Raw genomic sequence first — 72,089 nt, 5'->3', positions numbered from 1 at the left:
CTTAGTTGTTCATCTGAGAATCCAGAATATTAGTAAGGGTTTGGACTAGCCAATCTGTGGCAGTTAAACAACCGGATGAGGTATCATTGTTCTTGGCAGCACATTTCCTGGTTACACAGGTGGATGTGCTGCCGAGAACGATGAGGCTTAAAAGTCATTTCACCCGACAAACAAGCGTTCTCTTCAATCGTTGGGTAATACTTGCCCCAGTAATGCACCTTAGGGTCAGTAAGTGTCTTGTTCTACCTCGTATTATTAGCGTCGTTCCTTGTCCTGCGGCCTTTGACGTGGAGTTTGAAGATTCAGGATATACTAAGCCACAAATGTATATTCCGCTGTCCTCCGGGACTATTTGTTCGATTTTCAGCAGACTGTTCCCAACGGTGTTCTCAACTTTGAACCGGTTTCCTTGACCTGGGTCTAATTTTTCATACGTAGAAGCCAGATATCGAAACCAGAATATGGTCCCTGTGCCTGGACAGTTGCTGGCTTTATACTGGCATGATACGTTGGCCGTCTTCTGCTCCAGTAAAGCCTCCGAAGACGCATTCTGCGTCACCTTCACCGCACAGCTCCCGACTCCTAGAGGACGAAGCCGCACAAACATGAGTCTTATTGCTTTTCATTGGGGTTAGTTTACGTGCTATCCTAAAGTGACCATAAATCCAAGTTTGTCCTTGGTCATCGGCCATTGCTGTTACAATGGTGGTGTGTCTCCAAGTAGATGTTAAGGAAGTGCTAAGTTTACAGCTCATTGATGCGTCTGTGCTGGGTCAGCAGATGTGTGATTTCACACCACAGGTTTACTCACTCTGGTTATTTCCCAAGCTTCTCAGCAATACGGCATTATGTCAGCATTATATATTTATAGCCCTTCTACTGTACAGGCCACAAGACTCCTAAATATAATGATTGCTATATGGCCAAACTGACAAAATCCCTGTCTCTGGTAACCACCTCCATGTAAAAAAGTATTCACCTCTTCCAACTAGCTTAAAGATAACCTTTCACCAGGTCAAAAGTGGTCTGTTTGTGCTCGTGTTTTATCCCTGCTGTTCCCTTGGGTTTTCCAGTCTTCTTGTGTTTTGGACCAGAGGGTCCTGTGAGGCGCGCGCCTCCCCCCCCCCCCCCCCCCCCACCGAGGGCCCTGTGAGGCGCGCGCCTCCCCCCCCACCGAGGGTCCTGTGAGGCGCGCGCCTCCCCCCCCCCCCCCCAGAGGGTCCTGTGAGGCGCGCGCCTCCCCCCCAGAGGGTCCTGTGAGGCACGCGCCTCCCCCCCCCCCAGAGGGTCCTGTGAGGCGCGCGCCTCCACCCCCTCCCCCCCCTGAGGGTCCTGTGAGGCGCGCGCCTCCCCCCCCCCCCCCCCCCCCCGAGGGTCCTGTGAGGCGCGCGCCTCTCTCCCCCCCCCTCCCCCCCAGAGGGTCCTGTGAGGCGCGCGCCTCCCCCCCAGAGGGTCCTGTGAGGCGCGCGCCTCCAACCCCCCCATCCCCCCCCCCCGAGGGTCCTGTGAGGCGCGCGCCTCCCCCCCCCGAGGGTCCTGTGAGGCGCGCGCCTCCCCCCCCCCCCCCCCCCAGAGGGTCCTGTGAGGCGCGCGCCTCCCCCCCCCAGAGGGTCCTGTGAGGCGTGCGCCAAGAGAGGGTCCTGTGAGCCATGCCCACTAGTAAAGACTCTAAAGTTCAGCACTGAATAAAAAGGCCCATATATCTTGAACTGTGTGCAGAGTTTTTAAAAAAAATAAAAAACTCGGGGAGTAATATAAAAGCAAAAGCTGTCCATTTTTTACCTGATTGACAGATCCTCTTTAAAAATTGCTTAAAAAATGCTTGAAAGATTCTTCCTATTCATTGCAATCGTAATCCACTTTGCTGTTCATATGTTCAGTTTTTTGTTCTAGTTGTTTTTTTACCTTTTTAGGTTTTGAGTCCTTTCTTAATCCGTTCTAAAGTTAGCACATCACGTAAAAAAAAATGCAAAAAAAAATGCTTTAAAAACTTTTACAAAAGCCACTTAAAATAGAAACTGCTCTAAAACTCCCACAAGAAAGAGCATTTCCTGAAGCTTTTTTGTTGTTGAAAAACTGGTCAGTTTTGAACCCCTCAATAAACTTGTTCTGAACGTATCCCAGCAGTCCTGTGGAGTTGGGGTCATTTGGGGGTGTCGCACATGTAGCGTGGGGCAGGGCGGAGGCCGTGAGCAAGATATTCATCTACTGGGCCCCGGCACATTACATGAAGGTGGGGTTCCTGGCTGGGTGTGTGGACTTCGTCTATGGGGGCATTATGCCTTTACAGGTCTAATCTTTGGTTGGCTAGGACCAGATGTTGAGAACTTCAATGAGGGAGACCACCACCAATCAAAAATAAACTTTTTGCTTACCAATAACTTTGTGGGATTTCTGTACGGTAGGTAGCGGGTACCCAACTTTATGAACGTTTCCTTCACAATACAGAGCATTTTTCTCCCCTAGTCACGATTCCCACCTTGTTACTCTTTTGTTCTCGTGTTCTCTAACGTCACTGTTTCACCTTCCATCACCACAACCCAGCTCAGTACTACAGTCCAGTTAGCAAGAGTCCTATTCTCAACCCGCGGTTCAGCGTCTTCTTTCCCCTTAAGGAACTAGGTTGCCAATATGGCCGGTACTTAGCTTCTCTGCTACTGACTCTTTGGAACTCCCGCCTGGTGCACTCTCTCCATTTCACGTACTCTGTCCTGTCTTGACCGGTTACCTGAGTTATAAACTCGGGGCCATACTTCTACGCATCTTCTCCCAGGACCCATCTCTGGTTGACCACACTGTCCTTTTGTCAGGTTTTTTTCCTTTTTTACTGCGGTTCATGCTAACCACTGTCTTGGTCTCCTCTCACTTTGGGACACCCACATCATGCGGCACTGCTTACTGTGCAGACCTTATGTCTGCTTCTGACGTACACTGGGCCCTGTCTGACGTCCTGACAGGAAGCTGTCTCTGTCCCTTCACCTTAGCCCTTTCTCACTCTGGGCTACTCCCAAATAACAACTCCAACTCTCCCTACTGTCGGGCAGAATACAACGCCAACACTATTAACGCATATCACTGTCCACATTATACAATTCAGCAATAGGCTTGGGGAATGTGGCCACTATTTGCCACTGTTTCTATAGGCTACTTATACGACAGGATTCATCCGTATTGACGCCACCGTTTTTAGCTCCTTCACTTTCCATTTAAGACAAAAAAATAACCTCCAGTATGATTTCAGTTCCCTATCATTGAGGAAGAACTGCAGATCTTGTTTTGTACTTTTCAGAAACAAGAAGCTTCTCTAAAAATCCTCCTTAGATAACTAGTTCTTCAGAAACATTGGAAAGCTGATTTTAGCCCTACGTGTAATACAATGGTAACAGTATTTCTGGAAATTGCAGAAATGGAGAAATGATTGAAATCTTTCAGTGGGTTAGGGCAGTGGTCTCCGACCTGGGGCTCCCCAGCTGGGGTGAAACTCTTAAGGGGACATTGTACATGCAGACAACATTGCGTAGAGGCGATACATTACATATATATATATATTTGTAGTTTATTAATTAAAATCCCCGCTGTTTGTATGAATGAGTCCAGTGGGCGTTCCTAGCAGTGATTGACGGTTATCTCTGCATGAACTGTCATACAGGGAAGACTGTCAATAATTGATTAGGACCGCCCACTGGACTCCTCATACAAACACCAGGAACTTTACTGAATAAAGTTAAAGTTTTACTTAAACTTTACCCAAAAAATGTCTATCAGTCTGATCAGCTCCTCCTGCTCTAGAACATCCTACCTGCAGATCAGAGACCATTTTCTGTATGACCGGTTCCCTTACACGTTTTTGCCCGGGTTTGTCCTAGACCCTAATGCGTTATTATTTGGTGGGTCCCCCATCTCATGGAGGGTCTCTACCTGCACCTAATATGGCATTGCCCCAGTTAGTAGATTAATCTAAACACATCTATCCTCCGACAACTCGTTCCTCTCCAGCGGTGGTATAACTACAGGTCCCTGGCGTGCTTGTACTTTGGCCGTAGCTGGAGAGCCCCCCGTTGTGAAGCCCATCGCTGTAGCCCCCTTCTGAAGCTATACATAACACTGAGCCCCTGCTCTCTCCTATATTTACCTATAATAATGAATTGCACGGACAGGTTTTTTTGGTGATACTTCCCTCTAGTACAGACTCGGATCTTTCATATATAATTGTCATATTTATGGCACTTACCAGAATAAGGATATGTGAGGATGAACTGGAGAATCATGCATCCTGACAAGTGGCTTCTGTCCATTTCTCATCTCAGTAAATTCCTTCTAAAAGGGGAACTGATGGCAGTCCTTGTCTAAGCCGTCTAAGCTGTTGGGTCACTTCCTGCCTTGGTTTCTCGATGTCCTTCCCTAAAGGCTTTATTCCTACACCGGACTGCAGTATTTTTGGTTTCCTTTGATCCTATCTTGACTCATGTTATAATTTAAAATATATCAAGAAATCTTCTCTGTGTCTCCTTAGCTCAGATAAGACAACTGGCTGCAGCAGGAGCCTCTCCCCTCCGCTCCATCTGCTGTTGTACAAAAGATTGCTAAGGCTGGTTACATACTACTTTAATAAAAAAAATTTACAAAATATATATATATATATATATATATATATATATATATATATATATATATATATATATATATATATATAATATATATATTTGGTATCTACGTGTCCAGAAAAGTCCAATCTATCTAAATATAAAATTAATTATGCCAATTTGTAAAAACTGTAAAGAGAACAAAAATTGAAACCCCAGATTTGTGTGTTTTAGTTGCTGCAACTTTGCATAAAAAATGCAATAAGAAGCAATCAAGGTGTAATATCTACCCCAAATAGTATCAATAAAAGCATAAGAGAACCATGAAAAAAACGAAAACCGCACACGGCTCCATTGGCCGAAAAACTAAAAACATAGCGAGTGTTGAAAAATGGCCACTCAAGCAAAATAATTTTTTGAAACTTTCAGAATTTTTTTTTTTTCTCGATTTTATTTCACTTGGAATACTTTTCCCATTTTCCAGTACACTGTCTGATTAAAGTGGATGGTGTCAATCAAAAGTACAAGGCTCTAATATGGTTTTGTCAGAGGGTAAATAAAAAGTTTATGGCTTTTGGAAGGAAGGGAGGAAAAAATGTAAGAGCATCGATGAAAAAAAATCTCTGTTCTTATGGCTTTAAAAGGGGTATTCTCAACTTTGGAATATATTCCCTATCGGTGGGATCTCAGCGGTTGGACCCCCAACAATCCCCTATATCAGTGTTCCCCAGCTCAGGTCCTCAAGAGCCACCAACAGGTCATGTCTTCAGGATTTCCTTAGTATTGCACAGGTGATAATTGTATCACCTGGAGAGGCAGACATTCAATCACCTGCGCAATACTAAGGAAATCCTGAAAACATGACCTGTTGGTGGCTCTTGAGGACCGGAGTTGGGGAACACTGCCCTATATAATGATGAGATGGACTTGAGTTATTTTCCAGAATGATAATGTTGTGTGGTGATGAGTGAACGTGCTGGAATAAGGTGTTATCTGAGCATGCTCTTGTGCTAACCAAATGACCCCGTGACTGCATGTCTCGCGGCTGTTCGACAGCCGCGACACATGGAGAGATTTCCCGTCGAACAGTCGTGAGATTTTCAGTCGCGGGAACGTGAATATATTTTTCGAGTACGCCGAAGACACTCAGCACCCGAGCATGCTCAGATAACACCTCATCCCATCACGTTCGCTCATCTCCATTTGTTTCTTGGTAGTTTGAGAAGTCCTAAATTCTAAGACATCGAACCCGATTGCTCATGATCCAAGCTCTAATCTCTTCCATTATGTATACTTCTAGGAGGCAAATGGGAGAAGCCATCGGAAATTATGGAAGTAATGGGAAGCTTATGGGAGGAACAAGTGAACAGCCTGGCTGCCGTCTTCCATGAAGCAGGGTTTGTTGTTGAGGCGTTCACCAGACTCCCCTATTTATGTGAAGGCGATATGTACAATGACTATTACGTTTTGGACGATGCCGTCTTCGTTCTCCGGCCGATGTAGGAATTTCGGCGTCCTTATCCCTCGTGGACCAGAAGACAAGATTGCCCAAGGCAAATAAAAAAAACAAAAAACCCTTGAAGGCCAAAATCTAATTGTATCTCCTCCAGGGCCGTGTTTATATGACGTGTATATATATAAGTATACATGTGAGTGTCTGTGTTTGTACATGTACAGAATCTCGCCGATAGGAACCTTTTTTTAATTGACTCAACTGTGCTACTTTTTTCCAGCAAAAGTGAACATATTTTTACGTGACGGAACAACCGTTCGCTGCATCAATGAAATGTTGTTTTACTTTGTTCCTTGTGAGAAAAATCAATGTCTTTTAAAAAAAACAAACAAAAAAAAAAACAACATCTCTCGCAATAAAACATACAATGGGATATTTCAGACTCTTCCATGTGAGAAAACTGTATGATCGACAAGCCAAAAGCACATGTTTTTTAATCATGTCAATAAAACGTCCAAAGACTGTTGTGTGTGCGGATCTCTTATTTCTAGACCGGGACTGAATACTTACAGATGTCCGTGCCCAGCTACACCATTATTGGGAGAATTAGTTTTCGGCTGATCATTTGTGAACAATACTAGTGCTGGAAAAGTATTGACTTGAGGTTTCGAAAGCACTAGAAAAGTCTAATTTCTGAAAGGGAATCTGTCGCAAAGATTTTGTTCCCCACCTAAGAACAGCATGACATAGAGACAGAGACCCTGAGTCCAGTGATGTATCACTTACTAGGCTGCTTGCTGCAGTTATGACAAAATTACAGTTTTATCTAGCAGTTCTCTTAATGCTGAGCCTTGTACAGTATTTCCATAAATGTCTAAGGTTGGAATAATCCTTTAAAAGGGTTGTCCGGTCTTAAGCTACAAGTGTACAGTCACTTGCAGGTCATGTGCCTGCAAGTATGCAAAAAGCATACTCACGGACACTTTACAACTAGACTTTCCAGCCTTGCTGAATTTACTTGCATTGAGTGAGGCCCAACCCATCTCGTCGTAATGTGGCCAGGAGTATGCGTATAGCAAACACGCACTGCCTTTCTCCCCTGCCTCCTTCTTGTGATAGTTTTCTCACCATTCTCTATTACAAGCAGGAGACAGGCCGACATTGTATTTCAGACAGCACTCCCAGGTAGAGGCAGGTATTACGAACCAAGTGAGGTTTTTCATATGTATTAGACATGGGTACTAGGTAAAATAACTAATACACAAGACCCTACATCTTCAAGATTCCCTTGTGGTTGTAGGACAATCTACAGGCCGAATAGCATTTACAGCTAATCTCAATGATGTTCAACTCTAATAATTATTTTACCTATAATCCTCAAAAAAAGTTATAACGTGATAAAAAAAAAGGAAGTTGCATTTTTACTTCCTTTTTGTCTTCCATACATTTTATATGACAAAATTCAATATGATGCAATTTTCTGTTTGCACTCTCTTGTGTCTTTTGCTTTGCGGTTTTCTGCATTGTTCACAGCGGCAAATACTAAAGTCTCATTGGGGATTGTGAATTCACTACTCTGTCCTATACTTGCTGCTTCAAGAAGTCTTTTCTAGTCTGTCCCTGGAATAGAAAAGGGAGAGTGTTTGCTCATTCGCATGGAGTACATTACAGTGCCTGGTCAGGGATTGTGCTGGGGAAGAAAAGATTCACAATCTTGTACTCCTAGTAGCAACAAATCCATAAATTTTGCTATACCACTAGTAATCTTTGTCTGTTAAATGGCCAAAGTGTGAACATGCTCTTAAACGTTGCATGTTTACCAACTTATGCTCCGGCTCATTTTTTTTGGTCTTGGTTTAGTTTGTTGTATTTTGTACAAACAGGTGTAATAACAAGGGTGGTAGATATTTCACTTCTAATACAAGGGTTGATAGGTATAGAAAAATCTATTAATTTTATATTAATCAATATTAGGGCATTATGAATAAATAGAACTTTTCTATTTATCATCAATCCATCAATAGAAAATATTCTGTATTTGTAGTAATTCTGGGCAGAGCTCATTCCTAATCTTGTGTTGCTGCCTTTTGAGTTCTTGCAACGTTTTAGCCCAGTACGACTTTACTGTAGTGGATATGTTTTTATATGGCGGTATTTAGGAAGCTGTACACTTCATGGTCAGCAGATGGCGCACTAGGCTTCTATACACAATTATAATGAAAATAGAACAGGCTAAATAAGAATAAATGGAGGTCAGATGTAGTCTGCACAATAAAAAAAAAAGAAATGATCAACAAGCGACTTGCATTTTGAGTCCCAATAAACACAGTCAGTCTGGGGCACTGCAGTCCATATCTGGCCCGCACTGAACACTCACACAGACCACCACAAACTAACAAGGCTAACCACATGGGCTGCCAATACTCCTTTTTCATTACTGGTTATGCGGTCGACCATTCATCTTCTTTACAACCGACCTCCTACGTTGGACTCCTATCAGCCGTGAGATCACCCATGGTCAGTCGCTAGCTCACCGTCCACTCCATGCGTTATGAGGTCAGCGGTTTTTCCAACATGTCCTCTCCCCTATCTCCTAACAGACCTTTCCATCACTTCTCCCAACGCCTGGTCCATCACTTCAATCCCGAAAACGTAGTCATTCACCACAGACGAAGAAGTAGCTTGCTCCATTGACTAAAGTCTCAAGCTGGAACCAGCTATACACGAGTCTAGCGCCTCACACAGTAACGCACGCACACTGCCCACACTGTGCCTAATCTTAGTCAGTGAGTTTCCTCCTAGGGTCACGGTCACACTTTCAGTATTTGGTGAGTTTTTTACCTCAGTGTTTGTAAGCCAAAACCAGGAGTGGGGGAGAAATACAGAAGTGGTGACGTGTTTCTATTATACTTTTCCTCTCATTGTTCCCCTCCTGGTTTTGGTTTATAAATACTGAGGTAAAATACTGACCAAATACTGAACGTGTGAGCGTGGCCTAACAACCTATCTCAGGAAAAACAGGCGCCAAGAACAAAAGAAAAAAAACACCACTTCTTAAGCACATTTTTAGTTGTAATAAATCTGACTAAATGGAATGACTATTTGAGCCTATGCCGTCCTTTTCATACCCATAGTACTCGAGTGTAAGGCTGGGTTCACATTGCGCTCAGTGACTCCGTTAAACGGACTACGTTACACCGCGGCATAACGCGGTGTAACGTAGTCCGTTAACGCCGCCATTGAAAGCAATGTCGGACGCATTGCCAGCGGGCGTGCGCTAGGGATGTGCCGTCATTGAGTGACGGACCCCGAGACGCGGGCTGCAGCGTTTCCGGGTCCGTCACTGCTAGCGCAGATAGGGCTAGCAGATGCTCTATCTGCGCTAGCGCGCTGCGAATGTCGGCACTTGCGTTACAGCAGCCCGTTAGCGTATGTGCTGAACGGGCTGCTGCTAACGCAGTGTGAACCTAGCCTTACATGTAGCTCAGCATTGAGACCACCATCAATCCTGGTCAAGTATCCAATGCCTTTGACTGTGAAACAACCTCATATCAGACTGCATCCACCGAACTTGACAATTCCTTCAATTTCCCGATCCGTTCACCCCTTCTTCCCTTCTTTCTTTCACACCCATTTGCACCGATCACAGCTTCGTCTATTGACTTTCATCTTACTGCTGCAAATCATCTGTTTCCAATCTTCTACTGTCCACTTTTTGTACTATTTTGAAAACTCTAGCCGATGCTTCTTATGACGATATTGAAGTTGAGACTTCTTCACCATTTTTCGGGCCACCATTTCCAGACTACTTCTGTAACGTGCGTAGCACGGTGTTTGCATCAATGTCTGTGATCTCACTATTACGAAGCATAAGACCCTCCTCCACTGCCGAGTTTTTTGCACCAGAACTGATAGACCTTGTGATGAGCCGACTTGTTGACTGATATTTTGCCTGGATGTCCACCCTTTGGCTCGGAATGGATGTATGGACTATATTTTGCCTGGACTTCCTCCTTTTGTCTTCTGAATGGATGGACGGACTTCCTTTCGTATTCTTCCAACTGTCATGGCGCTCACATGATGCAGTTTGGCATTTTTCTTGGCCGAGAGACCGCTATCGATGAGCTGGATAATGTGGTTTCTCTTTTCTTGGGAAATCGCCTTCATGGCTCGATTTGAACCAGTGACCTTTCACTTGGGAATCAACCTAATTAACACACCGAGCTATTAGGGAATGTGGGAACAGGTATTTTGTAGTATTCTGGAAGAAAAAGATTATTCTACCACAAGAAGCAAAACGGTAACTAATCATCTGCTAAATAGTTGTAAGTCAAATTTATGTATGAGATAGCCAAGATGGTTGTCTATAAAATGTTGGTAGTCTCATGATCAAAGCAGTAGTGGATGGTGAGATATGGAGCCTGAAAGTCAAAAGTTCAAAACAGTGTTACCTTTTCACTTGAGTGTAGTTTTGATAAAATCCCTGTTTTTTTTGTGCTGCAGATCTAGCAGTTCTCTGAATACAGAGCTCTGTATAACCCCGCCCACAGCACTGATTGGCAGATTGTTGTATACACTGCATAGGCAGAAATCTGCCACTCAGTGGTGAGAGCGGCGTTATACTGAGCTCATGAAGATAGAGGACTAGATGGCAGTAGGTTTTCCTGTCCTTTACTAATTACTTCCTTCTAATAAAACAGTGATTTGATCAAAACTACAGCAAGCAGCCCAGTAAGTGACACATCGCTGAAGTCAGGGTCTCTGTCTCTACATTAAGCTGAGCTAAGATTTGGTAGCATAAACCTGATATCAGATTGCCTTTAGACGATGGCAACGATCATGTGGTGACACGTGGGTTTAGGTTTCTTTTTCTTAATTTACTTTGTAGGCTATTAATAATATTTCACATCTTATTTTTTTCCTTTATAAAGAACATTGTGAACAAAAAATTGACATTTCCCAATTACGTAAAGGTTGTAGGCGGTCGTATTATTTTCTAAAAAGCCGAGTGTTTACTAGAATAATAAAATCAATGCTCGCTGGTTCTTTCCAACGACGCCATCTGAATCCGTTAAGAAAAACAGCGACCTTCACTGAGTAGACTGTGCCACTCGCCGGGGGTAATAATGGCTGCGCACTGTAGAAAACATTGCTTGTGACACGTACGTCTCATTACCAGACTTGCTCCGGTGTATAGCTGAGAACGTACAACACCATCTGTTGGGAAAGCGGATTGCTCTGTGGGCCGCTGTGAAATCCAGGAGTTTAAGATCAAACTCAGCAAAGTCGTCCTAACTAAAATTGCAGCTAGGCAAAATTACCCTTCCTTACAGAATATAGTAGCTTGCCATTAATGGGCAATTAAAGGGGTGGTCCACGTAGTTGCTAACAGAAGCTGCTACCCTCCTGTTCAACCTGGTTCCTGCTCAGAATGATCACTGACCGCTCCTGCCAGCGATTATGCTGTTTCTGGTGGGTCAAAGTGCTCACCACACATCTAGATAAGTTCCTTAGGGGGTCTACTTTCCAAAATGGTGTCACTTGTGGGGGGTTTCAATGTTTAGGCACATCAGTGGCTCTCCAAACGCAACATGGCGTCCCATCTCAATTCCTGTCAATTTTGCATTGAAAAGTCAAACGGCGCTCCTTCCCTTCCGAGCTCTGCCATGCGCCCAAACAGTGGTTTACCCCCACATTTGGGGTATCGGCATACTCAGGACAAATTGTACAACACCGTTTGTGGTCCATTTTCTCCTGTTACCCTTGGTAAAATAAAACAAATTGGAACTGAACTAAATTTTTTGTGAAAAAAAGTTAAATGTTCATTTTTATTTAAACATTCCAAAGATTCCTGTGAAACACCTGAAGGGTTAATAAACTTCTTGAATGTGGTTTTGAGCACCTTGAGGGGTGCAATTTTTAGAATGGTGTCACACTTGGGTATTTGCTATCATATAGACCCCTCAAAATGACTTCAAATGAGATGTGGTCCCTAAAAAAAAAATGGTGTTGTAAAAATGAGAAATTGCTGGTCAACTTTTAACCCTTATAACTCCCTAACAAAAAAAAAATTGGGTTCCAAAATTGTGCTGATGTAAAGTAGACATGTGGGAAATGTTACTTATTAAGTATTTTGTGTGACATATCTCTGTGATTTAATTGCATAAAAATTCAAAGTTGGAAAATTGCGAAATTTTCAAAATTTTCGCCAAATTTCCTTTTTTTCACAAATAAACGCAGGTAATATCAAAGAAATTTTACCACTATCATGAAGTACAATATGTCACGAGAAAACAATGTCAGAATCACCGGGATCCGTTGAAGCGTTCCTGAGTTATAACCTCATAAAGGGACAGTGGTCAGAATTGTAAAAATTGGCCCGGTCCATAACGTGCAAACCACCCTTGGGGGTAAAGGGGTTAAAATCTGAAATGTTGGCCTACTAGAATGTATATTCAGTAAATGCACTCAATACTTGGTCGGGGCTCCTTTTGCATCCATTAGTGCATCAGTGCGGCATGGCATGGAGACGATCAGCCTGTGGCACTGCTGAGGGGTTATGGAAGCCCAGGTTGCTTTGATAGCAGCCTTCAGCTCGCCTGCATTGTTGGGTCTGGTGTCTCTCATCTTCCTCTTCACAATTCCCCATAGATTCTCTATGGGGTTAAGGTCAGGCGAGTTTGCAGCCAATCAAGCACAGCGATACTGTTGTAAACCAGGTATTTGTACTTTTGGCAGTGTGGACAGGTGCCAAGTCCTGCTGGAGAATGACATTTCCATCTCCTAAAAGCTTGTCGGCAGAGGGAAACATGAAGTGCTCTTGGTAGACGGCTGCGCTGACTTTGGTCTTGATAAAACACAGTGGACCTACACCAGCAGATGACATGGCTCCCCACACCATCACTGATTGTGGAAACTTCACAATAGACCTTGGAAATCAAGGTTCCAGAGTCTGGAGGAAGAGTGGAGAGACCACAATCCAAGCTGCTTGAGGTCTAGTGTGAAGTATCCACAATCAGTGATGGTTTCGGGAGGCATGTCCTCTGCTGGTGTAGGTCCACTGTGTTTTATCAAGACCAAAGTCAGCACAGCCGTCTACCAGGACATTTTAGAGCACTTCATGCTTCCCTCTGCCGACAGGCTTTTTGGAGATGGAAATTTCATTCTCCAGCAGGACTTGGCACCTGTCCACACTGAGATAATGACTTTTGGGTTTTCATTGGATGTAACTCATAATCATCAACATTAACAGAAATTAACACGTGAAATACATCACTCTGTTTGTAATGAGTCTACGTAATATGTGAGTTTCACTTTTTGTATTTAAGTTTCTGGTGAAAGGGGAGGAAAGGAAAAAAGCGCACCGATCTAAATGTAAATGTATAATAAGGTCGTAGGTGAATATAGGTGGCACTCACCTTTTATAAATCTTGATATCTTGCATATAGGTCACTTGCGACCATTAGGTGTTCAAAGGTGGATTTCTTCTGTGGTCGGTATGCTGCAAATCCCTGGTAGCTAGTACGTCACTCAGACCAAGTAACCATAGGAGTGTTATCCAATAAACTTTATACCAGGCTATTTGCGCTCCCGTGGGTGACAATATACCTGAGGAAGACATCTATACTGTCGAAACGTGTTGTATGTACTTTTTCTTGAGAAATAATAAAAACCTTTTTTGGATAATAAGAAGCCTTGGATCCTACACCCACGGGAGCGCAAATAGCCTGGTATAAAGTTTATTGGATGATTTTTTTGTATTGAAGAACTGAAATAAATTAACTTTTTGATGATATTCTAATTTTGTGAGATGCACCTGTATGCCCCTCTCTTTTGGACTCCCTCTCTGAAGCAGACCTCAGGGCCCTTACTTTTGAATAGACACTGACCACTGCTGGCGAAATGGACAAGAGGAAACTGCTGCTAAAGTCATTATTAAAGGGATTGTCTCATTAGAGGCATTTCTCTCAAAATGTGACCACCTTACCGATCAGATATGGCCCCAGGTCTTATTCCTTTCAAACAGACATGATTTTGTTGGAGGAATGGATATAGTATCACATGGTGGTTATTGCAGAAAATATAACATGGTCGTGGTCACGGCACAATCCGACCCAACTGACATCCTTAGATGCGATCTTCATGTCACATTAGTAGATATAAGTCGACATCGACAGGTTTCTTCTTTTGTTTTATCGACAGGTTTGGCTGATGGTCTAGTATGGGGGGGGGCACTGGCCGACTGATGGTCTGGGTAGATGTTGATCTCACATTTTGGACCACCGATCTCTTGGTGCTGAGCTGCCGGTTGATGTCAAACTTAACAGTTTCTTACAGGGAAACTATGGCCGAGCAACATTCTCCTGTGTATGGAAGAGTTGACTAGAACGACTGTCAGCCGAACGAGCCGCCTAAACATTGTCTGACTGAAAGCCATCTAATGCGTACGGCCAACTCTACAACCTGCATATACACATTAGACAAAAATCTGCCAAAATGGAAGGTTTTATCTGGTTCAGCCAATGTATGAAAAAAATCATCACCTGGACAATCTTCATTTTCTAAAATTGGTTTGGATTTTAGCGTTGGATGAGGAAGAAAGACTTGTGAAGATGCTTAAAAGCACTTTTTGTGTGAAACCCCAGTAGTAGAAAACAAATCACAGGTCCATTGTGTAACTATGCGAAGACCCAACATGTTCGAAAATATAAAAAAATCAAGATCTAGATGCCAGACTAAGGAGAAGAACAAGGAGATTCTGTTGGCGCTGGGTGTCGATTTCATGGTCCGACTGTAATCAGACCTGGGCCTGTATTGTGAGCGTTACCCCCCCGGCCCATATTACCGTCCCGCTGCTGACGGCACTGACCTTATTACAGAAAGCTGGAGGACAATCTGACGGTGGTTTGTTCTCTGTGGTCTGGAAATCTACAAGCTCAGGTCAGTGCTTTTACATCGCCATCATTTTATTACACTGTTTATACCATTTTAGCTTTACGAATATATCGTTATCTTCCACCTATGGTATCTGTCAGCCGCGTCTTATCCTGGGGTCTGGAGGTAGCGTCATCCTTAGTGTCCTCAACCGGGACTACAACTCCTAGCATCGGTCTGTAAGTGAAAAGTGGATTTTAATTACAAGTCCAGAGGGAAGAAATATCAATGTTTCGGCAGCCATATTCCTCGGCTTCCGGACCTCTGTGAGTACGACATTAGGGAAGAGTCGGCCGACATCATCTGTCAGGGGAAAAAGGATTCGGAATAATACATTTCAACACCTGATCCTTTAATTCTCTGGGGCAGTGAGACACCGGCAGGGAGGCCTGGCAGAGACTTACTCCTCTCTCATTGAAAACACCTGCAAGCTCAGGCAAAAGAGTCATGTAAGTGGATGGGGGTAAAGAGAATAAAGAGACAGACCTGACTGGCAAACACCGCTGGGTAAGGTGTATGGGCGTCTGCAGGCTTTACTGCAATTATTTATTAGGGAACACTGACAACTTCATAATGAATAATAACAGTCTCATTATACATGAGATGATGGAAGATGTATTGTGGTCACAAGGGTAAAATCCATTGTTACCTATATTATTATAGGAGAAAATCTATTCTACAGCTGACGCTACTTATCTATCTATCTATTATATATCTATCTGTCTATCTATCTATCTATCTATCTATCATCTATCTATTATCTATCTGTATATCTATCTATATAACATCTATTATCTATCTATTATATATCTGTCATCTATCTATTATCTATCTATTATCTATCTATCTATTATCTATCTATCATCTATCTATGTATTATCTATTGATGTATTATCTATCTATCCATCATCTATATAATATCTATTGTCTATCTATTATCTATCTATTTATCTATCTATATATTATCTATCTATTAACTATCTATATATTATCTATCTATTATATCTATCATATCTATCTATCTATCTGTCTGTCTGTCTGTCTGTCGTATCTATCTATTATCTATCTATTTATCTATCTATATATTATCTATCTATTAACTATCTATCTATATATTATCTATCTATTAACTATCTATCTATATATTATCTATCTATCTATGTCTGTCTGTCTGTCTGTCTGTCTATCGTATCTATCTATTATCTATCTATCTATCTATCTATCTATCTATCTATCTATCTATCTATCTATTTACTATCTTTTAACTATCTATATATTATCTATCTATTATATCTATCTATCTATCTATCTATCTATCTATCTATCTATTCTCTCTATCTATCGCCTTGCACTAGGCATAACCTCCCTATTTATTCCTTTCTGTGAGGCTCTCCTGTTCACACCACCGTTGAGGCTTCTATTATTAACAGGTTCATGACCTGATAAATCCGATTCCTACAGATTCCGATAAATCCTTTTGGGCTGTGTCAGAATTCATCAGAGCACCGACTTCTGTACATCCAACAATGTGTTTAGGAACTGAGCCTTCATCTTATCTGTCTAATTCTGAGATATACAACAATGAGTAAAATAATTCCCGCACCATAGCCCATGATTTATAAAATAATAAAACTGATTAAATTGTGCCATTAACCATTCTGCTACCAGGACTCAAAACACCCATGAATTTTAGTTACTACCCAATCAAAATAACGCGGAGCCGCTACTTAGGATGATGTGGACAGTTCTGCGCTTCTGGTTTTATCATCCTTTCAGTCTTATTCAGGTTTATGATGCCTTAAAATTTCCCAAATCTTCCTGATGGACCTGTAACAAATGTGACCTTGAAATGATGCGGAGGAACGACAAAGTGAAGGGTGGATGTCATGTTCAGAGAGCTCTGACCGCTTGTGAGACGATGCGATGGAAAGAACAAGGACGTCGGTCATTTTATAGGTGGAGAATAAAGTAGAAACAGGGCAGAAAAACTGGGATTTTCTACAGTAGATATTTTTTAGTCTAAATAAATACATAGAATACCATGGAGATCAGGACAAAAAAAAAGGTAAAAACCTACAAAAATGAGCAAACAATACAAATACAGATCCGATTCACAGATTAAATATATCTTCAGTGACCACAGATTTACTCATTACTGAGATAGGAGAGGACAGTTGGTGCTCGTAAAGTTCTATGGAGAACTGTAAGTCAGGAGAACGTGCAGGATAATATATGTGTCGGCTTCTAGCTCTTCCTTCCTCCATAGAATTTTAAAAGCACCAACTGCCATCTCCTATCTCAGTAATGGGAAGGTCCATCTTCAGATTTTAGATTTTATCCATGAATTGAAAGTCAATGATCAGTCCAGGAGGAGAAAAAAGCAGATTTCTCTGATAAGATATATTACAAAGTTGCTTATTTTCATGTGTACTATTGATTTATAAGATAAAAATTAAAACTACAATTACTCTTTCAATATATGATGACGTAATATAAAGCTTCAAAATAGTCATAAGTAAAGTAAATAAATGAATATACTTATACATAAGTGGCAGGTAATAATAACAAAATCAGATACAAGTGCAAAAGGTACAAGTTGTGCATCAAGAAAAAAAAGTGAGCAGAAATATGAACATTACTATATGACTGAGATGATGTTGGATAAATGAAAAATTAAGTATTTTTCACCAAAAAATATTGCAATTACACCTGTTTCAAGGGCGCCTTCTCCCAACGGCAATTTTAAGATCTCTCCACAGGTGTTCAATAGGATTTATAGCCAGACTCATTGCTGGTGACTTCAGAGCTCTTCAGCACTTTGCTTCCACCCACTTCTGTGTGCTTTTTGAAGTATGTTTAGGGATCATTGTCCTACTGGAAAGCCCACGGTCTTGGACACAAACTCAGAAATATAAAGATTACCAAAATCCTTTGGTAATCTTCAGATTTCATGATGCCTTGCACATAGTCAAAGCACCCAGTGCCAGAGGCAGCAAAGAAACCCCAAAACATCTTTGAACTTCCACCATATTTGACTGTAGGTACTGTGTTCTTTTCTTTGTAGGCTTCACTCCATTTTTCGTAAACAGTATAATGACGTGCTTTACCAAAAAGCTCCATCTTGGTCTAATCTTTCCACAAGACGCTTTTCCAGAAGGATTTTGCCTTAATCAAGTACATTTTGGCAAACTGCAGTCTAGCTTTTTATGTCTCTGTGTCAGCAGTGGGGTACTCCTGGGTCTCCTGCCATAGCGTTTAATTTCATTAAAACGTCGACGGATAGTTTGCACTGACACTGATGCCCCCTAAGCCTGCAGGGCAGCTTGAATTTCTTTGGAACCTGATTTGGGACTATCCTGCGTTGCAACCTTTCATCTATTTTTCTCTACCGACCACGTCCCGGGAGATTAGATTCAGGTCGATGGGTTGTAAACTTCTTGATTATGTTGTGCACCGTGGACAAAGAAACGTCCAGATCCCTGGAGATGGACTTGTAATCTTGAGATTGTTGATATGTTTAAACAATTTGGGTTCTCAAGTCCTCTTACAGTTCTCCAATTTGCCTTTTTTTCTGTTTTTTTGTGTTGTTCCAATCCACACAAAAGGCAATAAACATGTATATAACAAAACACGTGTAATTGCAATAATTTTCTGGGAAAAATGCTTAATTTTCTGGAACAATTAAAAGGGTGCCAACTCTTTTGGCCATGACTGTATGTTTTTATTGGATCTGATTTGCATTGTTGGTCCATTTGTTCTTGAAGAGTTTCACGGTTTGTGTTGGGCAAATGTGTTATTTTCCATGGATTTTGTTGTGCTAATATACATTTGAACATTATTTTCTGACTTGAGGTGTCTCTTTTCCGTGTTGTTAGTTGTGTCTATAACAAAACCAAAGAAATGATCTGGAGCATAAGCTGATATACCTGCAGTGATTAAGAGCACGTTCACACTGTGGACATTTCACAGACAAAACCTAAGGGAAAAAAACAACAAAATGAGCATATACGCTATAGTAAATTAAAAAAAAGTATATAGTAACAGTACATGTAAATAATATAGGGTACTTAACTAACACTATTTTGATCAGAAAAGCGTAAAATCCTTCCCACCACGACAAGGTGACCCAATTGGGATGGTCTATAATATTAAAACCTTACCCTGTGTCAGCCGACCTCAATATAGATAAGGATAGGGCAGAATAGAGGCCCAATTGTTTAGACGCCTGCCCATGGGAAGCTATATAGACAAAATGCACAGCCCAAGAAGGGGGTTTGTAAAGGTTCTAATTGGGATAAGGATAGGACTTCCCGATTGGGTCACCTTGTCGTGGTGGGATGGCTTTTATTTTTTTTATTTTTTTTTTAAATAGCGTTAACTAAGTCCCCTTTGTTATTTACATGCATTATTACTATTTACATCCTACAGAGTATATTCACATTTTGTTTTTTTTGTTTTTTATTGGGATTAGTTATGTCTAAAAAAAAAAAAAAAAGAAAACGGCTATCATGCAATTTTCCTGATCTTGAATGACTAATTTACCTAGTTAGGAAATATCCAGTTGTGTAGACAGTGATTCTCAATAGGGTCGGCGATCGTGATGTTGGGCCCTGACCACATGCCCAGACGAGCGCCACTTACTACTGTATCATCGTCTGGTGCCACAATGACGTTACTGCATTGCTGCATGTTCTTGACTGCCTGCTGCATAGAAGATGTCGGAGATTCAGGGTTAGGGAAAAAGAGAGGGCAAAAAAATAACAAAATTATGTGTTCTTGCATGCTAGAATGCCCATGGCTCAAGAACTGGACTCTGCGGTGGTCTCTGGGGGGTCAGGAAGCATCACATTCTTCAGGCACCTGATTGGTAATGCCCATGATTGGGTGTGCTTCTGATGATTACTTATTTCATCCACTTGGTGACTCTACTACCCTAGTGGTACCCACTATACCCAGAGTGCATCTGTGTACTTTGCCCTTTCGAAAACCCATCTTTATGCCTGTGCATAAATCCATACGTAAATTCAGTCCTACGCAAAAATGAAAAAAAAAATAAGAATATGATCAGTAGTTACAGGGTGCATCCTGTCAAAGGACATGAGTATAGAAGGAGAAAACTAAAAGGAACATGTACAAGGAGCTAGAATTGGCAAGGTTCCTGAGGTATTCAACAAGTACAGTGGGTATATTGTAATACTCTTCTGTGCTGCAAAGGTTTTATTTCCTCAGGTGTCACATGGAACATCGTATTCCCAAATGTTCCTCTACACAAGGAGATCTGTGAGCATTTCTCAGATAATTCAGGTGCCTTCTACCACAGGTTTCCAAATTATTTACAGGTCATAAAGTGAACTATAATAACTATAATGTCCTCCCTTATTAACTATTTTAGTGCTACACTGTCCTACCTTATGAACTAAAACCGACACACGCTCATCCATTATGAATTAAGAGATTGCACTGTCCTCTCTTAAGAGCTATGACCTAAATGTTCTAATTCCTTTACTCTGTTACTGTCTTATGAGATATGACCTCCTTGTTGTACCTGTTTCACATTGTTCCCTGTCTACTGTTTTATCTCACGTTGTCCCCCCACCACACTGTCTCCCCTCCATACTGTGCCCATCTTCACACTGTCCCAGCTCCATACTATGCCCATCTTCACACTGTCCCAGCTCCATACGGTGCCCATCTTCACACTGTCCCAGCTCCATACTGTGCCCATCTTCACACTGTCCCAGCTCCATACGGTGCCCATCTTCACACTGACCCAGCTCCATACGGTGCCCATCTTCACACTGTCCCAGCTTCATACTATGCCCATCTTCACACTGTCCCAGCTCCATACTGTGCCCATCTTCACACTGTCCCAGCTCCATACTGTGCCCATCTTCACACTGTCCCAGCTCCATACTGTGCCCATCTTCACACTGTCTCAGCTCCATACTGTGCCCATTTTCACACTGTCCCAGCTCCATACTGTGCCCATCTTCACACTGTCCCAGCTCCATACTGTGCCCATCTTCACACTGTCCCAGCTCCATACGGTGCCCATCTTCACACTGACCCAGCTCCATACTGTGCCCATCTTCACACTGTCCCAGCTCCATACTATGCCCATCTTCACACTGTCCCAGCTCCATACTGTGCCCATCTTCACACTGTCCCAGATCCATACTATGCCCATCTTCACACTGTCCCAGCTCCATACGGTGCCCATCTTCACACTGTCCCAGCTCCATACTGTGCCCATCTTCACACTGTCCCAGCTTCATACTGTGCCCATCTTCACACTGTCCCAGCTCCATACTATGCCCATCTTCACACTGTCCCAGCTCCATACTGTGCCCATCTTCACACTGTCCCAGCTCCATACTGTGCCCATCTTCACATTGTCCCAGCTCCATACTGTGCCCATCTTCACACTGTCCCAGCTTTATACTATGCCCATCTTCACACTCTCCCCGCTCCATACTATGCCCATCTTCACACTGTCCCAGCTCCATACTGTGCCCATCTTCACACTCTCCCAGCTCCATACTGTGCCCATCTTCACACTGTCCCAGCTCCATACTGTGCCCATCTTCACACTGTCCCAACTCCATACTGTGCCCATCTTCACACTGTCCCAGCTCCATACTGTGCCCATCTTCACACTGTCCCAACTCCATACTATGCCCATCTTCACACTGTCCCAGCTCCATACTATGCCCATCTTCACATTGTCCTAGCTCCATACTGTGCCCATCTTCACACTCTCCCAGCTCCATACTGTGCCCATCTTCACACTCTCCCAGTTCCATACTGTGCCCATCTTCACACTGTCCCAGCTCCATACTATGCCCATCTTCACACTGTCCCAGCTCCATACTATGCCCATCATCACACTGTCCTAGCTCCATACTATGCCCATCTTCACACTGTCCCAGCTCCATACTGTGCCCATCTTCACACTGTCCCAGCTTCATACTATGCCCATCTTCACACTGTCCCAGCTTCATACTATGCCCATCTTCACACTGTCCGAGCTCCATACTGTGCCCATCATCACACTGTCCTAGCTCCATACTATGCTCATCTTCACACTGTCCCAGCTCCATACTGTGCCCATCTTCACACTGTCCGAGCTCCATACTGTGCCCATCTTCACACTGTCCCAGCTCCATACTATGCCCATCTTCACACTGTCCCAGCTCCATACTGTGCCCATCATCACACTGTCCTAGCTCCATACTATGCCCATCTTCACACTGTCCCAGCTCCATACTGTGCCCATCTTCACACTGTCCCAGCTTCATACTATGCCCATCTTCACACTGTCCCAGCTTCATACTATGCCCATCTTCACACTGTCCGAGCTCCATACTGTGCCCATCTTCACACTGTTCCAGCTCCATACTATGCCCATCTTCACACTGTCCCAGCTCCATACTATGCCCATCTTCACACTGTCCCAGCTTCATACTGTGCCCATCATCACACTGTCCGAGCTCCATACTGTGCCCATCATCACACTGTCCTAGCTCCATACTATGCCCATCTTCACACTGTCCCAGCTCCATACTGTGCCCATCTTCACACTGTCCCAGCTTCATACTATGCCAATCTTCACACTGTCCCAGCTTCATACTATGCCCATCTTCACACTGTCCCAGCTCCATACTGTGCCCATCTTTACACTGTCCCAGCTCCATACTATGCCCATCTTCACACTGTCCCAGCTCCATACTATGCCCATCATCATACTGTCCCAGCTCCATACTGTGCCCATCTTCACACTGTCCCTGCTCCATACGGTGCCCATCTTCACACTGTCCCAGCTCCATACTATGCCCATCATCACACTGTCCCAGCTCCATACTGTGCCCATCTTCACACTGTCCCAGCTCCATACTATGCTCATCTTCACACTGTCCCAGCTCCATACTGTGCCCATCTTCACACTCTCCCAGTTCCATACTATGCCCATCTTCACACTGTCCCAGCTCCATACTGTGCCCATCTTCACATTGTCCCAGGTCCATACTGTGCCCATCTTCACACTGTCCCAGCTCCATACTGTGCCCATCTTCACACTGTCCCAGCTCCATACTGTGCCCATCTTCACACTGTCCCAGCTCCATACTGTGCCCATCTTCACACTGTCCCAGCTCCATACGGTGCCCATCTTTACACTGTCCCAGCTCCATACTGTGCCCATCTTCACACTGTCCCAGCTTCATACTATGCCCATCATCATACTGTCCCAGCTCCATACTGTGCCCATCTTCACACTGTCCCAGCTCCATACTGTGCCCATCTTCACACTGTCCCAGCTCCATACTGTGCCCATCTTCACACTGTCCCAGCTCCATACTGTGCCCATCTTCACATTGTCCCAGCTCCATACGGTGCCCATCTTCACACTGTCCCAGCTCCATACTGTGCCCATCTTCACACTGTCCCAGCTCCATACTGTGCCCATCTTCACACTGTCCCAGCTCCATACTGTGCCCATCTTCACATTGTCCCAGCTCCATACTGTGCTCATCTTCACACTGTCCCAGCTCCATACTGTGCCCATCTTCACACTGTCCCAGCTTCATACTATGCCCATCTTCACACTGTCCCAGCTCCATACTGTGCCCATCTTCACATTGTCCCAGCTCCATACTGTGCTCATCTTCACACTGTCCCAGCTCCATACTGTGCCCATCTTCACTGTCCCAGCTCCATACTGTGCCCATCTTCACACTGTCCCAGCTCCATACTGTGCCCATCTTCACTGTCCCAGCTCCATACTGTGCTCATCTTCACACTGTCCCAGCTCCATACTGTGCCCATCTTCACTGTCCCAGCTCCATACTGTGCTCATCTTCACACTGTCCCAGCTCCATACTGTGCCCATCTTCACATTGTCCCAGCTCCATACTGTGCCCATCTTCACTGTCCCAGCTCCATACTGTGCCCATCTTCACACTGTCCCAGCTCCATACTGTGCCCATCTTCACATTGTCCCAGCTCCATACTGTGCTCATCTTCACACTGGCCCAGCTCCATACTGTGCCCATCTTCACACTGTCCCAGCTTCATACTATGCCCATCTTCACACTCTCCCAGCTCCATACTGTGCCCATCTTCACTCTCCCAGCTCCATACTGTGCCCATCTTCATGCTGTCCCAGCTTCATACTGTGCCCATCTTCACATTGTCCCAGCTCCATACTGTGCCCATCTTCACACTGTCCCAACTCTCAATAAAAGTTATTTTAATTTTACACTCTAATATGGAGCTCTCACCTTCCCTGCCAGTATAACGCCAGCAGTGTGATACTGTGACCTCACGATGTGACTGTACATTGGAGCTTATTAGTGCGACCTGCAATCATACGGTCATGTGCCAACTAGATGTGCACGGCTGCACTCAATTCAAGTGAACTGAGCGAGGCTAGACACGTCTAGTCAGAATGTGGCATCCCTATACATTTCCTTTCTTTTCAGTCTTTTGTATTTTAATAGCAAGTTTCCCAGCGCTAACAATGTTTTTTTTTAATTTACGGTATTTCTTTTTTGTAGGATGCTCATAGGAATGAAACTTTGCTTCGTTGTGTTCATTTATAGTCAGAAAAGCATTGTAGCTGCGCAGAGTTCTCCGATTTCAGGTACCAGAGGAATTTGCTATTGGGTGTCAGCATTTCCAGTTCTGTTGATAATTTATAGATTTTTTTTTTTACATGGTTCTATAACATTTGTGTAACAAAGAATAAAAATGTATCATAAACAACCACTTCAGCCAGGAAACCCTGATTCCAGCGATGTGTCACTTACTGGGCTGCTTGCTGCAGTTTTGAAAGAATCAGTGCTAGATCTGCAGCAGAGAAAACAGGTTTTATTCAAAACTGCAGCAAGCAGCCCAGTAAGTGATACATCACTGGAATCAGGGTCTCGGCCCTTATATCATGCTATTCTCAGATAGGGCAGCAAAAACCAGGTGACAGATTCCCTTTAATAACAGCTCTCTAGTCTCCACAACAAACTGGTAGATAAGTCCTGTTACACATCGGCTTCTCTTGTATAACTTGTTTTTTTCTTTCCCTTTTTTCAGATTTACCAGATCAGCTGATGAGAGGACTGGTCAGTGTGGACTAATAATGGCCTTGGTCTAATACATGATGGCTCTTGTATTGTGACTTAGTTTTGTGAATTTATGTTTTTGTGTATTTTGCAGAATGAGTTGATTTCTGGCAACTATTTACATGGTAATGTCATTCTAGCAAGAATGAGAAATTCTTCTTACTTTATCAAAATTTCAGAACGACATCACATCCCGTCTACAGCTCAGACACGGGTGCTATGTGTGCCACGATTCTGTCGCTTCATATAAAACATATATTGTGGCTCCACTTATTCCTCACAACATGATAAAGTTGCTTTTGGTGCACATACCAGTCCAATATGTCCAGGAACTGTTCTGATTCTCTTGCTCTGTACCATCTCTTGCTCTGATCCATCTTAATCAGCATTCTTCCAGCACTATGTGTGCAGGAACATCCTTGTCTTCCCTTCTTACTCTATAACATGCCATCCACTTTTTTTCCAGTGGTCAGTCCCTCTTCCTCAGCATTCTGCAAGGAATAGGGATGCAAAGATCTTCCTTTTCTTCGGTTTCCGGCATGCATTTTTTCTGTCATGCACTTCTTTTCAGTAGACAGTTCCTCTTTATCAGCATTATGCCAGCACTATCAGTACAGGAACATCCTTTCCCTCACTTCTTACTCTGTAACTTGTCATCTACCATTTCCAGTGTACAGTTACTCCTTATCAGCATTCTACCAGTGCTAAAAGTGTTACATAAGACTCTTGAACAACAAAGCAGTATGGGCCCTGGTCCGAGCAGTATGGGCACTGGTCCGAGCAGTATGGGCACTGGTCCGAGCAGTATGGGCATTGGTCCGAGCAGTATGGGCACTGGTCCGAGCAGTATGGGCACTGGTCCGAGCAGTATGGGCACTGGTCCGAGCAGTATGGGCACTGGTCTGAGCAGTATGGGCACTGGTCCGAACAGTATGGGCACTGGTCCGAACAGTATGGGCACTGGTCTGAGCAGTATGGGCACTGGTCTGAGCAGTATGGGCACTGGTCCGAGCAGTATGGGCACTGGTCTGAGCAGTATGGGCACTGGTCCGAACAGTATGGGCACTGGTCTGAGCAGTATGGGCACTGGTCTGAGCAGTATGGGCACTGGTCCGAGCAGTATGGGCACTGGTCTGAGCAGTATGGGCACTGGTCCGAACAGTATGGACGCAGGTCCGAGCAGTATGGGCACTGGTCCGAACAGTATGGGCACTGGTCTGAGCAGTATGGGCACTGGTCTGAGCAGTATGGACGCAGGTCCGAGCAGTATGGGCACTGGTCCGAACAGTATGGGCACTGGTCCGAATAGTATGGGCCCTGGTCCGAATAGTATGGGCCCTGGTCCGAACAGTATGGGCACTGGTCCGAACAGTATGGGCACTGGTCCGAATAGTATGGGCCCTGGTCCGAATAGTATGGGCACTGGTCCGAACAGTATGGGCACTGGTCCGAATAGTATGGGCCCTGGTCCGAATAGTATGGGCCCTGGTCCGAACAGTATGGGCACTGGTCTGAGCAGTATGGGCACTGGTCCGAACAGTATGGACGCAGGTCCGAGCAGTATGGGCACTGGTCCGAACAGTATGGGCACTGGTCTGAGCAGTATGGGCACTGGTCTGAGCAGTATGGACGCAGGTCCGAGCAGTATGGGCACTGGTCCGAACAGTATGGGCACTGGTCCGAATAGTATGGGCCCTGGTCCGAATAGTATGGGCCCTGGTCCGAACAGTATGGGCACTGGTCCGAACAGTATGGGCACTGGTCCGAATAGTATGGGCACTGGTCCGAATAGGATGGGCCCTGGTCCGAATAGGATGGGCACTGGTCCGAAGAGTGCCAACGCCGTAGCACCAGCCACCTATATCTTCAGCATGACCCAATACCAATTTATAGAAGCCCTTTTGCAGATACAGCCATATCTTTTTCACACCTGGAGTTTTCGCATTGTTATAAGATTCTCTATTTTTTCCAGGTCTCCTACAGATAATGGAGTTTCAAAGGTAAATTTAACAAAACATTTTCAACCCCAAACTGGAAAGAATGATAACATGTGACAACATTTGGGTGGCCTCCTACAAATTAGGGCGGATTTATAGGGAGCACTAAGGAAATATCGAATAACCTGATATCACTTTGTTTCGTAGTTTGAACAAATGGACTCCAGATTTAGAAGAGAAAATCCTGCACTATCTGTCCATCCCAAGTCCTTCTTATATATTCAGCCTCCAGGTAATTGATGTAAAAAACAACAACAACAAAATATATATATATATATACACAGTATATACCGGAGGGTTTTCTTCTTATTTTTTTAGGTATCAGTAAAAAGGTACCTGTCAGATCTTAGTGATGACCCAGAACTCGTGGTTTCAGAATTAGAACGTCTCGATCATCACTTATTTGCACGAGCGATGGAATATCTTTTAAGTGGGAAAAAGGAACATTTCGTAAGTAATTTGATTATTAGCAATGGATATGAATACAGAATATAATTATTAAAGTCTAGTAAGTTGTTTGAGAAACAACCCATCAGAAATAGACCCAAACTCAGCTCTAAATAGGATGCTCTTGTCCTATGTCGTCTTGTCCCATTAAAGGGAACTTGTCAGTAGGATCGACCCTCCTAAGCCGTCTATATGGTCATATAGGTCATAGAAAGATGAATAAAATGATAGCTTGATATCTATGATTCGCTGCCTTTTTCCAGAGAAATAAACATTTTCTCAATATATAAATGAGCTGTTAAGATCTATGGGCGGGACATAGATCTCCCTGAGAATCCTCCTCCAGAGCTTATTCTAAATAAAAGGCGATATTACCAGTGAGACATGTAATGACTGACAGTCTGCTCTCCTGACCTACATGTCTCACACTGGTGATGCCCTCTTTCATTTAAAATAATCTCTGGAGGCAGATTCTCAGGGAGATCTACGTCCGGCCCATAGATCTTAACAGCTCATGGATAATTTTCTTATGTATTTGATTAATTTTTTTACCACATTGTATTTTTCATTGATGTTTTATGGCAAGGAAATGGCCGGCATTGAGGTGGACTTTGAGACCATGCGAGATGAAATCTTCCAGTCCCCTGTGGGAAATCGTAGTTTATTCAACGTCACCCTCCAGAAATGTCTCCCGGCGCTGTATTCGGCCGACTGTGTGAAAATACTAGGTCTGGTCACACGTATGTATGGTGCGACTTACCTACAAACTGATGTGATTAAGAGATTGCCATCTCAAATACCAGACGAGCCGTTCAGAAACCTGTAAGTATAATACTTTTCTAAAAAAAAAATATCTGTTCTGACATAGTATTGGTATATACTACTGAGTGCCCAGAGGACATCTGTCAAAAAGATATAAGTTGGTCGTACACTTGTAATCGCCCCTGCATTGCCCTGAAGACTGGAAGCCGGCAGCTTCAGGGAGGATAGAAGTTCATTTCCTCCCTGCAGCCGCTGCTCCAGTAAGTCTGCCCCTGCCAGACATGGTATAAATGCTATTTACCTGCAGATTACTATCATATCTGCAGGTAAATAGCGTGACAAGCTTCCTTTAACTAAAATTAGGTCTTAAAAGTCTTGGTACAAGGAGTCTGAACTGTGATTTTCATGATTATAACTGTGTGATAGGCGTTAGTAGTTGTGTCAGTAGCTGTGATACTGTCCATGTACCTATAAGGTGACCCCAAAAGATTATTATTGCATTATTGTCCCTCCTTCTAATATGTACTCTATTGGGGAATGTTGACCGAAAAATGGCAAAATTCCATTATTAGAGTTTATTATTTAGCTTACAAGGGTAGCTACGAGTGACTTGGCTTATTAATTTTAGTGGGTGCAATGTAATTCTTTGTTTTTCCTGTAGTGGCGCTGCAGAGAAATCCAGCCAACAAGAATTTAGCATAATGGCTCCCTGCACTTAAAGGGAATTTGTCACCAGATTTTTTATATGTAATCTGAGAGCAGCATGTTGTAGGGCCTGAGACCCTGATTCCAGACATGTGACGCCTTACTGGTCTGCTTTCTGTCATTTTGATACAATCACAGTTTTCTCTGCTGAAGATCTAGCAGAGCTTGTAATGCTGAGCCCTGTGTAACCCGCCCACACCACTGATTGGCAGCTCTCTGTGTACACTGCACATTGACAGAAAGCTGCTAATCAGTATTGGGGGCGTGGTTATAGAGAGCAGAAAGACTAGGAGGCACAAGACACCTAGTCCTGTAGTGATAATCTCCTGCTGATAAAACACTGATTTTACTGAAACAGCAAAACATATGCAGCGCCCCAGAGTCCTGGTCGTTGCAGTACTGTGGCTCCGCCACTAAGGGGAGCTATGGTACGTCTGATGGCACTGAAGGAGTTCATCTGACCAGGTATCATAGACACCAATACATTTCACAGCCGGGCCTCCAGGGGCAGCTAAGGGTTCTATTCATTAGGCCACTCCCCACCATTGTGGGTAAACTGGGGGTCAGGCAGGAAGTTAGGCAGAAAGCTGACTGGGTTGGAACCAGGCAACACCTTGTGGCAGAGGGTGTTGTGGGAGAAGATTCGGTAGGGTCCCTGTCAGGGGTGGGATCCTGACAGAGGCTTGGCAACTTGAGCGAACGTAACGGGACCGTGCCTGCTCAGTATAGCGGCGGTACCCAAGGAGGGATTGGAAGCGAGATAGATTGTGCTGAGTGAGAAACGAGATCAAAGCAACAAGGAGAATACCAGTAGGAGTCGTGCTATAAGACCGAGGCAACATCCTACTGAGGCGCACAACCGGCGGCCGGAACGCCGAGGGAGTATTACAATATTCAGCTTCAGGCAATACTCTAAACCAACGGCAGGACAGTCAGTCTAAGGCGGGCTGTCTCACCTAAATCACCTATGCAGTCTTGGGGGGCAACTTGTGGAGAGGGGCGACTCTAGGGTCCCGGAAGAGCTCCGAGCCTACCCGTCATACGGGTGCCGTCCTAACCGTAACATCAGGGAGGGACGGAGGATTAGCAGAACATCATCTAATCGAGTTGTGAGGGAACTTAAGAAACGGACACAACAGTTGTGGGGACTTTCCGTAAGCACAGCAGGGAAGGATCACAACACATAGCGCTAGGGGGAAGGCACAGATTTCCACCTGTAAAGAGAACTCTGGAGGTGCCATTGGACCGGCCGGACTTGCGCAGCCTGGTTATCCGGATTCCGGACTGAGGACCCAGAGATCTTCAGTAAAGAGGTAAAGAGACTGCAACCTGGTGTCCTCGTTATTTACTGCACCGCACCACTACGGCATCACCACCACCATCATCTATCCACATCTATTACTGTACGCCCCTCAGCAGGGTCACGGACCGGGTCTAGCCACCGTGACAACCCCAGAGCAGAGACTCAGAGGCCTGGTACCGGGTACCCCTCGGCCCTGCGGCAGTGGGGGCGCTACAACTCACGAACAGGATCTACTTAAGCCTGAAGAATCAGGTCATGTGTGCCTTGGAACTGTGATTTATTGTGCTTGGACTGTGATTTATTGCAAAGACTGTGCTGTGCCACTTGCCGCCAAAATCCACCGCCATTACAGCGCTGAGGAGAGCGCAGGAGAAGAAGAGGGGCGTGGAGTGGGCGTAGGCAAGCTGGAGAGCGCGAAGGACAATGGCCGCCCAGTCTAAATATTTCTGCACTGTGAGGACGTGTCCGTCAGCAGCGGAGATCCGCCTCCTGATCCTCAATGGAGGGCGGAGATCGAGAAAACGACACCGCCCACGAAGGAGAGAGCGGGAAAAAGACCAGGAAGTGACCCACGTGGAGGACGCCATGACCAGCAGCTCCGAACCCGACAGTGGGGTTGAAGTGGAAGTCTCCCCCAACTACCCGGATGAGCACAGCAGCCCGTTCTCCGTGGACAGCACCGAACTCCTGCGGGTCGAGATGGAGGGCTTGCTCGACCAGCTCCTCCAGCTGAACATGAAGGCCCAGGCTCCGCACCAGGCAGCGCCGGAAGAAGGTCCTCAGGCGTCGGATCCTGCACCGTTACCGGAACAACCGCTGAGATCCTCGCCGACACCGCCACGGACCGGGTCTAGCCACCGTGACAACCCCAGAGCAGAGACTCAGAGGCCTGGTACCGGGTACCCCTCGGCCCTGCGGCAGTGGGGGCGCTACACATACATATTGCTAGATTGAGAGTCTCTGCTCCTGCATCATGGTGCTTTCAGATTACATGCCAAAAATCTGCTGACAGGTTCCATTTAAGACCTCTATACGCATTAGAGAAAACTCAAATTTCGGCAGGAGGGGATGACCATCTAAGGGGCTCACAACTCTCCCTGAAAGATGGCATTGAAAAATCAGATCCATTTGTTCTCCCCAGCGATGCGCACTGTTTTCTCCCCATACAGAACAGATGCATGCTCAGCCGAGCCCAGCATGCATGTGTATATGTGGGAAGAACATGTCAGCAGAACATGCGTCCACCCTTAGGTCCTTGGCCACCAGAATTGAAGATAGGTAGAGACAATTATATTCAAAAAATATTGTTTTGTATAGAAATACTTTATAACCTACTACTTCACATGTTATGGTAACAGATGAGGACTCATCTCTGTGTAATTATCCTTGTAGATCATCCGTATTTAGGAACCTGTATGATAAGCTCAAGGCCAATGACAGGAGAGCCCTATATGAATGGATGACTCACGTTCTTCAAAAATCCTATGCGTCCAGTGGTGAGTATTTACTATGTGATTAGTGTCTCGGAGAAGAACATGTCTATTCTACAACCACCTGCAATGGCCAACAATGGTCCCGAAATCAGATAGTCTGTGAATAAGAAGTCAAAATCACTGGGGCAGCCTCATGTTTGTAGGTCCTCAAAGTTAGGAAAGAGCATCTCAGGACACGTCTATGTGCCCGATACATGACCTGACTGAATCGGTTACATCAGACATGTCGGCATGTAACCACGTGTGTGTAAATCGCACACTTGAGGTCATGTTCCCGCAGATCCTGGCGCCAGCTCAGGAGATTCCTCACAGCGCTCAGTGCATGCAATGTGAGCACATAGAGGGACTGCAGACTTGTAGCCTAAGGTTCGACAACCCATGTTTAAAAAAAAAATCACAATTAAGTCTAGTCCCACTTTTGGAACCAAATGGGATTGTTCAACTGATATCAAATGGAAGATCTGGTTTTAACAAATATATTGGTAATTGTCAAAGATCACAGCCTGGGGGGGTCACTCAGATCCACCCGCTGTTATCTTTTTGTCATCCGGACAATCACACGATTGACCGACTATTAATGGAGGAGGCCACAGGCTGTTTCCACTAGTAGGCCGGCTATTGGGAAACTAACAGTGAGCGTATGGTATACAGTATACATCTCCGATTCCAATGCACGGAATATATATATACCCCAGTACGGTCATGGTTAACTCCGCAATAGCCCAAGAACTACTCACTGCCACCACCAGTCGTTTATACAAAACTGACTGGACGCCTGATTTCCAGTAGCGTATGGCTTCAGGGGTGCAGTTTACAGAACAAGAGGAACAAAACTATTACATGTTACATTTAATCCAGAATGATAGACAGTGTTTATAAAAAAAAATACTAAAGATTTTACAAACGGGACAAAACAATACAGCATATACAATTGCATAAAATAAAGAGGATAAACCAAAAGAAAGTTACTAAATCTGTCGTCACAGCAATGGCTTCAGATTTATGGAGGGAGGCACTCTAGGAAAACGGACGTACTGATGATGCCCAAAATTTGGCATTTGCCTTTTATTAGCTACCAACTTACACCCACACACCTCCCCTTGGTGACTCCTTACAGGGTTGGTCATGGGATGTGGCTTCAGTTTCTGAAAATTATGAGATATGCTTGATATCGACATCATATTTTTTATCATGATTTTATCTTTACATAGAGACCAAATATGACAAGTGTAGCCTCGTCTATCTGTCCGTATTCAATTGAAAGGATCCTGATCATTGCCCAGCAATGTAAAACCATACTTTGCATTAGCCACTTCATCATATTTTCGCAAATATCATTTTCCTATCTATTGGGTCGATGCAGTTTATGCAAACCTCCCTTCTTATTTTCTAGGAAGCAGACAAAGGAATCCCAGATCTTTATGTTTTTCAAAGTCTTATCTGGATCATAAATCTGCTACACATTACTCATGCAGGGCCTCACATCTGTTAGCCATCAGGAGTTTCCTTAGTTACCTAATTCCAAAGGAGGCGTTCAGCTGCATAGAGTGAAATTTTAAGACAGCCTGCAAAGTGCAAGCTCTTTTCTTTCATTTTGTTATCATTGATTTTAATTTTTTCTGTGACAGTAATATTCTAAAAACAAAGAAACAAATGCTGCTGTATGTGTGCAGGAGACACAGTGATCATATACTATATAACCCCACCCACACCACTGGTTGGCAGCTTTCTGTGTAAACTGTGCATATGCACAAAGTGGCCAATCAGTGGTGGGGGCAAGGTCACACAGAGCAGGAAGACTACATGGCAGTCCTGTAGTGATAATCTCCTGCTGATAAAACACTGATTTTATTGAAACAACACACAGCCAGGTAAGTGACACATCACTGGAATCAGCTTCTCTAGCCTTATATCATGCCGCTGTTAGATTGCATAGCAATAACCTGGTAAACGATTCCCTTTAAATGAGTGGTGGTTTCTGTAACACCAAAGCCCCATTTATATTTCTTTACAGCCTATATTTTTCTGAAAAATAGTCCTATTTGTCCTGAATACCGCAAAAACTGCAGTAACGACATCCGATAACTAAATATATATCTGATTCTTTTACCTTTTATTACATCAGTATAATATTTCCTTATGTCATGTGCACTCCTTAAATATAAGTTACCTGTACACAGAGGCCAATTCGTCCATATCATGGGTGACTGCTGAGGTCCTGTGGATTTTAGGACGTTTCATGGTGCATCTACCACTGGATGAAATCAGAAAAATTAGCATTAATGAAGTAAGTAACTTACATTTTTATCATCTCCACTTTTATTTGTGTTATTGAACACACGGCTGTATTTTATGGCAGTGGCCATTTTTGCAAAAAAAATTACGACAGGAAGAGCAGATAATAATTATATTTGAAGGGGTCACTGATATTGGATCAGAGATTGTCCTTCACTGATCGGGTCTGATCTGTGGCAGACCCACTTTTCCCACCACAACACTCTAGTTACTCTCTTTTCCCAATTTTTCTTGTTTTTTTTTTTTTTTTTATAAATTAGACAACCCTTTTAATTTCTCAGGATAAACCAATGGTAACCAACATTTTCTCAACATATAAACAATAAAAAAAAAGAACAGAAGTACTATAAAAAAAATCTGTGATGACCCTTGCCACGTGAAAAGACAAACCAGACATTCCACTTGCAGAAACATGTTTCAGGGTTTTTGTCCCTCATCAGCGCTCACATCTAATCTGGCTGTATTTTGTGTTGTCAATGGAAATAAGACAAAATTTCCTAATTTTTTGACAGTGACTGCTATTTTTTAATTTCTGTTTTTTTTTTTTTCTTTTATGAGCAATTTTACTATCGCGGTGGAAATCCTCTGTAAGTGCGCTACACAAATGTTCTAATTATCATATTTTTATGGATATTTTTTTGCGTCCTCAGATCCGGATTTTTATAAGCTATGACAATGCCACAAAGCAGCTGGATACGGTATACGACATCACGCAAGATCTAGCAAAAGCATTCCTGGAGTTAATCAATTCATCCGGGTTCGATTTGAGAAACATTTCCACTTTATATAGGTAAGAAAAACAAATTAGACAAAAGACTACGGTAATTTTTTATGACCGTCCTGCAAAATGTTTTATAAAAAATGGCCAAAAAAAAAAAAGTTTCTGGTGGATTTAAAGTGTTCCCAGGCACATTTAGGGGTGGAGTTTACAAATTCCACAATTTGGGTTGTGGACATGTTACTACAGGAGGAAGAACATGTAACCGATTTTATATCTCGCTCAGGAGCACTTAATTTACCCTTATGCTCAACACTTCCATATGGATCCGTCACCAGATTTCACTATATAAACTGCACATATTATAACAGATCTCTTGGACCTGATTAGACTGGTGTACTTACTTTGAAATTCACTCTCAGAATGACTGTTTGAACCTTTGTGAAAGTTTCCTGTTTAATATTAAGACAGACATTGTAGGAGTCTGATATAGATTTTCAAAGTACACCATCTTCATCAGGTCTAAGGCATCTGTTCAATGATGTATGCAGTTTTTTATTATGAAATCTGGTGACAGATCCCTTTAAAAACATAGAAATCAGCCATGAGAAACAGAAAGCGAACAAGCTAAAGACCGCATGATACAGTTCATCGCTTGCCGCTCTGGGACATAGAGAGAAAGCAAAGCTGCCACAACAGAGGTACAGACTGAGGTCCACAACACACTTGATGAAGTGACAAAATGTTATTGCAGCACCTTTAAGAGAATCCGTCAGCAGATTTTTGCTATGTAATCTGAAGAGAGCAGGAGATAGAGACGGAGACACCGAATTCAGCGATGTGTCACTTGTCACAGTGTGAGCTGTGGTTTACTAACTGTGAAGGATTTATCACTAAAAATGACCCCGCCCCTTCTGTGATAGGCAGCTCATTCTCTATGGACTTTGTACACAGAGAGCCTGGTGTGGGCGGGCTTAGCTGTGACATGGGTGGGGTTAGCTTTCTCAGCTCTGCTTCATTCTAAATCTAACAGCTCTGATTGTTTGAGAACGGCTGCCCCCAGTAATCTAAGTGATACATCGCTGGATTCAGCTTCTCTTTGCCTACGTCAGACTGCTCTCAGATGAGGTAGCAGAAACCTAGTGACAGATTCCCTTTAAGTACATTATGACAGCATTAATCCATGAGGTCCTCCTGCATGACTATCACTGAGCAGCCTGCGGGGAGTAGCACGCCATATCTGTATGAACACATGGTTCCTCTGTATGTTTTAGGCTTGGTTTACTCATCTGCTTCTATGATGACACGCAAGATCTTGATCCGGTGATGGCAAAAGCTCTACTGCATCAGATGATTAAGTGCAACCAGCTGAGGGGCTTCAGAGCGGATGTACAAAAGGTGGGCAAATCCGAAATAAAGTGACTTCATAAAGTGTATATCAGCTGTTTAAGAAGAGAATAAAAGTAAACATGGTATCATCAATATCTTCTCATTGTGTTACTTAAAGTGGATCTGTCACCAAACTTCACAATAGAAACTGCATACATTATTAAACAGATCTCTTAGACCTGATGAGGCTGGTGTGCTTACTGTGGAAATCCATGTCAGGAGGAATGTATAATACTGATCGTTTTATGAGTCCAGTTATAGAGTGAGAGTTCATGAGTCCAAGTGTATTCAGTCTCCACTCACCCAGCCCGACTGACAGCTGCAGCTTGTACTGTACAGTGTGAGACCTCAGCAGGGAGGAGGTACACTGAGGATTAGGCAGCCACTTTCTCATGGTTTTTCTATTTAATTAGACTGGCCTGATCAAGTTTAAAATATATATTTAATTATGTAAATCCATGCTATAATATGGCCCAGCAAAATGTGACTCTGTGCACCGTGTATAACCCCCAAAATGCAGGGACAAATTCTATTTTTCAAGTATCTCTTCATTGTGTAAGGTCAGTTCTCAGTTCCCAACTTTATAATACTCCAGTCCATCCCATTCTTATATTTTAGGTGTGCTATTATTGTTTTCTCAGCTACTCTACCCAAAGTTTTTACAAACCTCATCCACTTTGGAACCCGTTCACCAATTACTTATTCTACGCCCACATTGCCCATTTTATATTTGGAAAATTCTTAATGAAAACATTCTTATTCATTTACATGGCGTTGGGCAGCACAAAATAGAAATCTAGTCCGCATCTAGCCTGTGATATTATGAGCTCCGGAAAGACAGGGTCATTTCTATTGTATTGCTTGTGAGAGGCTAAATTATTTTTGTCCGACCCAAGGGCACAACTTTGTATTCTCGGCCCACAGCTCTCAGCATTTTAATACAATTTATTAAGGTATTTTCAGCAGCCACTAGAGGGAGCTCAAGTGCTTACTGCATACTGTGTTATTAGTGACCTCTATGTACATTATAATGGTGTGCAGTTAGCTCATCAGCTCCCTCTTGTGGCTGCTGTAGAGAACTGGAAGGTTATCTTTGTGTGTATTGGATTTAGAGCTCTGTATCGATAAACAACATGATGATAAAAGGTGGAAATTTAACTTAAAGGTTTTGTCCACCATAAATGACTGCCCAGAGTCCATAAATGGGTTTTTGTGCATTTCCTGTTACATGTTACATTGTCCCAATCACAGCTGTGGTCTAATATCTTCTTTTGTTAAAATAAATATATGTTCCAAACTAAAATTCTATTTTACAGCTGAAGTCTCAGTTCCTTCAAATAGCTGTCCTAAACCAGACCCTGAATGAAAGCCTGGGTTCTCTCTCAGACGCCGTGGTTGGCCTGACCATATCACAGCTTGAATCTTTATCTCCAGAAGCTGTGCAGCACGCCATCCTAACACTCCAGCAAGTCTCAGGATGGACCAAGAGCCAGATAACAGTCCTCACAAAGAAGTTCCTTCACTCTGAGAAGGTAATGCGGATGTAGAAAGAGATCACAGTATGGACAGAAAGGCTTTCCAGCTGCTGTCCAGTGCACTGCACATATCTCGGAGCTTTACTACGCACATCTAGTGGGCAATAATAGAGGACGTAGAAGATACAAACACAAAATAAGCCATTCTGAAGCAGAAATACAAAATAGACATGTAACTTATAAATCGCCAAGTTGTACAATTTTATGAGGTTACAGTCATTCATGCTATTGCTATGTGAAGACTGGTCCTCAATGCAAAATTTTCAACAGCGTCCGTATCTTAAGTTACCATTTATAATTTTGCTGTCACCCTATGGGATAGAAGTTCCTTTGGCCTCCCCTAGACACCAAGGCCAGGTTGCAACTGATTCCTCTGCACTTCCTTCCCCTGCACTTCCTTCCTCTGCACTTCCTTCCCCTGCACTTCCTTCCTCTGCACTTCCTTCCCCTGCACTTCATTCTCCTGCACTTCCTTCCCCATGCACTTACTTCACCTGTACTTCCTTCTCCTGCACTTCCTTCTCCTCCACTTCCTTCTCCTCCACTTCCTTCCCCCTGTATTTCCTTCCCCTGCAATTCCTTCTCCTGCAATTCCTTCCCCTGCACTTCTTTCCACTTCACTTCCTTCTCCTGTACTTCCTTCCTCTGCACTTCCCCTGCAATTCTTTCCTCTGCACTTTCTTCTCTTGCAATTCCATCTCATGCACTTCCTTCCCCTGCACTTCTTTCCCCTGCACTTCCTTCTCCTGCACTTCCTTCCTCTGCACTTCTTTCTCCTGCACTTCCTTCTCCTGCACTTCCTTCCCCTGCAATTCCTTCTCCTGAACTTCCTTCCTCTACACTTACTTCCCCTGCACTTACCTCTCCTGTACTTCCTTCCTCTGCACTTCCCCTGCAATTCCTTCTTCTGCACTTCCTTCCCCTGAAATTCCTTCTCATGCACTTCCTTCCTTTGCAATTTCTTCTCCTTCACTTTTCCCCTGCACTTCCTTCCCCTGCAATTCCTTCTCCTGCAATTCCTTCCCCTGCACTACCTTCCCCTGCACTTCCTTCACCTGCATTACCTTCCTCTGCACTTCCTTCCTCTGCATTTCCTTCCCCTGAAATTCCTTCTCCTGCACTTCCTTCCTTTACACTTACTTCCCCTGCACTTCCTTCTCCTGCACTTCCTTCTCTTGCAATTGCTTCTTCTGCACTACCTTCCCCTGAAATTCCTTCTCATGCACTTCCTTCCTCTGCACTTCCTTCTCATGCACTACCTTCCCCTGAAATTCCTTCTCATGCACTTCCTTCCTTTGCACTTCCTTCCCCCTGAAATTCCTTCTTCTGCACTTCCTTCCGCTGCACTTCCATCCTCTGCACTTCCTTCTCATGCACTTCCTTCCCCTGCAATTCCTTCTCCTGAACTTCCTTCCTCTACACTTACTTCCCCTGCACTTACCTCTCCTGTACTTCCTTCCTCTGCACTTCCCCTGCAATTCCTTCTTCTGCACTTCCTTCCCCTGAAATTCCTTCTCATGCACTTCCTTCCTTTGCAATTTCTTCTCCTTCACTTTTCCCCTGCACTTCCTTCCCCTGCAATTCCTTCTCCTGCAATTCCTTCCCCTGCACTACCTTCCCCTGCACTTCCTTCACCTGCATTACCTTCCTCTGCACTTCCTTCCTCTGCATTTCCTTCCCCTGAAATTCCTTCTCCTGCACTTCCTTCCTTTACACTTACTTCCCCTGCACTTCCTTCTCCTGCACTTCCTTCTCTTGCAATTGCTTCTTCTGCACTACCTTCCCCTGAAATTCCTTCTCATGCACTTCCTTCCTCTGCACTTCCTTCTCATGCACTACCTTCCCCTGAAATTCCTTCTCATGCACTTCCTTCCTTTGCACTTCCTTCCCCCTGAAATTCCTTCTTCTGCACTTCCTTCCGCTGCACTTCCATCCTCTGCACTTCCTTCTCATGCACTTCCTTCCCCTGCAATTCCTTCTCCTGAACTTCCTTCCTCTACACTTACTTCCCCTGCACTTACCTCTCCTGTACTTCCTTCCTCTGCACTTCCCCTGCAATTCCTTCTTCTGCACTTCCTTCCCCTGAAATTCCTTCTCATGCACTTCCTTCCTTTGCAATTTCTTCTCCTTCACTTTTCCCCTGCACTTCCTTCCCCTGCAATTCCTTCTCCTGCAATTCCTTCCCCTGCACTACCTTCCCCTGCACTTCCTTCACCTGCATTACCTTCCTCTGCACTTCCTTCCTCTGCATTTCCTTCCCCTGAAATTCCTTCTCCTGCACTTCCTTCCTTTACACTTACTTCCCCTGCACTTCCTTCTCCTGCACTTCCTTCTCTTGCAATTGCTTCTTCTGCACTACCTTCCCCTGAAATTCCTTCTCATGCACTTCCTTCCTCTGCACTTCCTTCTCATGCACTACCTTCCCCTGAAATTCCTTCTCATGCACTTCCTTCCTTTGCACTTCCTTCCCCCTGAAATTCCTTCTTCTGCACTTCCTTCCGCTGCACTTCCATCCTCTGCACTTCCTTCTCATGCACTTCCTGCACCTGTACTTCCTTCCTCTGCACTTCCTGCACCTGTACTTCCTTCCTCTGCACTTCCTTCTCCTGTACTTCCGTCCTCTGTACTTCCTTCTCATGCACTTCCTGCACCTGTACTTCCTTCCTCTGCACTTCCTGCACCTGTACTTCCTTCCTCTGCACTTCCTTCTCCTGTACTTCCGTCCTCTGTACTTCCTTCTCATGCACTTCCTGCACCTGTACTTCCTTCTTCTGCACTTCCTTCCCCTGCACTTCCGGTTAGAGATTAATTTCTCACGGCAGCTATCTCTCTGGACTTCCCCTGTCAGAGTAGTACTTGGCTCATCCAAGCTTTCATTTTCTTTTCAATGTGGAGAGGGAAGAAAGCTGCTATAAGACGGCTCTGGTGGCGTCTTCTCCTCCCAAACGGATCAGGCGTTTCAGTTCCCCAATGCCATCTGACAGAAGAGAGCCATACACAGTAGATTGTTGGACGTCCCTGCTGATGACGGAGGGTTCGGTGGACTTTAATCTAATATGTTCGGGGGCTTTAGTGAGACGTCTCACTTCTTAGTTGACCTTGTAAGAATCTGAAGCATTTGCTGTATATTGTGGTTACCATGATGGCATTTGTCATTGATATGGCTTTCTGCATCTGTTATAGGTTTTAACGTATTCTAATGTAAGTCAACTGGGAGAACTGGTGTCGGGAGTCAGTGCAGATTCCTTTTATGAGATGAATTCCCTGGACCTTTTTATGGCCCTAAAAAGCGGCCTCTCCCAGCATGCAGCATACTTTACTCCAGCACAACAAGAAAGCATCCTAAGTAAGGTAAGTAACCCAACACTTTGACTGACACATTTCAATTCCTAAAATTACAGAAAAATATATTTTAAAGTGTGCTATCATGAAAAAAAACATATTGTTAAAAACAGGCTTTTGTGTTACTTTTTTTTTTTTTAAATGTGACAATGTTTTTTTTTTAATATCAAAATCTTTAAAAAAAAAATTGTAATCTTGCAATTTTCACACTGGCCACTAGGGCAATTTTGGACTCATACTTCCTGTTCTATCAAGAAGAGTTTTCGGCAGGCTCCTTATCAGAGGCAGGATTAAAGTGACAGGTAACGCCTCTATACACAGCTGGTAACACAGGATCCACCAATCACAACAGGTGATGTCACAGCTCACCTGCTCCCCCTCCTATCTCAATGATCTTTGCACACGCTGATTAGCTGCTTCAATACAAAGTATAGGATTGGGGTCTGACTGTTTTGGCTAATGTATGTGGGTTATTTCCTGAAACAACAGGAAGTTAGTCTAAAAAAAAAGCCCCAGTGGCCAGTGTGAAAATTGCAAGATTTCTATTTTATATTTTTAATATAGTTAGTGATATGTAAAAATAAAAAAAAAGGCCAAAAATATGTAAAAAAAATAAATTTAATGCAAAAAAAATGTAAACAATAGGTAATTTTCTAATGATAGCTTGCCTTTGAAAGGATGATATGTGAATAGTATCATTCTGAGCTATTTTGTAGCTATTAGTTATTTCTACAACTTTTTGAGTTTTATTATAAAAGATTAGAGACACTTTTATACATTGCTTCGAGCACCTAAGTAGGATGTTTCTCAGCAGGCAGACTTCATACTATACACTTTGACCTCTTACCAAATCAATCTAAAAAGCTTTTTCATATTGATCTTAAGATAAACTACATGACTAATATTCCGCAGGTCACATAATGACTCGATATTTTCTCCTAAATATAACTTTTTTTTTTTATTTTTAAGATAAGTGAGCCCTTAAAAGAATCTGCAGACATCCTAATGTCTATGGAGACAGGCAGATGCCAATGACTTCCACCGGGGAAAATGAGGATCGGGTTGGATTTTAATCCTTTCTTTTCACAATAATTTAAAAGTACCAGTTTGATGGTAGCCTGTATTCTGTATGCAGATGGCAGGCTGCTGTAAGGAAAAAGGTTAGAGACCAGTCCTAAGAAAAAACTAGAATTAAAGGAATGGTCTAGAATTTAAAAAACATGGCTAATTTCTTCCAAAAACAGTGCCACACCTGTCTACAGGTTGTGTGTGGTATTGCAGCTCAGCTACATTTAAGTAAATAAGGTTGAATTGCAGCCATTTTTTTTTAATCCCAGAAAGTTCCTCCTTAAATATAATTTTTGTTCTAAAATCCTGGCTTAGAAAACACATTTTCAAGTACCCTGTTGCAGTATTACTAATAAAGGTGCAAATTTCAGAAAGGCATATGCAAAGAGATACAATCTCTCACTTTGGAGTACCTAGCATGATAGCTAGCCGGTTTGATGTAAACTAGATAATGTGGTGGAAATGTAGAAATCCACAAACAGATTACAGTGATCATCTAAAGCAGTAATCCCCTTTAAAGGGGACTTGTCACTTGCTATAAATATTTAAATGTTTTACCTGGGATAATTGCCGCTGTTCTCCTGAATCCGGCGTTGTTTTTCTTTCGTTCCTGTGCCTCTCCATTCCTGAGATATAGCCCAATCTTACCTGTATGTAAATTTAGGTTTGTTATCGAATTGGGTGTGGTGCTCAAGAAAACGCCCACAGAGAAGAGCTGTGAACCACAGCCTATTGGCTTACACATTTACATAGGGAAAAGAGGGTCATATCTCAGGAACCGAGAGGGGTAGGAACAAAAGAAAAACAGCGCCGGATTCAGGAGAACAGTGGCATTTACACTGGGTAAAAAACAAAACACATTTATGGCAAGTAACAGGTCCCCTTTAAACTGCTACTTCTATATTATTTCAACTGTAGTTTTACTAGTGGTTACATCCTGATAAAAAAAACGTTTATGGAAACCTTATATTTAGTTCATCTCATACAACGTAGAATCATAATGGTGAGAACATACATTGATATCACGTTGTAACCTCAGAATTTATCAGCTCCACGCACATTATCTGACGGTTTTATGACACAGAATTACAGAATAGTCAATGTTCCCTATCCTGACATTTAGAACAATGCCATGAAATGCCGCGTACGTAGCACAATCACACAGTCACATTTCCTCGCTGTGTTCCTTTCTAATTAGCTGATGTCATCTGGAGAATTCCTAAGCCTCCTGTCGGACATGAATGGAGCTTTCTTTAAACAAGTGTCTCTCTCACAACTCTTAGCACAAAGGAAGGTGGAAGCTACTGAACTAAGTGACAAAGAGATGAGAGTGAGTCAGGTAATTATGTGTTTCACCTGAATGCCCTTCAGCCATGAGCCCCTATTTAGGCAGCGAGTAGAAGCAGCGCACGTTGGGCAATGCCGCGGTGTCCTGGGAGCCATTGTTCCCAGGTGCATTCATTAATGAGACTTTGCAGATAAAACTCATGGAACCAAGTATTCCTCAAATGGGTCAGTAGTTTCCTTCACGAAATTTCTCGAGTTATCAGTCGCCACTCCACAAAAAGCAGCATTCTGTAATAACATGTGGTCATTAATTACATGGGTTTTTAAAGAGACCTTGACACTTGGCTAGAGGCCATAACATCACTACTATGTTATATAATGGGGAATGGATTTATAAAGATGTATTTCTTTACCTTAGTTATTTTTGAAAAGTCTTGGAGTCAGAGCCGCTATACCGAATATTCATGGACTCCAGTCTTCAAAACCTCCGTTCTAGCTTGATTGACATCCCCATGTGTCCTCCAAGTCTTGACTTCGCCATTGCCTTGTAATCTCTACTCATTCGCAGTACAAAGGTGACTTCAAGGCAACGGCGCAACTTAGACTTTGGTAGTCCTCTGGTACCCACATAAATTGCTGGAATGGGTAACTTATGTCCATTTATTCCTTGGTCAGGAGGAGTTAATTGGGGCGGCCTATTGTCTCTACTCTACTGCTTCATTAAAGCGAACCTGTCAGCAGGATTTAGCTAAGTAAACTACAGGCATTGTCCGGTTGGCGCTGTTAAACTGATTAAAATAATACCTGGGGTGAAGAAATCTGTCTTGTGGTTCTTGTGTAATCAGTGTTAGGCCGGGATCACACATGCGAGAAATACGGCCGAGTCTCGCATGTTAATACCCGGCATTTTCGCCGTCACTCAGGAGCGGAGCGTGCGGCTGCATAGCAATACATGCAGCCGCACGCTCCGCTCCTGAATGACAGCAGCAATGCCGGGTATTAACATGCGAGACTCGGCCGTATTTCTCGCATGTGTGATCCCGGCCTTAGAAGTTTTCAATTAATTTGATGCTCATGCTCCGGGGCAGGAGTGTAGGCAGAGTCTTATCTTCCTGCTCTAGGCCAGAGAAACCAAGGAAAGACCTGCCCACAGGCCGCCCCAAAGCACAAACAGTCTGTCTTTCTCTGTCTCTATGATGAGGAACATTTTTGTGCTTCAGAGCGGCCTGTGGGTAAGTCATTTCTTGGCTTCTCTGGCTTAGAGCAGGAAGATAAGACTCTGCCTACACTCCTGCCCCGGAGCATGAACATATCATTAACTGAAAACATCTAACACTGATTGCACAAGAACCACAAGACGGATTTCTTCACCCCAGGTATCATTTCAATCAGTTTAACACTGCCAACCTAACAATTCCTGTAGTTTACTTAACAAAATCCTGCTGACAGGTTCGCTTTAAGTCCTACTGGTTGTGGCCATGGGAGAACAAGGATAGACCAAACACATAAGTCCCTTATTGTCTTAATGAGTGTGAGCTTCAACCCAAATTGATCAGTTATCACCTATCAATCGGATGATATTTGTATGGAATAATGGCCTTACAACACGTATTATTCCTCGCTGTAGAATAAAATGTGTTTTAGGGATGTTTTGTATAACTAACCATCTGCTTCCATTATGTGTTTTCTCTTTCAGGCCCTTCTTTTGTTTGACTTGTTGTCTCCACATGTTCCATTGGTGAACCTGCTGAGGTATGGATGGTTATGGTCTCCTAGGAATGTAGAGGACCTTACATTAGGAGCTAGATGGCTTAGGCCGCTTTCACACTTCAGTTTTTTGCCATCAGTCACAATCCGTTGAATTTTGAAAAAAACCAGATCCGTCTCAGATTGTGAAAAACTGATGCGATGGATCAGTTTTTTCGCCGGATCCGACTAGCTGATCCAGCTAATTGGATCCTAAAAAAATCATAGCATGCTCAGTTAAAAAAATGGATTCCGTCGCCGGCTTCCATCATTTGACGGATCCGGTGCCATAGGCTTCCATTCTAGCAAACAATGGATGGCGACGCTGTCCGTTTTTTCGACAGGCACAAAAAACGTTACTATGTCCGTTTTCTCTGGCCACCAGATAAAGAATTTTCGACGGATCCGGTGAAAAATGGATTAAACTTGAGGCCATCTGTCACAATCCGTCGCTAATACAAGTCTATGAGAAAAAAACGGATCCAGCAAAAGTTGCCACCAGATCCGTTTATCTGTGGTTCTTTTCACAATTCGCCGGATTGTGACTGACGGCAAAAAAACTGATGTGTGAAAGCAGCCTTACTGGTAAAATAGCACATTGTATGTAGTGGGTTATTAGTCATACATTTTACAGGTAGTTAGGTTAGATTCTCATAACGGCTCAAACACCCCCTTGTGTGTATTAGGTTATATCCAAAATAGCAAATGCAGGCTTCTACTACCACACATGATGAGTAACTATATTTATTTGCTTTTTATTTAAAGGGGGTTGTCCATTACTTTAACATTGATGACCTAGAATAGGTCAGAATAGGACATCAATGTATGATCGGTAGGGGTACAACATCCGGCTCTGCCGCCAATTAGCTGTTCTCAGTGGTGGCGGCTGGAAGTGCTCAGTTATAGAGCTGTTCCCCCTACTGATAGTGGCGGCTGGGTACTGCACATCCCTTTAACAACTATAGGATTAGTAATGGAGAGGTGTCTTATTGACACCTCTCCATTACTAAGCCGGCTTAATGTCACCTTACAATAGGAAGGTGACATTAGCCCATCATTACCCCACTTGCCACCACTACAGGGCAAGTGAGAAGAACCCCACAAAGCTCCAGAATTGGCGCATCTAATAGATGTGCCTTTTCTGGGCAGCTGCGGGCTGCTGTTTTTAAGCTGGGGGGCCCATATCCATGGCCCCTTACCAGCCTGAGAATAGCAGCGCGCACCAGTGAGTTTTGCCAGGTTGGTTTAAAAATATAGGGGGGACCCCAGGTCGGTTTTTTCTTTCATTTATTCTCTCCTGCTCGCCAGCCGAGCAGGGGAGAAGGGATGACAGCCGTCTTCAGCACCACATGAAGGGGAACAGCGCTTACTGTAGCATTGCTTCCCCTTCGGCTGCCCATGTGGTACTGATGCGGCACATTGGCGGCACACGGTTGCCACACGTGTGCCGCATGTAGGACATACACGGATACACGGACACAGATATCTCCGGTACCGTGCTTACTGGTACCGGAAATATCAGGAGTGTGAAACCAGCCTAACATAGGGATTTTCAAAGTTTCCTAACCTTTCCTGGTGGACAAAAAAAAATGTATTTACTCTTTAGTTACTCACCCGGTGACATAGAGTAGATAGATGAGTGGCCGACACTACACCCAGCCGTTTGGATGTCATCCTTGTTTCTGCACCCTCATGGCCCCGTATAACGACTGCTACCCTCACTATCCTACATGCATTATGCAGCAATATCATAGGTCATAGGTAAATAAATGAAGTTTTCTTTCTCTTATTTTGCCTGCTTTCCTCCATATTGTTTGGCACCCCAGACACTTAACAGTGAACCTTGTTTGTACCCCTCTTATTTTCCAGTACAGGGCAGCTGGTGAAAGGGATGACATGTGAATACATAGACAACATGAGCAAGCCGACCTTTCTGAACCACTACAAGCTCATAGAGAAGAATCTGCCTTTACTTTCTCCATATCAGGTAGTAAGAAATGAAGCTTTCTACTGAATGACTGCAAGCAGAGATCTTAAAAACTGAAGAGTGCTTACAAAATGTACAGTAGGGGAAATAAGTATTTGATCCCTTGCTGATTTTGTAAGTTTGCCCACTGACAAGACATGAACAGTCTATAATTTTAAGGGTAGGTTAATTTTAACATTGAGAGATAAAATGTCAAAAATAAAATCCAGAAAATCACATTGTATAAATGATATAAATGTATTTGCATTTTGCAGTGAGAAATAAGTATTTGATCCCCTACCAACCATTAAGAGTTCTGGCTCCTACAGACCAGTTAGACGCTCCTAATCAACTCGATGCCTGCATTATAGACAGCTGTCTTACATAGTCGCCTTTATAAAAGACTCCTGTCCACAGACTCAATTAATCAGTCAGACCTCTACAACATGGGCAAGACCAAAGAGCTTTATAAGGATGTCAGGGACAAGATCATAGACCTGCACAAAGCTGGAATGGGCTACAAAATCATAAGTAAGGCTACGTTCACATTTGCATTGTGCGCCGCAGCGTCGGCGACGCAACGCACAACGCAAACAAAAACGCAACAAAACGCACGCTAAAACGCTGCGTTTTGCGACGCATGCGTCCTTTTTTGCCGAAAGTTGGACGCAAAAAAAATGCAACTTGCTGCGTTCTCTGCGCCCAACGCTTGCGGCCAAAAAAACGCATGCATCGCAAAACGCAGCACAACGCATGTCCATGCGCCCCCATGTTAAATATAGGGGCGCATGACGCATGCGGCGACGCATGCGGCGACGCTGCGGCGCAGAACGCTAATGTGAACGTAGACTTAGATGCTTGGTGAGAAGGAGACAACTGTTGGTGCAATAGTAAGAAAATGGGAGAAATACAAAATGACTGTCAATCGATATCGATCTGGGGCATCATGAAAAATCTCACCTTGTGGGGTATCCTTGATGATGAGGTCAGCTGCTGGTGGAGTGTATTACAGTGCAGGGATCCAGCGGGTCCTTGCACTGTAATACACTTCAACTGAATGTGTGTGCAAGGATTCACATCCTGTTGAAGTGGCCTCTCTCCTGCACCAGACTGGTCATGGTCGCTCGCTTTTCAACCTCGGTCATTAGGCCCCTGCTGATTAAGGATAGCTGATAAATGTATGTGTGATGGTCATGATAACAGAGGCCACAAAGTCCTCCTAAATGGAGCAATAGCATGTGCAACCACAGATCCATTCATTGTCTTCAGGCCTGAGCTGTAATCAGCTACTTCTGTCAGTCCTATAGACAGCGATCAGTCTCTCTCTTACACAGCTGTGTACCGAACCTTACACTTTCTAGTGAGCCCGTACACTGCACTGTGAGTCATTTTTATGGTCTTTACCAAGAAGGCCCATATCTCTGGAACCGGAAAACGGAATTTGACCTGGAGACTGGTCCTCTTTAAGGCCAAAATAGAGGCATAGATCCTACCACTGCTACATATTAATGCATAAGACCAAAAAAGATAAAAAGGAAATGAGAAGTTTTGGCCTCACTAGTGGTTGGTAGCTGTGACATCTGTATATTGAGCCGTTACTATATACTGGTACTGGATGTAATTACTATTTGGCACCAAAATGTTGTCTGACTTTTCAGATCCATTGTCTGGCATGGAAATATTGGAGAGTTTCCCAAGCAACTATCCCTCCATTCCTGCTGGCTGTACTTCCGTAAGTTCACAACTTCAAAGGATTTTGAAAAAAAAGTGTAATGTTATACGGCGGCTTATGGAAATGAGGAATATGGAAACATCGCTAAGTTCTTCCCAAGGGAAGAAACATCCGACTTTGATTATTATTGTAGCGATAGTATATGAATGATGTTCTATCACCTGGGCCGCTCAGTGCCCGGAGCGGGGCCACACACAACGAAGATGGGACTGGTTCTAATTAAAATAATGGGCATGGACTTTTTTCAATTGTCCTACCTGAGTAACTCGGTCCTGATGAGAAATCTATTATCACTGGAAAAATGAATTATTTTTATGTTTAGTGTCCTCCAGTAGAGGAATTAGTAAGTAGATTATTAAGTAGATATGATGAGGCTGGTGTGCTTACTTTGCAAAGTCGTGTCAGAATAGCTGTGTAATGCTTTTTGTAAGTCTAAACTCAGTATTCACACATCTAGTCTGATTGACAGCCCCTAAATGTCCCTCCTCCCAGCTGAGAATTTTCACCCAACTAGCCTGATTGACAGATCCTCAATGTCCCTCCTCCCTGCTGAGAATTTTCACCTACCTAGCCTGATTGACAGCTCCTCAATGTCCCTCCTCCCTGCTGAGAATTTTCACCCACCTAGCCTGATTGACAGATCCTCAATGTCCCTCCTCCCTGCTGAGAATTTTCACCCACCTAGCCTGATTGACAGCTCCTCAATGTCCCTCCTCCCTGCTAAGAATTTTCACCCACCTAGCCTGATTGACAGATCCTCAATGTTCCTCCTCCCTGCTGAGAATTTTCACCCACCTAGCCTGATTGACAGCTCCTCAATGTCCCTCCTCCCTGCTGAGAATTTTCACCCACCTAGCCTGATTGACAGCTCCTCAATGTCCCTCCTCTCTGCTGAGATCTCACATTGTCCAATACAAGCTGCAGCTATCAGTCACACATGTGGGGCTGAGACTGAAAACACTTGGTCTCATGAATTCTCTCAATCTTTAGCTAGACTAAATGCAGTTCCGCCATTGATTTTTGAGCTATGTTTTTATGGAATTTATTGTGCTGTAAAAATGACCTGGCAACATGAATCTTTAGATTAATTATGGCAATAAAAAACTTGTATAGTTTTTTTTTAGTTAAGTACTGACAAAAAAGTTCAGAAATTTGTAAAAAAAAAAACAGTTTTTGAGCTGTTTGTCTTTTTTTTTGTAGTAAGGAGACTTTTTTATTGATTTAATTTTGAGGCAGATACAACATTTTGATCACTTCTTATAGCATTTTTAGTGGCATTGCTTCAATGAAAAAAATGCATTTCTGGCATTTTGATTTTTTTTTTTTTATTCTTTGCAGCATTTGCTGATTGAGTTAATTAATTTTATATTTTGATAGATCAGATATTTTATGGACACAGATATGTTTATTATTTTCATTTTTTTTTTCATTTTTAATGGGGGTGATTTGAATTTTGATATATTTTGTAAGTATCTTAATCCCATTAGGGGATTTGAACCTGCAATCAATTATCTTATTGCTTATGCTATATACTGAAAGAAAATAGTGCCGCAGGCTGTGCTTTACAGGAAGAAAAAGATGGCAGCTGTGGGGACTTTTATAAGGTATGCCATGATATGGCAACCCATTGGTTCCTTGTAATCATGTCATGGAGGAAAAGAGAAATGTGAGCCGGTGCCGATGCACGCGCCCACAGACGGCATTTTAATAATTAAATGTAAATAATTTAAAACAATTATGATATTATATTAAATATCGTAATAATATCTTAAATATTATAATTAAATTTAATTATTAAATATAATTAAATAATAATACATATTATAATTAAATATTAAATACTATATATATTTAAATAGTTAAATAAGCTGATCTCTTCCCGTAAGAGCAGCGATCGGAGCTTGCTCTGGCCGATGCTCTTACTGGAAGATATCAGCTATGATAAGAGCTAGCTCTCCCTAGTATAGTGCAGGCTCAGACCTGGCGTGTTACTTACGATAACATAGCATCTCAGGAAGGGATCAATAACAGGATTATGCAGACACTCTGGCATGCATTTTCAAAGTAAGTATACCAGCCTCATCAAGACTACAAGATCTATTTATTAATATTTGCAGTTTGTATTGTGGAATATGGTAATAGATCTGAGTTAAACTGTGTGTCCAGAACATTGTGCTCCTGACTGATACCACTAAAAAGTCTGGGGCTCTTCTTAGGGGGAGGGGGTTGTTGTCCTGGTACCTCTGAGCCTTTTGTGAAAAGCCAAGTTATCACATAAAATTCACAACGGGCAGCATGAATCAGAGACTGGGTGCATTTCAGATAAAACACAGTTTGAGAAGTCGGCTGGGGATTATAGGAAAAGATCTTATTAGTCCAACCCCTGCCAGATTCTCCTGGTTGATTGACAGGTCTATCCCACATGTGCGCACAAGGAAAGATCTGGCAATCAACAGGAGAACCCAGCTAAGCTGGACTAGTCTCATCTTTCCCTAAAATCCCTGACAACTTTTCAAACTATTTTTTTGTTGAAATGCTGCAGTGCTTCAGAGTGAAACAGTGGTGTAGACAGGCTCTGATTCATGCTGTCTGTGGTTCCCTGACAGGTTCCCTTTAAATTCAGTAAAGTCCTGGACATTTTCTGCCTCTTACCAATGCTTGTAAATATCTCTTTAAAGGGAATCTGTCAGCAGGTTGTTGCTATGTAATCTGAGGACAGCATGAAGTAGGGCTGAGACACTTATTTCAGGGAAGTATCACTTATTAGCCTGTGTGCTGTTGTTTTCTTAAAATTAATGTTTTATCACTAGGAGATTATCACTGCCTGGACCACAGTGCACATGAGCCCTGGTCTGACCATGCCCCCTCCTCTGATAAGCAGCTCACTGTCAATAGACAACGTGCACAGAAAGCTGTGGTGTGGGCGGAGTTAGATTTCTGAGCTCTGCTACATGCTTCATCTATGAACTCTGATTGTGTTACACCTGCTGCACCCAGTAAACTAAGCGATACATCACTGGATTCAGGATCTCTTTCCCTACATTATGCTGCTCTCAGATGAGGTAGCAAAAACCTGCTGATAGATACCCTTTAAATCCTTAAATAAACATTTTTAGCTTGAAGCACTCACAAATAGTTCGCCCTACTGATTCGGTTACCAAGGTCACAGAGTATGAATCAATTATATGTATATTTGGTGCCTCTAACAGCAAAAGCCCATAACCTAGCAACACCAAGCAGTAGTTCTCTATCACACTGCCTTTGTTAAATCACCTTTTCCCTTCCAGGACAGAATATTTTGCTTCTCACCCTCTCTGCAAACAGATATTAATTGGTCTAAGGAAGACGGATGTTAACTATTTGCTGTTACACGCAAGCAAGAAGGATTTTGTAATTAACAAAGTAAATCAATGCCTGGTAAGAGCTTCTACATTGCAATTCCATGGGGGGCTTAAACAGCCCGACACATAAATAAAGATCAATTTCGGAATCGACATTGTCTCAAGAAGTAGTGGCCAAATTCATTTCACCCACTTATGTAGATAAACCACATACACTATGTAGTGACCATAGCCTGGCCTACGTGGTAAAGTTCGTAAGGTTTGAGGACTGACCTACACTGAAAAAGTTTTCATACCCTGCAAACTTTTCCAAATCTTTTAACGTTACATCTACAACCTTAGATGTATTTTATTAAGATTGTAGGTGATAAACCAACACAAGGTAAAAAATACAAATCTGAAATCTGAAAATTGTCACATGCATTTGTATTCAGCCCCCCCTGTAGCCTGATAACCCTAAATATAATCCTGAGTGACCAATTGATACCCCTAAAATAAAATCCTGAGTGACCAATTGACTCTAGAAGTCACATAATTAGTAAATTTAGTCCACCTGTCTTGTAATTTATTCTCAGGATAGCTACAGATGTTCTGTGAAGGCCTCAGAGATTTGTTTGAGGACATTAGGGATCAAACAGCATCATGAAAACAAGGAACTCAACAGACAGGTCAGGGATAATGTTATGGAGAAGAGTAAAGCAGGATTAGGTTACAAAAAAAATAGCCAAAGTTCTGAACAACTCTGCACTGTTCACTCCAAAAAAATCGAAGGAGTATGGCACAACTGCAAATCTAACAAGACATGGCCGTCCACCTAAACTGACATCCTAAGCAAGGAGAGCACTAATTACCGAAGCAGCCCCTGGTCACTTTGGACAAGCAGCAGATATCCACAGTGCAGGCCGGAGAATCTTTCCACAGGACATCTATTAGTTGTATACACCAAAAATCTGGCCTTTATGGAAGAGTGGCAAGAAGAAAGCCATTTTAGAAAGCAAGCCATAAGAAGTCTCATTTGCATTTTACAAAATGCCATGTAGGAAAAATAGCCAGCGCGTAGACGTAGATAAATGGAACTTATGGGTTACCCTGCGCTACTGTGGAAGGAAAGATAAGAGGTGCCACGTCAATTTAAGGTGGTTTATTCGTCAACGCGTTTCAAAGTTTACAACTACCTATTGTGGTTTGTCCTGATGAAGAAGTTGTATACTTTGAAATGTGTTGACGAATAAACATCTTAAATTGAGGCGGTATCTCTCATCTTTCCTTCCACGGCAGTGCAGAGTAACCAATTTTTTTTTCCAATTATCCACTCATTGGGTCTGCAGCAGCCTTAAGCTGTATCAGTGGTTGTGTGCACACAATCCAAGCAGGTGAGCGCAATCGTGCACATCCTATAACACTGTAACCTAGATAATACACTATTTGCGCTTTGTCTCCTTTCCAGTGTTTCTTCTTGGAGCTTTAGAAATAGGTTCTCTGGTCAGATTAGACCAAAGTAGAACTTTTAGGGCTAAATGTAAAATGCTATGTGTGGCAGAAAATTAATACTGCACATCACCCTGAAAACACCATCACCAACGTTAATCATGGTGGTGGCAGTATCATGCTGTGGGCAGCCTTTTCTTCAGCAGGGACAATGAAACTGGTTACAGCTTATGGGAAGATGGATGGAGCTAAATACAGTGTAATCCTGGAGGAAAACCTGTTACAGGCTGCAAATGACTTGATACTGGGGTGTCCAACAAGACAACGATCCTAAACATCCTGCAAAAGCTACAAAGGTTTAGATCAAAACCCATTCATGTTTGTGAAAGTCACTGTCCAGACCGAAATCTCATTGAGAATCCGCGGCAAGACTTAGAAATTACTGCCCACAGACGTCTCCATTAAATCTCTCTGAGCTAAAGCTAATTTGCAAAGAAGAATGGGCAAAAATTTCATGCAATAGATGTGCAAGGTGCACAGGGCGGTAGTCATAGGCGAGGGACTTTTGTTCTCCCACACCCTGACACCCTACAAGTAAATGGTGTCCGAGCTCCAATGTGCTGTGTGTGTGCTACATAACACTCACGTTTCAACCACAGGTCTCCACTTTCTCCAGGATCCAGGAACAGCCACACATTCAATAGGGGACAGAAGATTCTTTTCAAAGAGGTTAACTTTAATAAGCAGTCCAAGTTCCATTGTTGTTACAGCACAGTACATTGTATTCACTGTTTCTTCAGCCTGAACTATCCCTTTGCTCACTGGCATCCCTGGCCTCCAGAATACTCCTTCCGGCTTTTCAGCTTTCATGAGTCCCATTCCTTCCCAACTCCCTTATTCAATTCTCTGTCTGGCTTCCTATCATAGGAAGATATTAATGCATGCTTCTCAGTACCTCGGTTGGGCCGTAGGCCCTGAATGTTCCAGGAAGGTCTGCTGCAGTTTGCGGCAGATGTTTTCTTGCTGCCAGTCTGTACTGTTTTGTGCCCTCCAGCCCTCTGGCCTTGAACTACTTTATCTCAATTCTGACTAATCAGGAAGTGCTCCCCTTTTTATCTAATAATGTCCCCTCCCATGTTGGGGCTGTGCCTGAACATTTAACTGTTCCTAACCTGTGCAATATAGTTCCTGTATCTAGTGTGCCCACAACTGCACCTTTCCCATTCTTAACCCATATCTGATGTTCTACCTATACTTAACCCTATACTCACCTTATATGTTACACATAAAGAACATTATACATTCATCACATTACAATACATGATTAACCACACATTAGTGCCCGTGAGATTCTATGCACAATAAAATCACATATTCCAAAACAAAAGTCACAAAAGTAATCTTCAGGGTACAGGCGTACGACCGTCCCAGTCACACCCTTACAGATGTACAAAGCTGGTAGAGACATACCCCAAAACACTTACAGCAGTAATTGCAGCAACAGGTGGTCCTATACATTATGAACTCAGGGGGCTGAATACAAATGCACATCACAATTTTCAGATTTGTATTTTTTAAATAATTAGAAAACCCTGTATGATTTCCTTTGCGCTTCACAAATACTTGCTACTTTGTGTTGGTATATCACATAAAATCCCAATAAAATGCATTTAGGTTTATGCACATAATCGTCAAAAAATTTGGGGGTATGAATACTTTTTCAATGCATTGTACCCGTGGAAGCAAGCACAATGCCATCTCAGGGATATCAGGGCAAGCAAGTAAATATAACAGAATCCTCTGTCTTTCAGAACAATTCTGTTGTGGACGTGTACCAGCTAGATATACTTGGAAATCTCATCTGTCACTTGCCTCCAAGCATCATAGAACATGGGATATCCTCAAATGTAATTGAGGCAGCGCTAAATCAGATGAAGGTCTGCTCACATCTCAGCCAAGAGCAAAAACAAGCAGTTAAATGCAGAATTTGGGCTCATTATGGGTAAGCAAAGTCCTGTGGGTTGGCCACTATAGGGAAGGGGTCGTTTTGCTATATTATCGGTGTATCTGTGTACTGTGCAGGAACCCGGTAAACTGGACGTCTGAAACAGCACAAGATATGGCGCCCTTCTGGAATCTTCTGTCAAAAGAGGAGATCATTATTGTAATAGAGAAGGTATTACTGTCACAGAGAATAGTATTGTAAAAATTATATGAAGTATCTAAAGTACTTCCATCAAAGTTTTTACCATCTTAATATATTGCAATCATCATATTATATAGCACTGTGTACTTACAATTGCTCATTTTGCCTTTCTACCCAGTTTATTCTTCTCTTTTCTCAGCTTTATATAGAAACAGGGAGTCTCTTGTCCTTGCATTTATCATTCCCTTCTTCACCTCCTGGCCCAGCTGCTCTCTTTTCCCTCTGCCGGGGACTTTTGCAGTCATTTATGACTCATACAGGGGAAATTAACCTCCTGTTTCTACATAGAGATTGGAAGGATTATGGTAGTCTGTTTTTAATCACATGATGTCATAGACCTAATGGAAAAAATGAACTGGGTAGAAAGGTAAAAGGAGCAATTGTAAGTATGTGGTGGGTATAAATCATTCCCTTCGTCACCTCCTGGCCCAGCTGCTCTCTTTTCCCTCTGCCGGGGACTTTTGCAGTGATTTATGACTCATACAGGGGAAATTAACCTCCTGTTTCTACATAGAGATTGGAAGGATTATGGTAGTCTGTTTTTAATCACATGATGTCATAGACCTAATGGAAAAAATGAACTGGGTAGAAAGGCAAAAGGAGCAATTGTAAGAATGTGGTGGGTATATATCATTCTCTTCTTCATCACCTGGCCCGCTGCTCTCTTGTCCCCCTGCCGGGGACTTTTGCAGTGATTTATGACTCATGCAGGGGAAATTAACCTCCTGTTGCTACATAGAGATTAGAAGGATTATGCTAGTCTGTTTTTAATCACATGATGTCATACACCTAATGGAAAAAAATAACTGGGTAGAAAGGCAAAAGGAGCAATTGTAAGTACACAGTGCTATATGATATGATGACTGCAATATATTAAGAGGATAACAATTTTGATGGGTGGAGTAGGAGGAGTTCTTCAAAGTTTCTCCACTTTCACTTCTCAATATTGCGCTCTGAATTCGCAGGAATAGAATTAAGCATGAGAAGTAGTGAAAAATTTACAATCAAGATAAATCTTAATCATAACTATACGTTTTAACATAAAGAAACAAAAGTAACTCTAAATCTAGAAATGAAAAATAAAAGGTAAAAAGGAGATAAACCACCTTAAACTTTTTCAGGTTGCAGGTTTTTTGGAAGTGAAGCGGCGGCTACAGGGAGAAAATGAAGTTTTATTCTCCCTGCAATGCTTTCAGTTTGCTTCCAGTAATCGGGGCAGTGCAGGGGGCTGTAACAGTCACCGCTCATTACATTGTGAGCCCTCTATGTTCACTCACTACACTGTGAGCGCGCTATGTTCACTCACTGGCACAATGATTGACAGTCTTCTCTACAGCATTTGTGTCCAGAATGTATACAGAGTATGATGCCAGTCAATGTGCAGGGGGAGTGCTTACCACCGCGCTTACCATGTAGTGACAAGTGATTGTTACCGCCCCCTGGACCACCCCTCTGACTGGATGTGTACAGTTGCAGGGAGAATATAACTTCATTTTCTCCCTGCACCCGCTGCTCTACTTAGTTGATTACACAGGATTTAAACGCTGGTTGCTTGCAGATTGTGAGTGACAGGTTCTCTCTAATTTGTAAGGAATTCATGAGTTATGTGACTTGTTTTTTTGTGTGTTTTTTAATAAAAAAAAGCAATAAAAATGCAGGTTCAAAAACACATTAGTTGAGCTAAAAGATTCGCATCGCCCTTATCTGGGGTCCAGTCCTCTGCGGCAGACTGAACAGGGCAGTCTTCTCTTCTGCATCCGGTCATAAAAACATGGAAAAAGTCAATGAAAATCTACAAGTAAATAATGCAGTTAAAAAAAAATACACAAAAAATTATGTGCAGGAAGCCATTCAAATTGTGCGTGCATGCCGCTCCTTGTGAATCTTGGCATTGTGTGAGGCACCGATGAAGGAAGCAATCTTGTTCGTCCGTGAGGAAAGCTGTTCGCTAGCACATTTATCTTTGATTTCTAAATTTAGTGTTTTCTCGGCTTCTCAGAGCTCGTGACTGCAAAATTTTCCAAAATTAACCTTCTAAATGTCACCGGAATAAATGCAAGCCTCGGTGGCGATGGTGTGTATGACATTTCATGCGTGTTCCCTTCTCTCCTCACTTGTGTCCAGTTCCAGAAGCTGGTATCAGAGATTGTATCGGGAGCAGCCGCCATTGCCCGCAGTGATCAGATGCTATCGGGTTTATTTGATGCCATTCACTTACATGGTGCCAACATCTCTGAGCCTGAGCAGACAGCAGGTAAAGCTTATTATCCTGCTTGTTAGTCCCGTTCTGCAGACGTCATAAAGATGCCATTTCCCCTCTTCTCCCCGGTATTCAAAAGCCTCATTGTTCGCCGGCCATCAAACAAATGTCTTTTCAGGTATTGAATATCCTGAAGTATGAGGATCCAAAAGAGAAGCAATGTGATGAAGTCTTGCTCTAAAATTTGCCTGAAAGATCAAAAAAAAATTGTGCTTTTTTTAATTTTTTTTTATCGTTTCTTTTAGTTCACATCTAATTAATGTGAAACAGCAGCTAAAATTAAAAAGTTAATTCTCATGATCCTATCTTCAGGAGCACACAGCTCCCCTGTCTTTCACCTTGTTTGCTGGGGAGCGGTGTGCTCCTGATGATTCACAGTTTGGACTAGTGGCTTGGCTGAACTGTTTGTTCATCCATGCTAAATGCAGAGGCAATTGAAGAAGCCTAGGGGGATTGAAGCCGGCTGGATTCAGCGATCCAACCAGATTTAGAGTAGCATTTACAAGCTCTATAACAAACAGCTTGTAAGCGCTGCGCACCTTGCCTAGGAATCCATCTACTTCTGAAGCAGTGGCCAGTAACTAAGCAACAAGCAATGCACAATATGATTAAAAACTCCTCTGTTCATGAGGATTTTTAATAAGAGGTCAATTATAAAGTTGCTTGTTTATATGAGCAATTTGCAATTTTGCCCATTTATGATGATGAGAAAACCACTCTTCCGTTTGGGAAATAGGGCAAGTATTGCAGTATCAGCATTGTGAAATAGATTTTAAAATGGCTGTCCACCATTGGCATGTCCTGCCCGTTGAACTAACACTTGAAAAATGCTATTTATTCAAAATAAATTATATTTAGTGATGAGTGATTATACTCGTTACTCGAGATTTCCCGAGCACGCTCGGGTGTCCTCCGAGTATTTTTTAGTGCTCGGAAATTTAGTTTTTATTGCCGCAGCTGAATGATTTACATCTGTTAGCCAGCATAAGTACATGTGGGGGTTGCCTGGTTGCTAGGGAATCCCCACATGTAATCAAGCTGGCTAACAGATGTAAATCATTCAGCTGCAGCGATGAAAACTAAATTTCCGAGCACTAAAAAATACTCGGAGGACCCCCGAGCGTGCTCGAGAAATCTCGAGTAATGAGTATATTCGCTCATCACTAATTATATTCCTTATTTTGCCCCATTTTCACTGTGCAGAGGACTGTTGCGTGATCGTGCCTGTCAGCTTTACCTTTACTTCCAGTGATGTTCCGTCTTTAAAGAGGTTGTCCACCATTGCCAAGTTCTGCCCTTTGAATTAACACTTGAAAAATGATAATTATTCAAAATATATTATATTCCTTATTTTGCCCAATTCTCACTGTGCAGGTGACGGTTACGTGATCCTGCCTGTCAGCTTTACCTTTACATCCAGTGACGTTCCATCTGATAATTTCTCCTTTCAGCCTCGGACAGAATGTCACAGTGATGTCACTCGAGAGGCTGTCTCAATGGGCCAATTGTGCGGAGACCTCTATAGCCTCGTTGAGACAACCTTACAAGTCACCGTGACTTTCCATCCAAGGTTACCGGCCAGAAGTAGATACCATAGTGTGGACTATCACAGGGAGCCAGGACGAAGCTGACAAGCTGAATCATGACTACCGGCACTGACAGAACAGAGCAAGAGATCTAAATAGGTGCAATTAGAAAAATGGTCAGTTTTCAAACATTAGTTCAGAGGATATCGTATTGCTTTATCAATATGACCAAGAAGTACTCAGGAGAGACTTCTAGCCTATTCTTTTACCTACCATCATGTAGCCAGGTCATGTACAGTATGTGATGTGTCGGTGACTACCTAACCACTCATGAGATGTCCTATGTTCATGTGTCACGTACAGAGTGTATAGGCATTAGAGCGCCATCTTCTGCCACAGTGATGGTATTGAGTGAAGCCAATGCTTTTTGGACGTCCGAGGAGCTGCAGTGCATGACTTCAGACACCTTCTCCAAATGTGTTCACATCCTTGGGGCTGTAGGAAGTTTCAATCAATCCCAGCTTTTCGTTTTGAAGGAAAGGGCAAAAACGGTACGGTAATGACCCTTGTGGGGTTACATCACGCTCAGGATGAACTTTTTTTATATCTGTAATTTTGAAAATGTTCCATTCTTACTTTGAAGGTTTGGGGGCCATTGTCAGATTGGAAGAGTTATCACATCACAGCTTTGGGGCGTATAGCCACCAGCCTCAGCGTCAGTGAGATCAATGAGCTATACGTACCTTCTGCAGATATGGTGTCTGCCCTCTCCCAGCAGACTGAATGGACGACTATTCAGGTGCGGGTTATATGGGGTATTTGAGCTGATCCAGGTGAGGGTTATATGGGGTATTTGAGCTGATCCAGGTGAGGGTTATATGGGGTATTTGAGCTGATCCAGGTGATGGTTGTATGGGGTATTTGAGCGGATGAAGGTGATGGTTCTCCCATCTTTAGGCCCTGTTCACACTTCCTTTATGCAGTACGTCGACCTTTCATCCATCTCCTAGGTCCACTCCAAGAATTTTGTGTTCTTCTCCATTGTAGTAGATCATTGTTTCCCAGTCTCCAGTCCTCACGGCCCCCCAACAGGTCATGTTTTCAGGATTTCTCTCCTTTGTGCAATACTACGGCAATCCGAAGACATGATATGTTGGGGGCCATGAGGACTGGGGTTTTGGAATCACTGTAGTACAGAAAATGTTCTAGATGTCAATCTATACAAAAAAAAAACCTAAAAATATATCACCATAATCATGGATGTTTTTTTTTTCTTTTTTTCTCTACATACCTTACAGGCAAAGTCCATACTTTATGGTTTTCTAAATGATTCTGGAAAATCAATAAATGATTTGAAGAGCTTTGAGCTAGCTGGGTTGGGAACCAGTCTATGTGCCGCTGACCCCGAGCAGATAGATCAGATCCACACATTGGAGTTTCGGTATGTGTTCCCGATTTACTGTGCAGTCCTGGAGAATTTCTATACGTTTCACCAAATGTACAGAGTAGTGATGAGCGAGCGTGCTGGGATAAGGTGTTATCTGAGCATGCTCATGTCCTAATCAAGTATTTTCGGTGTGTTCGAATACTATGCTCAGGTGGCTGCATGTCTCGCGGATGTTCGACAGTGGCAACACATGCAAGGATTGCCTGTTTGTTAGGAAATCCCTGCACACTTTGCGGATGTCGAACAGCAGAGGCGATTAGAGCATTTTTTTTTAGGACGCTGAAAATACTCGATTAGGACACAAGCATGCTTAGATAACACCTTATCCGAGCACACTCGCTCAATACTAGTATGGAGGAGAATTAGGTCTCAAAGGCCGGGGTCACACTAGACCGTAATACGGACGAGTGCTATGCAATAAAAAATCGCATAGCACTCGGCCCAATGTTAATCTATGGTGCAGCTCCCATCATCCGATATTTTCTCCGCCGTATTCAGGATCCGAGGGAACTCGCAGCCTGCTGCGATTGTCAGCATATCCCGGCCAAGACTCGCCAATGCAAGTCTATGAGTGCGAGAAAAAATCGGATTACACACGGACCCTGCGTGTACATTGCGAGAAATACGCACCGGTGTTAGAGAAAAGCCGGTAATTCAATTGCCGGCTTTTCATTTCTCCTTCCGAAACCCGACAGGATATGAGACATGGTTTACATACAGTAAACCATCTCATATCCCTTTTTTTTTTTTGCATATTCCACACTACTAATGTTAGTAGTGTGTATGTGCAAAATTTGGGCACTGTAGCTTGTAAAATAAAGGGTTAAATGGCGAAAAAATTGGCGTGGGCCCCCGCGCAATTTTCTCCGCCAGAGTGGTAAAGCCAGTGACTGAGGGCAGATATTAATAGCCTAGAGAGGGTCCATGGTTATTGGCCCCCCCTGGCTACAAACATCTGCCCCCAGCCACCCCAGAAAAGGCACATCTGGAAGATGAGCCCATTCTGGCACTTGGCCACTCTCTTCCCACTCCCGTGTAGCTGTGGGATATGGGGTAATGAAGGGTTAATGCCACCTTGCTATTGTAAGGTGACATTAAGCCAGATTAGTAATGGAGAAGCGTCAATTATGACACCTATCCATAATCCAATAGTACGAAATGGTTAATAAAACACACACACATTATTACAAAGTATTTTAATTACCGTAAATAAAGACACAGGGTGTTGTAATATTTTATTAGACTCTTAATCCACCTGAAGACCCTCGTTCTGTAACAAAGGAAAAATAAAACAACAATATCTCATACCTTCCGTTGCTCAGGTCAAGTCCCACAAAGTAAATGCATCTGAAGGGGTTAAATCATTTTTCAGCCAGGAGCTCTGCTAAAGCAGTGCTCGTGCCTGTAAAAACGCCGGGAATGAATGGATTGCAGGGGAATGACCTGTAGTTACCTTGAGTCGCGGTGATGCGCCCCCTGCTGGATGTCCTCATATGAACTCGAGCGTGGGAAAAATTCCAAGGCTCCAGCTCATGAGGACATCCAGCAGAGGGCGCATCACCGCAACTTAAGGTAACTACAGGTCACCCTGCTTTCCATTCATTCCCCGGGTTTTTACAGGCAGAAGCGGCTGCATTAACAGGCTTCTGCTTGTAAAATTAGTTTACCCTTTCAGATGGATTTACAACGTGGGACAGAACGACGGAAAGTATGGAATATTGTTGTTTGTTTTTTTTAAACTTTGTTTCAGGTGACAAGGGTCTTCAGGTGGATTAAGAGTCTAATAAAATATTACAACACCCTGTGTCTTTATTTAATTAAAATACTTTGTAATAATGTGTGTGTGTTTTATTAACCATTTCGTACTATTGGATTAATAATGGATAGGTGTCATAATTGACGTCTCTCCATTATTAATCTGGCTTAATGTCACCTTACAATAGCAAGGTGACATTAACCTTTCATTACCCCATATCCCACAGCTACACGGGAGTGGGAAGAGAGTGGCCAAGTGCCAGAATAGGCACATCTTCCAGATGTGCCTTTTCTGGGGTGGCTGGGGGCAGATGTTTGTAGCCGGGGGGGGGGGCAATAGCCATGGACCCTCTCTAGGCTATTAATATCTGCCCTCAGTCACTGGCTTTACCACTCTGGCGGGGAAAATTGCGCGGGAGCCCACGCCAATTTTTTCCGCCATTTAACCCTTTATTTTACAAGCTACAGCGCCCAAATTTTGCACATACACACTACTAACATTAGTAGTGTGGAATATGCAAAAAAAAAAGATATATGAGATGGTTTACTGTATGTAACCATGTCTCATATCATGTCGGGTTTCGGAGGGAGAATTGAAAAGCCGGCAATTGAATTAGCGGCTTTTCACATATCTTGCGCTGAATTAAATATAAATACAGTATATATATATATGTGTGTGTGTCTCAATGACATATATATATATATATATATATGTATATATATATATATATATATACTGTATATATGTTTTAACGAACATTTGAGCCCATAAATCCATTAGATGTCGGTTTTGCAAGCCTGCAAGAAAATATCGCAGTACGGATGCCATACGAATGTCACACGGATGTCAAAAGGATCATTTGATGCGAGGAAATCGCATCCTCGCACTGCACATGGATCACTGTTTTGGAAACATTTGTGCGATTCTCATCCGTGAAAAACGGAACGCCTTTTTATACCTTGTGTGTGTCCCTGGCCAAAGGCAAAGTGTTCACATCTCATTAGTAGTATCATATGTGCGAAGAAGTCCTGGAGCACTTTCTGACGATTTCTGACAGTTTGCCAATATCTATGATTTTACTAATTGCTGTCAAATCCGTTCTTACAGATTGCAATCATGCATTTAAAGAGTAGTCATTATTTTAATTTTTACTTAACAAATCAATAATATATAGAAAATAAGCAACTATATAATATATCTTATCAGGAAAATCAGTAGTTTTTTTTACCTCCTGGACTGATCATTCACTATAGATTTTGCATTAGGTCTAGGAGATATAAAGAGTAAATGCTTTTTTTTTTTTTTCAAAAATCAATAGTACACATGAAAATAAGACACGTTGTAATACATCTTATCAGAGAAATCTGCTTCTCTCTCCTCCTGGTCTGATGATTCATTCTCAATTCATAGGTAAAATCTGTATTCAGTGAAGATGGATTTTCCCATGACTGAGATAGAAGATGGCAGTTGGTGCTTTTAAAATTCTATGTAGACGGGAAGAGCTAGAGGCCGACACAGACATCCTGCTGCAAGTTCTCCTGGAATGACCGTCACAGTTCTCCATAGATGACAATTGGTGCACACAAAGTTCTCATTTCAGGAGAACTTGCAGCAGGACATCTCTCTCTGCCTCTAGCTTCTCCCTCTGTAGCGGTCATTTCAGGAGAACTAGCAGCAGGATGTCTGTCTGTGCCTCTAGCTCCTCCCTCTGTAACGGTCATTTTAGGAGAACTTGCAGCAGGATGTCTGTCTCTGCCTCTAGCTCCTCCCTCTATAACGGTCATTTTAGGAGAACTTGCAGCAGGATGTCTGTCTCTGCCTCTAGCTCCTCCCTCTGTAGCGGTCATTTCAGAAGAACTTGCAGCAGGATGCCTGTCTCTGCCTCTAGCTCCTCCCTCTATAAGGGTCATTTCAGGAGAACTTGCAGCTGGATGTCTGTCTCTGCCTCTAGCTCCTCCCTCAGTAACGGTCATTTTAGGAGAACTTGCAGCAGGATGTCTGTCTCTGCCTCTAGCTCCTCCCTCTGTAGCGGTCATTTCAGAAGAACTTGCAGCAGGATGTCTGTCTCTGCCTCTAGCTCCTCCCTCTGTAGCGGTCATTTCAGAAGAACTTGCAGCAGGATGTCTGTCTCTGCCTCTAGCTCCTCCCTCTGTAGCGGTCATTTCAGAAGAACTTGCAGCAGGATGTCTGTCTCTGCCTCTAGCTCCTCCCTCTATAACGGTCATTTTAGGAGAACTTGCAGCAGGATGTCTGTCTCTGCCTCTAGCTCCTCCCTCTGTACCCTCATTTCAGGAGAACTTGCAGCAGGATGTCTGTCTCTGCCTCTAGCTCCTCCCTCTGTACCCTCATTTCAGGAGAACTTGCAGAAGGATGTCTCTCTCTGCTTCTAGTTCCTCCCTCTGTACCCTCATTTCAGGAGAACTTGCAGCAGGATGTCTGTCTCTGCCTCTAGCTCCTCCCTCTATAACGGTCATTTTAGGAGAACTTGCAGCAGGATGTCTGTCTCTGCCTCTAGCTCCTCCCTCTGTAACCTCATTTCAGGAGAACTTGCAGCAGGATGTCTGTCTCTGCCTCTAGCTCCTCCCCTCGCCTCTACATGGAATTTTAAAAGCACCAACTGTCATTTCCTGTCTTATTAATGGTAAAACCCATCTTCACTGAATACAGATTTTACCCATGATTTGAGAATGGATGATCAGTCCAGGAAGAGAAAGAAGCAGATTTCTCTGATAAGATATATTAGAAAGTTTCTTATTTTCATATGTACTATTGATTTTTTTTTTAAAATAAATAAATAAATAGCATTTACTCTTTATATCTCCTAGACCTAAGGCAAAATCTATACCAGGGCTTGAGGGCCCCTGCTTACTAGATGCCATTTCTAACACTAGTGTCTTTCTATGGGGCAGAGGGCCCTTTTGGGGATTCTCAGACACTCGGGCTCAGTTCTTCGCCCCTGCCATAATATGCTTTTCTAGAAAACCTTCAGGCTTTTGACTGGCATGTGTATATAGTTCTAAGACAACCTTTTCTTCCCATGTTATTCTTTCAGCTGTATAATTGTACTATATGAACTGTGCCTTATCATGATATACCCAAAAGTGTGGAATTACATGGTTGAGATGAGTTTGCCAGAATAGGAGCCATTTCTGTAAAGCGGCTGGGGGGGTCACTCGGTGGAGGACCACCCTAAAAGCTTTACAAGGGCGTATGGACATATGAGCTAAGCTCTATATTGCGTTTGCTGTAAACTTCTGGATGATCCTACTTATCTTTTTTTAATTGTTTTATTTTTTTTTTTTATTTAGCTTAGTTATTTCCAGAATTGGATCGTTCCCGTGCAGCCATCAAATCCTACAAGCGTTGAAGAGTAAGACAGAGAAGATTTATGGAAAAACCGAAACGTGGAGCCATTATGTTCTGAATGACATTGGCTACATAGCAGGTAACCCTGTGGTTACTTTTATGGAAATTTGTACAATTAAATTCTGTTAATCCAGTAAACAATAACCCAGAAAATCTGCAGATGTGAACAGCGTCAAACTGGGGGATAATCTTCAATTTATAGAACAAGAAGAAGGGTTTGTCTACATTCTCTTCACATTTAACTTTGATTTGGTCCCTGATCAAAAATCAGCACAGAGGAGTTCTGAACAAATACAAGCTCACTGACCGATTCTCAGTTAACTCATTCTGCAGCCAGCAATAAACAGTGCAATGCAGAAGCTATGGAAGGCAGAAGGTGTAAAGATTAATTTTAGCCCAAAATACATGAAATTTGGTGATATCTGATGTGTTAGAGTCTAATCTGAGTATATACTATACATATAGATAATTCACTGTAAGTGTTAATATACAGGATCTCTCATTTGACCAATGTCCTTGTTATGGCATTTCTTTTTTTTTAGCTGGGATCAGTAAGGACGATTTCAAGACGCTTGATCCCAAACTTATGTCCTATATTCAGCCTTTCGCTATTAAATTTATACCAGAGGAGATATTTAAGGTAACTATATATACAATAGTTTTCTAATGCGTACAGTGTATGGCCAAAAGGATGTCCCCCTGCTGCAGTTTGTAAAAAAAAATGTACTCACCCTCCCCTGGTCCAACGCTGAATCTCTGCCTCTGCTTCTATTGTCTGTAGCGCTGACATCACGCTTAGCTCAGTGATTGGCTGCAGTGCTGTCGATGTGACATCAGCGTTGTAGAGAATAACATCTTGAGCAGCGGTAGAAACTCAGTGCTGGACCTGGGGAGGATGAGTAAGTTACAGTTTTTGTTTTTTTGTTTTTTTTAAACAAACTGCAAAGAGGAGTTTTCCGAAACCCTTTAACCAGACAGCTCTGCACATTATAGACATTACCAGTTTTGAGATCTAATTAGTAATGTTTCCCCTTGTGGAGAGTGACAAGCCAGGCCTGGCACCTCAGTGTGAGGAGACTTATAGTCCATGCTTGCTCCTCTGGGAAATTAAATTTACAAATTGTCTCTTTAGAGAGGAAGAGTTTTGAGAGTCACACCAAGCTCAGTTTCCCTGGCTCCTCAATGCCTTTGAGCCTGTTTTTTTTGTTGTCTAGTTTTGTATATTGTGCCCCTTTTTTTTGTTAGGATCCAAATCATTATTCTTCTTGCACCTATTTTGAAGCCTATGTTATACGTTCGCACTTTTTTTTTTACTTTGAGCAAAATTCATAAATTGCGGGCGCCTTTTTATGAATTTGACGCAATAAACGTCAGCGAATACCACAAGACATAAAAGAAAAGTGACGTAAAAATGAAAAGTGACTTTAAACTTGGCACTGTCTATCTTTATGAACTTACTTAGCACAAGTGAATTTTATAAAATTGTTTTTTTTCTCTCAACTGTGCAAGTACTATTATATTGAAGAAGAAGAAGCAACTAGGACAGACATCGACACCATGTGCAATGCCAAGAATAAAAGCTGTTATAACCCTAGAAGTGACCCGATGCAATATTAACACCCATACACATTTATATTTAAGAAAATTAGAGGAAATTACTGTGCGTATAACTTGGGTTAATAATTAAAAATGTTAAAGGGGTTATCCAGGAATATATTTTTTTACTATGGGCCTAAAAACTATGGGCTTGTTGTACCCAGCGATTTAGCTGCTCACTGACCGCTTCTGGTGGCGATTAAGCTGCTCACTGACCTCTCCTTGTTGCGATTCAGCTGCTCACTGACCGCTCCTTGTTGCGATTCAGCTGCTCACTGACTGCTCCTGGTGGCGATTCAGCTGCTCACTGACTGCTCCTGGTGGAAAACAGCTGCTCACTGACCGCTCCAGGTGGAAATTCAGTTGCTCACTGACCGCTCCTGGTGGCGATTCAGCTGCTAACTGACCGCTCCTGGTGGAAATTCAGCTGCTCACTGAAAGTTCCATATGCAAATTCAGCTGCTCACTGACCGCTCCTTGTTGCGATTCAGCTGCTCACTGACTGCTCCTGGTGGCGATTCAGCTGCTCACTGACCAATCCTGGTGGCGATTCAGCTGCTCACTGACCACTCCAGGTGGCGATTCTGCCGCTCACTGACTGCTCCTGGTTGCAATTCAGCTGCTCACTGACTGCTCCTGGTGGGAAACAGCTGCTCACTGACCGCTCCAGATGGAAATTCAGTTGCTCACTGACCGCTCCTGGTGGCGATTCAGCTGCTAACTGACCGCTCCTGGTGACAATTCAGCTGCTCACTGACCGCTCCTGGTGGCGATTCAGCCTCTCACTGACTGCTCCTGGTTGCAATTCAGCTGCTCACTGACCAATCCTGGTGGCGATTCAGCTGCTCACTGACCACTCCAGGTGGCGATTCTGCCGCTCACTGACTGCTCCTGGTTGCAATTCAGCTGCTCACTGACCACTCCTGGTTGCGATTCAGCTGCTCACAGACCGCTTCAGGTGGTGATTCAGCTGCTCACTTACGTCTCCTAGTGGCGATTCAGCTGCTCAACATCTACAGAGCAGCTCTTCTTCTTACGGGTTGCTCTGTTGACAGGGCGTGACTGCTGACGTCATGTTGATTGACAAATGGCCCCCTGCAGTTAGGCATGACATCGGCAGTCACACCTCAACAAAAGAGCAGAGCATTAGAGAAGCCGATACTTGTCGACGTGACGTCAGCGGAAGCCACTAAATCGACAGCAGGAGTGGTCTATTAACACTCTGATGGCAGAGATCAGAGCCAGGCACAACAGGCAGGTAGGTAGCAAATCCATGCCTATTTGTACTTAGGCCCATAGTAAAAAATAAAAAATAGTCCTGGCTAACCCCTTTAATCATTTGCTTTCCTAAGGAGCTGTCACCTGAGCAATTCACAAACCTTGGACCTGAGAATGGAGCGATGGTTACAGAATCGCAGCGCGCACTGCTGAACAGCGTACAACTGCACAGCCTTAGACAGGCACTAGAGGGCAGAAGAGCCAGCGGCTACACATCAATACCAGTGACAACACGCACTACGACCACCGCCACCACTCCGCCAGTATCCCAGGGTAAGTGGTCAGTTGCTACATATATCTTATAGGTTTACATGTAGTTCTGGATAGTGATGGACAATCAGGATTTAGCTGTGGAGATGCGGTCACACTTAGTATAAATGCTGCATTTTTTATGAGTTTTTCCTTCATTTGAAGCAGCTTTTTTTATAGTACATAAAATCATTGATTCTTCACTTTAAAACGCAACTGCATTTTTTTTCAGTCTCCCCATTAAAGTTAGATTTTCTGAGAGAAAAAATGCAGTATATACGTTATGTGTGAACACGGCCTTAAAGGTTTGCTTTATGCCCCATTTTTCACTATGGGGCGTCTCATCATCCTTTTCCTCTCTTTCAGGCGTCACAATAACCGCTGACTTCTGCGTTGTGTTTGCTTTCGTTTTCCAATTGCTCTGTCCGTAACTTGGAGCCATTGACGAGTTCTTAGGTGAACCTGGCGCTCCTCACTTACCACAATGTTCCTCAACTTCTATGGGGATCAGGGCTGTGGAGTCGGTAAGCCAAACCTCTGACTCCGACTCCTCAATTTCCATGACACCGACTCCAACTCCACCAATATGGGCTCCGACTCCGACTCTGACTCCACAGCCCTGATAGGGATTGCGTCTTTACTAACCCATATTGGGTGTGACTCCATTTCCCCAAATTTACCAGTTAACCAGTTTCATATATTATTGTGATACAAACATATCGGTGAACAAAATAAACTATTTTTATGCGGCTCAGTATCTGTGTTACTTGTAAATCATATAGTAAGTCATGAAAAATGTAAGACGTAGGTCCTACCACGTAGACATCAGACACTGGATATATGCCGGTGGGGTCTATCTCACTGGCCCAAAAAGCAAAATTTCCCAACAAAATCTTACATGCTGCTGTTAATCAACAAACGCAAATAGACTCCAGTTCTCACACTGACGGTGGTGGGAAGTGTGAGCATAGCAGCACACCAGCAACTGATGACTGGCTGCAGGGCTCATGTGGCATAATAATGTCAAGAGAGCCCAGGGAGACCCAGCACTGAGATAACTAGATTGGCGCCGGTGCGGGAGATGGGAAGCTGTTACTTTTATTTTACACGGTATTTAAGAAGGAGTTGGCCTAGCAGTGGATGACCCCTTTAATGGGCTGCTCTCTTTTTTGAGAAGCCCAGTATGCTTACATTTAGAGGTTCATTATTGAACCCTTGGGAGTCCATAAAAAAAGACAAAAACGGTAAACGGTTCAACATGAATGTCACCTTAAACAACATTATTTTATATACGTATATTTTATCTATAAGTGCAAAGTTAAAGGGGTTGTCTGGGTAGTATTATTTTATTTTATAAAATGCTCAGATTGGTTTAAAAAAAACAAACTTCCCCAAATCTATCCTGCTCTTCTTCCGATTCTGCCCTATCTCCTGACAGTCTCTACTTCGTGCAATGATGATGTCGGGATGTGGATTCTTACCTTGTTCCTGCCTCTGAAGACAACAATCGCGCTATGTGTATAAGCGTCATGTGGTGTTACATGTACTGAGAATAGTGATGTGCGTCCTATATAATGTGTAATGGTAATGTACAGCATGTAAGTAATGTGAAGTGTTAATGTAGAATGTGAGTAGTGCATAGCGCAGGATTAGATTAGGGATAAAATAAGTGCTGTTTATGCAGGAAGCGGTTTAGCAATGGTATAGGACATAGGATAGGAAATAGTTAATGACAGAACAGGCCTGGTGAGTGGGATCTAGTGTTAATGAAAGGGGGGACTTCTTTATAGCAAGGGAGATCGAGAAGTGTAGTGTCAAGGTCAAGTTCAGGCGCAGTGGGCTGCTAGGGACAGCATGTACCAGTCATTCTAGGCAGTGGGAGACGCTACTGTATTCCCGAGCGTTCCTTCTTGCCATGTCCGGAACCCAAGGTCTGGCAAAGGGGCTGCTGGACACATCATGTCCTCTGGCGTACGGTGTAAGATGGTCAGGGAGCCGCCAAGATGGAAGACAGTGCACTGCTGAAGTGGCCAGGAAATCTCTGGGGTTGATGGAGTCAGTGAGCTTAGGGATAGTCCAGAATGAACAAGTGATAGGGCTGAAGAAGATATACTGTACTAAGGAAGTAAGAAACATGAAAGGCTGTGTCCTGTCCCACCTGTGACCACCTGATGGACTTGACCTGACCAGTAAACTTTTGCCTGTTGTAAAGAACTTGACGTCCCCTGAAATGTGTGCGACGGCTCTAGAGGATGGAGGCCTGGAGACAGCAGAGGCCTGCGGCCTACAAGTAAGTGTGATGCACCTTACACCCTACAGCACACTGGGACAGGGACACCGTTTGTCTGTAAAGTGCCAGAGCGTAATCGGAGTGCAACTCGGTCATAACTACCGCTCTTGGCCACTTTTCAATTACATCCTTGGAAGACAGGACTATGGATTCAATCGAAAGCATAGCTTCTGTCTCCCAAGCTGTGCATTTCTCAGGAATCTTTTGAGCAATGGATGTGGAGTCGTAGAATTAGAACTTCCACCAACCTGCAGGCAATTAAAGGGACCAAAATATACTTACTTCCTGTAAGCCTCCTGACTCCTCTGCCTCCAGAGGCGGATTACACTTAACAACAGGCAGTATGCTGTAAATTGGAAGGGAGCCACCTAATTACTTTCAAGTGATTTTTTGACGGTAGGAAAACATAATTTATTGGCGACACGATTTGCAGATTATCTGTTTATCACATTATCTATTGAATCCGCATATGTTTCCAG

The 72,089-nt window shown here is 43.1% G+C and overlaps 3 protein-coding genes across 4 annotated transcripts in view; 2 read left to right on the top strand and 1 right to left on the bottom strand.

Annotated features, from left to right (window-relative positions):
• Window positions 1-4,645, bottom strand: part of IGSF6 (immunoglobulin superfamily member 6) — a 9,549-nt gene extending 4,904 nt beyond the window's left edge. Inside the window, exons 1-2 of the mRNA XM_077275042.1 lie at window positions 4,232-4,645; window positions 247-582 (exon numbers count right to left, since the gene is read on the bottom strand). Coding sequence (XP_077131157.1) covers window positions 247-582; window positions 4,232-4,295 — 400 coding nt within the window. The 5' untranslated portion in view covers window positions 4,296-4,645. The remainder of the gene's footprint in view (window positions 1-246; window positions 583-4,231) is intronic.
• The window catches only part of METTL9 (methyltransferase 9, His-X-His N1(pi)-histidine), a 21,212-nt gene extending 14,654 nt beyond the window's left edge, over window positions 1-6,558 (top strand). For both annotated transcript variants that reach the window (XM_077275040.1, XM_077275041.1), the window contains exon 5: window positions 5,884-6,558. In XM_077275040.1, coding sequence (XP_077131155.1) covers window positions 5,884-6,086 — 203 coding nt within the window. In that variant the 3' untranslated portion in view covers window positions 6,087-6,558. The remainder of the gene's footprint in view (window positions 1-5,883) is intronic.
• A 17,971-nt stretch (window positions 6,559-24,529) lies between these two features.
• Window positions 24,530-70,037, top strand: OTOA (otoancorin). Its single transcript, XM_077273548.1, has 28 exons — window positions 24,530-24,610; window positions 25,054-25,082; window positions 25,177-25,207; window positions 27,055-27,082; window positions 27,227-27,311; window positions 27,398-27,529; window positions 28,113-28,348; window positions 31,689-31,792; window positions 33,970-34,076; window positions 34,735-34,874; window positions 36,077-36,200; window positions 37,508-37,723; window positions 40,910-41,077; window positions 43,335-43,475; window positions 45,120-45,175; window positions 47,039-47,156; window positions 48,794-48,867; window positions 52,155-52,284; window positions 55,448-55,638; window positions 55,719-55,812; window positions 57,967-58,096; window positions 59,992-60,179; window positions 60,272-60,427; window positions 60,927-61,069; window positions 66,140-66,276; window positions 66,740-66,837; window positions 69,146-69,344; window positions 69,687-70,037. The coding sequence occupies exons 1-28, from the start codon at window positions 24,538-24,540 to the stop codon at window positions 69,749-69,751; spliced, it is 3,393 nt and encodes a 1,130-aa protein (XP_077129663.1). The 5' UTR covers window positions 24,530-24,537; the 3' UTR covers window positions 69,752-70,037.
• Window positions 70,038-72,089: the final 2,052 nt, after the last annotated feature.

This window comes from Ranitomeya variabilis, chromosome 7, assembly GCF_051348905.1.
Source record: "Ranitomeya variabilis isolate aRanVar5 chromosome 7, aRanVar5.hap1, whole genome shotgun sequence".
Taxonomy (NCBI): Eukaryota; Metazoa; Chordata; class Amphibia; order Anura; family Dendrobatidae; genus Ranitomeya; species Ranitomeya variabilis.
This window is presented reverse-complemented; position numbering and strand designations above follow the sequence as displayed.

Coding starts and splice junctions, on each gene's coding strand:
- OTOA (XM_077273548.1), top strand. CDS start 24,538: ATGAAACTTTGCTTCGTTGTGTTCATTTATAGTCAGAAAAGCATTGTA. Junction 48,868..52,154: donor TTCCTGCTGGCTGTACTTCC/GTAAGTTCACAA, acceptor TTTCCCTTCCAG/GACAGAATATTTTGCTTCTC. Junction 60,428..60,926: donor CTGAATGGACGACTATTCAG/GTGCGGGTTATA, acceptor CATACCTTACAG/GCAAAGTCCATACTTTATGG.